The sequence below is a fragment of the Mixophyes fleayi genome, chromosome 6 (genome assembly GCF_038048845.1).
Source record: "Mixophyes fleayi isolate aMixFle1 chromosome 6, aMixFle1.hap1, whole genome shotgun sequence".
NCBI lineage: Eukaryota > Metazoa > Chordata > Amphibia > Anura > Limnodynastidae > Mixophyes > Mixophyes fleayi.
This window is the reverse complement of record NC_134407.1, coordinates 164,792,386-164,864,474: the sequence shown is the minus strand read 5'-3', so window position 1 is coordinate 164,864,474 and position 72,089 is coordinate 164,792,386. Positions and strand designations below refer to the sequence as shown.

The 72,089-nt window shown below is 41.7% G+C and overlaps 1 protein-coding gene across 2 annotated transcripts; it reads left to right on the top strand.

The window, feature by feature from the left end:
* Positions 1 to 24,100: 24,100 nt before the first annotated feature.
* On the top strand, positions 24,101 to 54,486 carry STAC2 (SH3 and cysteine rich domain 2). 2 transcript variants are annotated; one of them, XM_075177059.1, is made up of 13 exons: positions 24,101 to 24,987; positions 25,071 to 25,240; positions 41,177 to 41,480; positions 44,799 to 44,896; positions 45,125 to 45,206; positions 45,304 to 45,360; positions 46,689 to 46,804; positions 46,961 to 47,033; positions 47,149 to 47,198; positions 47,272 to 47,375; positions 49,364 to 49,415; positions 49,967 to 50,104; positions 51,939 to 54,486. In XM_075177059.1, the coding sequence occupies exons 2-13, from the start codon at positions 25,148 to 25,150 to the stop codon at positions 52,038 to 52,040; spliced, it is 1,269 nt and encodes a 422-aa protein (XP_075033160.1). In that variant the 5' UTR covers positions 24,101 to 24,987; positions 25,071 to 25,147; the 3' UTR covers positions 52,041 to 54,486. The 2 variants fall into 2 exon arrangements, with proteins under 2 accessions (XP_075033160.1, XP_075033161.1); XM_075177060.1 differs by having other exon boundaries at positions 24,101 to 25,240; positions 41,249 to 41,480.
* Positions 54,487 to 72,089: the final 17,603 nt, after the last annotated feature.

Below are 72,089 nucleotides of genomic sequence, written 5' to 3'. Positions count from 1 at the left end.
AATTGTTTTCTGACTACGTTGGTAATTTGTAGTTATGTAATATACACAAGTTCCCAGCAGAGGGAGCATATAAACTACATCTCTCTGTGTAAGTAACAAATTTAAGGTAAATCGTGGACTTCATTTACAAGCATACTTTGTTTTTTGGTTTTTTTTGCACCAGGGCGACAATATGGTTTCGAGGGCACTCCCAAGTGCAGGCCTACTTTACGTATTTTCGAGATGCCTCTGAAAATTAGATGTGTGTCAAGTTTTTGTATAGAAAAACTAGAAGTGTGTCAAGGTTTGCAGGGAAGTATAAAAATCTGAAGAGGAGCACTATACAAAAGTGTAAATGTCACATCAGAGTCAATTCTTCTATCACTTTAGAACCACCTTTTCATTAAATTAAACTTTTCAGTGTTTCCTCATAAAATACTGCTAGGTATATCTTCAATCAAGGTTTCAATTAAATATGAGAGAGGGGGATATTGTTTTTAATTCATATAACATATTTTGTGTTTGAAGCTTTCTTTTACGTTGGACAAAGTGCACCTTGAAATGTGTATCTCCGCTGCAGTGCGACTGGAATGCGGAAAATGTATGGGCCACTACAAATAGATACCGAGATCTGATCTTCACCAGTAAGGGACTTTGGCCAAGATCTCGGGATCACGCATCTCAGATCAGCTTACTCAGAGGGGGGGAATTCAATTCTGAGCAAAGTGCTGCCAGACATCGCTATTGGTTACTACTCAGAGAGGTGTGAGCAAAAATGAACGTATATTTCAGGTTGGACATTGTGAGGAGTCTCTTCATAGGACGTTCCAGCAGCCCTTTGCTCACCATGTCACCAGAAGATTCACTTATTTTCTTCATGGAATTTACTTTGGGTGTAAGGGAAGAAACTGCTGAAAAAGATCTGCTCTAGGGGATAAAACTATGTACTGCCTATGGTATAACTGTCAAAGTTGCCTCTACTTTACGGGATTTAGTATAAGTCTCATATGAAAGAGGGTTTTGCCACTGTCATGCTGCAGATAGAGTATTTTATTTTTTAATCAACAATAAAAAAAATGTGTGCTGACTTGCTGATCACGTAGTAACCTGAAACACATTGCTCTCCAATATATCCATTGCTACAGTTGCTTAGTACTATCTGGATACACACTACTTAGTCTCTCTGTTTCACAGTCAACAAAGTTATGAAAGCAGGAAAAAAAAATTAAAATTGTAAAAGCCTTTGTAAACGCCTTTTATTTCCCTATACTGCATATAGCGAACATTTACAGGTTGTAACACTACTCTTATTAATTTACCTGTTTATATAGTACCAACATATTCTACAGAACACAAGATGAACATAATTGAAAATAACATGATAACAATACAGCAAGATACAATGGAACAAAGAGAGAGTCCCTAAAGCTTAAAATCTAAAGTTCACAATCATATTTTCTGACCAATGTGAATTCCACTAAAGGGGCTTGATTCATTAAGGCATTTAAACTGCAATTTTGTAGGTATAATGCGTACAATTCCTCGCAAGCGCAAAGGACATTTACTACAGCCTACGATTTCAGGGAGGGAACAGGGCGGGGAAGGGGCGTTTGGCTGTAGTCAATGTACAGTAAAGATGTGGCAATCTTCAGTGCACACAGCGTCTGAATCAAGCTCTACAGCAATCAATCAGATTCTAGTTGTCATTTATTTAGTATATTCTACAAAATGATAGCTAGAATCTTATTGGCTGCTATAGGCAATATCTCCACCCTTGGCCCCCTCTACTGCTTTTCGTAAGCTTCTAGTGGAACATGACTTATATGATATCTGGCAGAGTGCAATCTCCAGATACACGGGAATATACCTATCACTCTATGGTTCACAACACATGTTCCAGGATAGACATGGTTTTGACAGACAAATGGACACTTCAGCACACTGACACTATCAATATTCTACCCATAACATGGTCTGATCATGCTCCGATAGAGTGGTCCTGGAACCTGCAACTTACTAGGGTTCCTCCAAGACCTTGGTGTATGCCAGCCTACCTACTTACCTCATTGGAACCCAGGGTCGCTCTATCGGAAACATTCTCACAATACATGCAGATTAATAACCCAGACGATACCTCCCTTTCAACTCATTGGTGTGCTTTGAAGTCTTTTGAGGAGCAGCTATCCAAATAGGTTCCTGCTTAAAAAAGCAATATCTCCTACGCAAACGAACACTTGAGTCTGAGCTGGCTACGTTGGAGCAAACACGCCCCTCCAAAACCCTTCAAAGAGAAATAAATGAGTGAGGAAACAGCTGAACACTATTTTTATATCCTGCATGAAATTATCCCTGGCCAAGCTGCGGCAGAAATTTTACACAATGGGCAATAGAGCAGTCGGCTCCAGCCCAAAAATTAAGGGGTAAGCAAGCTAGTAATCGCATAAAAGCCCTTCATGACTCCAGAGGCAATAAGATATATAACCCCGTGGCCATAGTTAACCATTTTGACAACTACTACGCTAAGCTTTACAACCTACAGGATGATAGTGACACTATTAAACCAACAGAAGCCTGTACAATAACGTCTCAAAGGGGGGAGAGCTTCCCATCGGAAATGATGGAAGCACAGATTTTAGCTATACCAAAACCTGGTAAGGATCACTCTGAGTGCAAAAACTACAGACCCATAACGTTGCTCAACACTGACTTGAAAATATATGTCAGATTGATTTCCGACCATCTGAATCCCCTTTTACCACAGTTGATCCGGACCAGGTAGGCTTTATATTAGGCCACCAGGCCTTCGATAATACGCGTTGCATACTAGATGTTGTTGAACTCCTGTCCGGGTTCCAAGAGGAAGTTGTCTTGCTTTCCCTAGATGCAGAGAAGGCCTTTGACAGACTCCACTGGATGTACATGAGGGAAGTACTGCTTAAGTTTGGATTACAGGGAAGTGTCTTACATTCTATAGCAACGGTTTTTTATCCTCCTCATTCCCCATCACTAACAGTACCAGACAGGGGTGCCCTCTCTCCCCTTTAATATATGTCCTTGCCATAGAACCCCTGGCCCATACAATTCGACAAGCTGTTGACTTTCCAGGTATCACTATCCATTCACATAGGCATAAAGTATGTCTATTTGCAGATGATGTATTTTTATTAATAACTAACCCGGAGACTTCATTATTAACATTGAAACATATTTTGGATCGTTATAGCGTGGCCTCATTCTATGAACTGAACATTACTAAATCTGAGGCCTTTTCTATTAATATACCGCAGTCCTCACTTCTGAATTTACAAAAGAAATTTCCCTTTTTTTGGGTTAAAGAGTCCCTGCCATATTTAGGCATCCATATTCCCCCCACTCTATCTACCGTGTTTGAAGCCAATTTCTCTCCGGTTTTTCTCCATGTTTCCTCTCTAGCCAAAAATTGGATTGATTTTGAGGTCTCCTGGTTGGGCCGTATAGCGGCATTCAAAATGATGTTGTTACCAAAACTTATGTTTTTTTCCACACTATACCATATATTGTACCAAAACGAATGATGGCTCGGTTCCATAGTTTGATGATGACATATGTATGGAGACAGAAACGCCCTCTTCTCAACCACAAGCGCACGTTCCTTCCGAAGTCGAGGATTGGTTTAATGCTTCCCAATTTAACATATTATCAGGAAGCTTGTATATTGAATCACCTACGAGATTGGTCGCTATCTCATGCCTCTAAGCCATGGGTTGACATTGAGAGGGCCCTCCCTATACGCAAACTATCTCTTAGCGGATCTTCTCTGGACTCCCAAATCTGTCCGCCCCTCGGCCGTTCATAAACTACTCTCCATCTCAGATGCCCTGCTGGTGTGGGACAAAGTCATTTAGTTACATGCAAACTTTGCACTCCCATCCCGTAATCTCTCCCTCCAAGCATTGTCAAAACTCATTCCGGATTTGAATGTCACCATATGGAGTTATTTAAATATCTGCAAATTAGACACTGGGTGGGGACGGTCTCTAGAACTCCATACTCCTTATCTCTGCCACCAGCTCCTGCCCTAGACAGATTAACAAAAGGTACAACTAAAAGAGGAATAACATTTTGGTACCAGTACCTTTAGTCCTTGGTTCCAGCCTTCAAAGTCTCAACCCAACTTTATTTCTGTACCCCATATACCTTTGAAAAATGCAATAAAAATTATTGAAGATAAAAAAACTCATTTTTCAAGCTTGCAAAACAACTGGTTAGCACAGAGATGGGAGAGAACCTCCTTCACATGGGACTGGTGGGAAATAAGGTCAGGAGAGAAAATCAGAATGTCATCCAGATACACTACCACCGTACTGTAGAGCAGGTCACAGAAGATTTCATTTATAGAAGGACTGTGACACCGCAGAAGGATTACATAGACCGAAGGGCATTACTAAGTACTTGAAGTGTCCATCGCGAGTACTAAAGGCAGTTTTCCACTCCTCCTGGATTCGGATAAGATTGTAAGCGCCCCGTAAATCCAATTTGAAAAATATTTCGGAGCCGCTAGTCCAATCAAATAGCTCAGAGATGAGAGGAACAGGGTATCTGTTTTTAATGGTTATAGCATTCAACTGTCGATAGTGAATACAAGGATATAGCATCCAATCCTTCTTTTTCACAAAAAATAAGCCAGCACCTGCAGGAGATTTTCTGATGAATCCTCGTTGGAGGTTTTCAACAATATATTGGGGCATTGCTTGATTCTCTGGTAAGGAAAGTGGATAAATCCTACCCCTAGGAATAGGTTTTTCTGGTAGCAGATCGATGGGACAGTCTCAAAGACAATGCGGAGGAAGAGTCTTGAAAGCCGCTTTATGGAAGACATGCTTAAAGGAAGTATAGGAACCTGGGATCCCCGGTAGGGAGGAGGTGATTCTGCAAGGAACAGCAGATCTTCCAGGTTTGATTGTAGAGAGGCATCTTCTGAAAACATTGAGTACCCCAAGAAGTGATATGAGCCAAGGCAACCCCAAAATGACAGAATTAATAGACTGGGGAAGGACCAAGAACTCAATCCATTCCGAATGTAGCACCCCTACCGTCAGCCGAATAGAAGAAGTGAGACAGAACCATTGGTAACTCAGTTCCCATCCACCGCAGGGAGGTATAACGGCTGAGGCAGATCTCGAGTAGGAATGTGGAGCTGTAAAACCAGGGTGGCAGATATGAAGTTCCCGGCAGAGCTGGAGTCCACAAAGGCAGAGGTCATGAAGGGGCCATCAGGAGTATCCTGAGTGATAGACATAGAGAGATCAGAACCCACAGCGGTATAAGGAGCAGTGAACTTGACTCCTAGATAAGCCTCCCTGTTACCGGCTAGGTGGAGGCATTTTCCCGGCCTCTTACAGCAGGAATAAATTAGGTGGCCTGGGTCCCCGCAGTAAAGACAGTCGTTCTGTTTGAAATGCCTCTCCCTTTCTTCAGAAGAGACGGGGCTGTTCAATCTGCATGGGCTCATCAGTAGGCACCGGATTCTGAAAGCGAGGGGCCAGAGGTGGTAGGAAACATTTGCCAGATGATCTCTCTTGTGCTCTTTCCCGGAAGCGTAGATCGATTCTATTGCATAAAGAGATTAAGGAATCAAGGTTCGCTGGAAGCTCACGGGAGACCAACTCATCCTTTATGTGGTCTGTCAGGCCCTGACAGAAGGTTGCCACCAGCATCTCGTTATTCTGTTTTAATTCACAGGCCAAAGTGCGGAACTGGACTGCATATTGACCCATGATCTGGGTACCCTGGCGTAAATTAAGGAGACTGGAGGCAGCTGAGAAAAACTCGACCAGGCTCATCAAAGATTTTGCGGAAGGCTTCGATAAAAGAGGAGGCATTCTGAAGCAAAATATCATTGCATTCCCATAGGGGAGAGGCCCATGCCAAAGCCTGACCGGAGAGCCTGGGAGATAATAAACGCAATTTTTTTGTGTTCAGAGTTAAAGGATGGATTCAAAATGTATCAAACATTGGTTCAAAAATCCCTGGCATATCTTCGGGTCTCCGTCAAATTTCTCTGGTGTAGGAAGGCGTAAGGCTGGAGCAGCGACTGCAGAGGGGGCTGGGTAGGTAAAGTAACCCCAGAGGAGGTGACATCAACTGCCTGAATGCCACAGATGCTTGAAGCAATTCCATTCTAGCAGCAACCCCCTGAATACACTGGAGGAGCTGGGCCTGCTCAGATTCTTGTTTAGCAACTTTGTGAGCCAAGTGCATAAGAAGATCATGAGCCAAGGGTTAACCGGGTCCTTCAGTAGACATGGCCAGAGTATACTGATACGAGTCACAGGAACTGAAGGCCACTTGCTGATATTTGCGCTGTTAAGCTAGGAGGCGCGGAGTTTAAACATGCCCCCGGTCTTCACAAGGGACCCCCGCAAGGGAGTTTGAAGGGATGTGCAGGTTTTCAGTCCTCTAAGTTAGCTATCAGCGGAGTGGATGGTAAACAGACATGGTCATGCAGGCAGAGGTCAAACCGTACTGGCAAATGTGGTGTCAAAGGGTAAGGCAAATTGGAGTCAGTAAGCCAAAGGTCAGATAAAGTGGAAGCAATCAGGCCGAAGGGAGATCCAGATGCAGAACCAGGGATAGCTGGGTCGGTACACAGAAGGTCAGTCAGAGAGCAGGGAAACAGGCTGGAACGCTAGAGCATAGGAAGACCTACATACTCTATCGCCTACCTAGTGTTATAGGCAGGTTAAAATAGTGGAGCCCTATGCCTGATTGGTGGCAGTGGAGACGGCGGCCCGAACAGCTGATCACCGACAGGAAGTGCAGAGAAGAATCCCGTAGCTAGGAAACGGAGACATGAACAGACACACATGTGCACGGCAATCCTGAGGAGAGAGGATGGCATCCAGCTGCCTAGCAACGGATAGTGCTGCCAGCAGAGGAAGGTGTCCGTCCCTGGCACCAATAGAGAGTGCGGAGACGGCGCCTGACAACTCACACTAACTACTCTCAGGCACCCTTTATCTCTATCATTTTGAAGTGCCAGGATTTATCTGTATTTTGTCTTTGTAAAGCAGTCGGGCTAGGTCCTGAAGAATTGCAAGCTGGAGGTGTCACGCACCGTCCCTGTGCGGAGGAAGAGACTCCGCACAGGGACGGAGGCGCACTCTTCCGACAATAGACGGCCGGTTGCTAAGCAACGGGACGCGATCCTCAGTATCCGGCGGTGGTGTTCAGCGTCACCACCGCCGTAGGTAGTCCTGCCCCCTGGGTCCCCCTATATAAAGCAGACTCTGGCACATGATGAGTGCCAGAGTATTAGGTCATATCCTTGCTCCAGCATTCCTGTTGCTTCATATCTGTGACTCCAATGTATTACCCGGCTTGTTTCTGACCATTCCTATTCTGTGCTCCCTGTGAATTGACCTCTGCTAGTGTGACCATTCTTCTGCGCTTCTGATACCTGACCCGGCTTGCTCCTGACTACGGACATTGGATTTCCCCTGTGGCATCTACTGATCTCTCGGTTCTGACCTGGCCTGCCTGACACCACTTCCATCCTTGCTTCGCTGGTTGCTCCCTCTGAGGACCGCGACCTGCGTGTTCCCGCAGCTAAGACCATACTTCCTTGCGGGGGTTCCTGATGAAGACCTGGAACACGTTAGACTCCGCGCCTCTTTGGTAAGTAGTGCCAAAACCAGTGAGAAATACTCCTGAATCGTGACAGGAGGTTTACCTAGAAGCACTTATATTCTTGTCTTGAAGAAGAGAGAACCATGCAGTGGTGGGTCAGAACTTTGAAGCTTTGGTCTAAAGGTCCTATGAGCTCTCTCCATATGTAGCTGTTCTGATGAGGTATTAGGGACAGCAGGAAGTTGCGAAGAGTCAATGGTTTCAGGGGTATTTTTAATTTGCCAGTTATTTATTTGTGCTCTGTTGTCCATATCTTCCGGTCTTTCTTTAAGATCTGCTGAAAATAGGCTATTTCATCAAACTTATATTCCAAGGTGCCTGGATAAAGATTTTCAACACATGGTTTCTCATGTGAGGAGGTCCCATATGCCTTAATAAAGATTTTCAAGATCGAAACGTGTTGGGCGCTAGTACAGTTGGAGAGTCTGTGCGGCAGTGGACTGTTCCTTCATCCTTGATATCTGCAAAAAGAAAAAGCCGGCCACCCCAATACCATTGTGAGGAGTACATTTCTATATATGTAAATCCAATATGATTGGGGTAAGAGTCCACCTTGTATCTTTGTGGATTAATCTCCATCTGGGGATCATTGTTATTTTTATAAATGTTTTTATCTTTTTAATAAGTGGGTAAATGATAATGAACTTTTAGTGACATTTCTTTTTTCCTATACATGGAGTGAGCTGATCTTAAAGGGATATTGCACGTATTTGTTGGTCTTTTTATCAACTATAAATTGGAGTACACAATCTTTAGGATGGTTGTACAGTACATTTTGGATATTGTAGATATGAAGTTTTGCTGTTTTTGTAGTTTCAATACTTTTCACAGAGAATTTGATTTTAGTTTACATTTATTACACTTTTTTTGTGTATATTCTTTTTGAGTTTAAGATTGTTGATCGGCAGCGCCATCTCTGTTTTCAAATTTTATGAATATTATTTCTCATGGTGTCAGCCCTATGACTTATTTCGGCTAATTCGGAGTGCAGACTCGTCACTACTTTTTAGAGTTCCGGCTGTAAGGTATGTTTTAGCGATCTCATGTCCTTAAGAATTCAGGTATTGTCACCCTTAGTAGAATGTTCTAATGGTTTAACGAGTCTTCCTCAAGCTCCGAGTCTGATCTTGTTGAAGAAAAGTCAACAGGGAGGTCTTCTGTGACGCCGGACTTTTTCCCTCCTCTAAGAAGCAACTTGGAAATGTCCTGAGAGACTTCCAACTTTTTAGATCTAGGCATTGTAAACTTTGTAAAGGTAACCTCACATAGTGTAAAAATGATGTAGCACACGAGACAAATAACTTATTGACGCAGAAATGATTGTTGCCCATTGGAGGGGGCGCAAAATACTTCTTAAGGTGTCATAGTAATGTTGCAAGGTGAAGCTCTCGATGAATGAGAACCTCCAGGATGGGTTCTTATAACAGATGTGGCTGATAGAAATCTGCTGAGGTAGTGGTAAAATACACAGTTAAACGTAATGTATAGTGTAGCCACCAGGTGGCAGCAGACCACTGCTAGATAACACCTATAATATGAAAAACTTAATTATAGCGGTGACCCTCTGCCTCTAGGGTTGGTGCAGGGAGCTGTGTGTCTGTCTTTGATTAAATGTGTTGTTTTAATCTATTATAATTAAGGAAATGTGCAGACCTTGAAGTATAGCAAGTTGCCCATCACTAATTTAAAGTAACTAAAGTTTTTGTATAGTGTCAACTTAACACCCTATATGGGTAAAGCTCTACGGGCCAAAACTCATCCTGAGAATATATGAAATTTTGGTTGGTCATTTTATCCAAATTGGCCAATGTCTGTATCATATTTCATTGAGTATAGTGGAAAAATGAAGAAATTAAGACCCTATAGCAACATTTATACAGATGTGCTTTACATTGTGAATTTGGCTGTCAGAATGAGATTTGTACAACTAGACCTGTGCAATTTGGCTATCTATGCATGTAGCTAAGTTGCTTGCTGATTTAATTGTGTGATGGTTGTGACAAACAGCCACATAAGTGTGTCAGTTCTGACATTATCTATGATACATACATTCTGGCTCCTCCACTTTCAATGATGTCTACTTCACATTAGGTACAAGTAGACAAAGCATTGGATATTATAGGAAAGGTTTTCTGAGCAACAGATATAGACGCAGAATGGTATGAAATGAATAGGGATTTGGGACAAGAGAACACAGTAATTGTGACAGCATGGTTTAAGCTGACCTGACCGGCTGTGTTATTGCTTTTTAAAAAGGTCGCTGATGATCACTTTGCTTGTGTACAGATGTTGTGACTGAGCAGTGAGGCGGATACACAGATTACACAGAATCCGCTTATAGATGCAGCACCAGGAAATAAAGGACTTATCCAGCGGGCTGACTTATCCATTGTAAAATTAGAAGGGGATGGGGAGAGGCGGCTGATGAGGGCAATCTAATGAATGGGAAGAAAGGAGATATTTATGGCAGGAGCATGGTGAAAAATAGACATAGGAAACCATTGTTAGTTGAAGTGTTTAATCCTCTGGGGGCTTCTCTCACATGACAAACTCTCCTTTACATTTGTACGCGCTAGAGGGGCATATAAAGCATAACTGAGGAATATAGCAGAGCACAGAGCCATAGAATAAAATTCATTGCTATAGATCACAACACTAACAGTTTAGAGCCGAAATGGTCTAGTTTTTCCATTGAAAACTTTTATTGGCGAAGCTACTTAGCAAGATATATCATATTACACTCATAAGGATTGCATTATGCACATGTACAGATCAGCCTTTTAAAAATTATACAAACCAGACAATAAAGAATAAGAAAACAAGAACTGATGCCCTGTGTAAACAAATTCCGGCAGGAGTTAATTAAGCAGACGCCACATTTGACATATAGGAAAATCTATGCAGCATCCTGTGTGACAATCTAGTTTCTGGCAAGTCTATATATATATTGTTAACTGTATATGTGTAATATATAGTAGATACAAATATAAAAAGATAGACCGAGGGTTGAATTGTTCTACAACAGTGATCAGTTTCACCTCCAAATGGTTTGCCACATGAATACTTAGTTGATGCTTGTTATGCAGAAAGGTCAATATGAAGTATGCATCCACATTGTTAGGAACCCCTCCAGCCGGCACAACACAACCCGGAATCTACTCTGCCAATCAGGTGTTCACTGGAGCCCCTGATGGTGGGGACAGACTGGGCGGCAGACTGACAGAGGGTCGTGAAGTGTGTACCGGCTGGGGAGAACCCAGGCAAGAAGAGTCAGGTCCACGCAGAGGTCAAGGGCCGGCAGCAGACAACAGTATCGGTAAACAAGCGGAGGTCAGGGGTCACAGGCGAATAGCAGAACCGGTAAACAGGCCAGAAATCAGGGTCACAGGAAACACGAGCGAAGTCCAATTCAAAGCCAAGGGTCATACACGGGGAGTCAGTAGTGGTATCAGAATACAGGAACAGGAACTAGCAGGTCAGCAGACTGGAGCACAGAAGCTATAACCGGCAATGAGGTAGCAGACCTCATTGCCTTAAATAGTGAGGACAGCCAATCAGAGCCTGGCTCTGATAATACCCAGCCCCCTGCACCTAAATTCATTAGCCCGCAGGCTAGTAATATTGATGGGCGCATGCGCCCGGCTTCTCATTGCCGGGACGCAGCGTTGAAGCGTCCCTCCGTTGCCCCGGCAACGGCCGGGTCATAGGCGGAAGTGATGTCCCGGTCGCCATAGCGACGGCCGGGACTCAGGTAGGAGAGTGGCGGCGGCTGGGCACCGCCGTGGCTCGTAACACACATACATAATGTTTCAGGTATATAGAGTTCAGCTAGTTCATAGATAAGTCCAAACTTCAGGCCTAAGAGACTTGCTGTAGAAAGAAATATTCAAAGTTCCAAATTGCATAGGCAATAGTTAAAATCCTCACCAAGAATCCAACACTCTGGTCGCAAGTGATGAATTGCAAAGGTTTCCCGCTTGATATGATAAATTATATATATTGTGATAACAATAATCTCCTACAGGAACCCAGCAGAAGTGTCAAATGAAGAGTCATGGTGAGCTTAGGAGAACGGAACCTGGATAATCACCTGAGCCGCAGAGTGACTTGGAGTAGGGGGCGGGGGCAACTCAATGAGTAGCTGCACCTGTATAGATACACTTACCTGGATTGTATACTTAAGCTAGGCACACTGAATGAAGAAAGTGTTTAATCAGTAGACAAGAGACATTCAGCTTTCGAGAGTGTGCACTCACTGACACCCATACTGCAAAAGAGAAGATAGACCCACCCCATACTGCCAATCTTTGGCTTGTGATCGATTTTGTACCATATTGGCTTGCAGAACTGACCACCTTTCTTCCATCTACTAATGTCTTGAGACAAATTTCCCATAGTTAGAGATCAGTCACACTGGCAAGGAGAAAACTTCCTTATAACTTTCTTAATTGACCCTCACTCAATAACTTTCTAAGGCCCCCTCTACTTAAACCCCTATCAGTAGGAAGCATGAAATACAGTAGTCAAATAAATAAGCCAAGGTCTGGAACACATATGACACATTACTTAGTAATCTTGCAACTGCACACCTACATTGCCAGATCTCTATGGCCGCAGGTACGCATTCGGCATCTGGAATGACATGAACTCCCAACAGGAAATCACTTCTGCATTCCGCTCTTCGAATCAGTGCAGCAGTGCATCATTACCTCCTATCTCACCTGTTCCTTCTCTGCCCCAGTCCAGATGCCAGTACATGGAATGCATATGAGTTGTGATGCTTTGCCAATTTCTTGTAGAATGCTTTTATTACTAAGTAAGTGGCTACAGGTACACTGGCACAAGCAGAGATCACTACTGCAGTGGTTTGTGACAGTACTTAAATTCTCAAAAAGCAACTTCCAGGCCTTTCGGGATGTTGATGTTGATAATGGAAGGTTTGAATCAATCTGGGTGCATAAATATTCTCTTCTGATTCTCATGAGCATTCATCCAATGTGTAGCCTTTACATTCATGAGGCACTGTAAGTTTCTATATCATATTCGTTAATCAAAAATTATTTGAACTATTCATTCTTAATGACCATGGACTTTGCTGGGAGGGCAGGAGCACGAGATGATTAAGATTGCAGATTTCATTTGGGATACTTGAAACACAGGATGTCCTCATTGCATCCAAGCTGGAAGAGAGAGTTTTACCACCCAAGTCATTGGTACAGAGATCAGTTTAAAAGAGCATATAAACCTACCTGTCAATTTGGCAGACGCTACCCAAATTACATTTTTTGTTGATAACAAGACTTGATCACCAATAGAATACTTCATAGCTGGTCTATAGTGTTTTTCTGCTTCCTGTTTATATTATTTTTGAGTTTCCTTCAAGGTACGCATCATATGCTATGGAATTTCTTGTGAAGAACTGGCACTGCTGGTACCATTGATTATGAGATCATAGACAGCACTGGGTGATGGCGATAGCCATAATTTGAGAACAATGAACTTTGATTAGTAGATTAAGGGATTACATTATTGCAAGTAAATTTAGCCATAAAAACCAGTTCTGTTCAATCACCCTGTTGAAAGCCAACATAAATTATCTAATACCCCATCATACTGCATCAAAAACCCGGGTTCTTGCCGGGGCAAGCCCAGACGACCCAGGTCGAGGTGCAGTATGAATGGTCCCAGGTCTAATTCCCGGGTCATCAGGTTTTTTTGTGGGGTAATTCCCGGGTCTGCCCCGGGAAGACTGCACTATGCATGGTGCGACCCGAGTTTTTCAACCCGGGTCTCACCAGACACAATATTAAAGTAAAAAAAAAAAACAACAAAAAACAAAACATCACAAGAGGAGCCAATCAGAGCTTGCCATGGAGACCCTAGGATGACCCGTGTTCAATATGAATGCGGTCTACCCGGGAATTTGATACCAGGGGAGCCTCTGCCCCCCGGCAATGTCCCGGGTTCATATACCCGCAGCGGCAGTTTGAAAGCGGTATAATACTATTCCAGACATTTATTGACTCTCTCTGTTTGTCCATTAGATAAATTGTGGTATGAGGAAGAGAAGTCTTACAGAATACTCACCAAAAGCGTGCCATGAACTGAGCTACTCTGTCTGATACAATAGATCTTGGGCATCCGTGTAGATGAAAAATATCTCTTAAGAATACTTTTGCAGTTTGTGATGCTGAAGACAATTTTTCCAAATTAATGAAATGTGTTATTTTTTTGTGAAGCAGTCAACTGCTACCCAGGTAGTTTTATATCCTTGTGACAAGGGAAGTTCTACATAAAATCCATACAGCTTTCTCTTCAGGGTCCTTGAGGTATCGGTTGGAATAGGCCCATTGGCGGATGATGTGAAGGTTGCTCTTTGGCACATGCCAGATAGGCTTCTACATAATTATATGTGGAGAGTTCTACCTTGGTGCCGCTACATTTGCCACTGAACATCACTAGGATGTTGCGCTGTGTCCAGAATTTACAGTGCATATCAGCCATTTATCCAACTCTACAGGGTAGATTTCAAACTTTCTAAAAAAGGAAACCTGTAGGTGTTGCAGACAGCAACCAAGCATATTCTAGCTATAGTTTATCTAGTACATTGCGGGGCAATGTGAAATAACTAGAGGGCTGCATGCACAGCCCTCCAGCTTTCAAAGAGGCCACACAGAGGAACTAGGGAGAGCATACTGCACTCCCTCCTCTTTTGGGTAATACTGTGTGACCTCTCTATAGGGCTTTGTCATACTTTAATATCTGTGTTGCAGCTCCTTCTGATCCCTCACTTCAGGAGCAAAACAGTTTCTAGATATGACCTTGTTTTCAAGCATCCAGTCTTCACATTAGTTGGCTAAAACAGATAAAAATAGCTAAATCAGAGTACAATATTTGCATATGCATACAGATTTGTGTCTGCATGTAAATATATGATCATAATAAAGGCAATTTTAACTAGAAACAGCGGGCAGGAAGGCATGAGGGCATTTGACCCCTTTACACCCATTGCGTGTACAGATTACAGCCAGCAATGACAGAATAGTGGGCCTTCCACTGAGTTCTGGTATTAGTACATAGTCAATTCATAAAGAATTTTGTGACAATTTACTTGACCAATAAGGCCAAAAAAATATTCCACATAACCCTTTATATTTACTGTGTCAGTAATTATCAAGCAGGAGGACAAATCTTTCAGCTATAAAAAGGTTGCAATCTTTGCATATGTTCCAATAATGTCATTTAATAGTAAACAAGTGGGTGCTGCTTTATCATGGTCCACTTACTACCATCAGGCCAAACATTGTCAAATATTGAACTGTGAATAAAAATACTTTCTCCTAATTTCAGTATAACTTTCACTTCTTTTCACCAGTTATATACTGGGATCAGGGCAGGTCAACATGTGTCAGATGCAATCTTTTTCTGCGAAACCACAGAAGGTGAGTACAAAACTTTATACCGGCCACAAGAAAGAGATCTGTTTTGTACACTAGCCACACTAGCCAATGAGCTTTTTATACTAGCTCCCATGTGTCCTGTTGTTTCCAAGACTCCCTTTTTTATACTGCCTGAAAATGTTAACTCTTTCATTCATATTTTCCCATGATGCAGAATGCAGATGCAACCAAATTAACATAAGTGTGGATGGGTTGATACTAGTGATTTAGTTTATGTGGGTAGTATTAGGGTGGGGTGGGGAGTGTGATGTCCTGAGCAAACCAGATCACATGAGTGTTCCTGGACATAATGTGTTTGTTATTGAGATAACACAAATGCTCTAGGCCTCGCATTTATTTGAGCCAACCCTAGATCATATTCAATAAATATTCTATTATATTTTAAATATTCCATTAAATATTGACAACCACACCGTGCCACTTTTCTTGTTCTGTATTCACACTTTCTATTTATAAGTTAATATTAGTTAAACTATGAACATCATCATTACCACACTATACATGTCTAACCTCATCCTCAATTAAGCCACATCTGCTGTTTTGCATAACCGCAAACCACTAATTTGCATAACCACATTAACAATTATAGATTACACCAGTGCTTCAGGAATGAATATATTCATACATTTTTATTTCTCATCCATCCTGCACTGTATTATTTTATATTACCCAGTGTTCAACTATAGCTTCCGGCAATGAGACATTTAGAATGGACCTGTCACTAATTCTTATTTCATAATCCAAAGAAACTACATATATATATTTCTACCTATGGTAATTGATCCAGAAATTATTATCATTACTTTATACAGCCAACATATTCTACAATGTTTTAGTTACTAAGTATTGGCCTACCCTTCATACTACCAGACCCCTAAAGATGGATGTATAATTCGTGCAAAAAAGTGAGAAGTGAGATATTCATGTCATTTCCAATTATGTTAGATGTATGAACTTTGTTTCAGATGGCACTATGTATGACACCACAATATTACTCTCTGCTGTTGGAATGAGTCTGCTCCTTTCACTATTTAACTCTCAGAGTGTGGCTTCCTGTTTGCCTCATTTCCTCTCCTCAAAACATGTCATATAAACGCTATGCTGTTGTGCATTAATCCAATGAACATTTAATATGTGGTCCACATGAGGTTGATATGCGCTGGATACGTTTACATGCATTTGCAAATGTACATGTAGAAATACCATTGAAATGAATGGGCTATTGAACTGAATGAAAAAACGCTGTACATAAAAAAAACTGGGCAGTGTAGCCCGTTCCCCATAAGTTGCTTAACTAGTCCAAGCACTAGACAGTTTGGGCTGGTTCCTACTTAAACTGGGGAACAAAGAGCACCCCCTGCTATAGTGAAAATCAGCCCTAGGATAGAGAGCCTGGGCTGGTTCCCAATAAAATATGGGGAGAACAGGAGCTGGGTCCCCTGTCATAGTGGAAACATCTTCCCCATAAATACTACACCCCTGTAATTTGCATTGACCAAGCTGGTCAACACAGCAAGCAATCTTGTGACCCCTGCACACTACAGAGGGATTGGTGGAATCTTTGAGAGGTAGTGCAGTAAAAGTGCACTTTCCGACTTTCCCTGCAAAATCGGGACTGTCCAAAATCGGGACTGTCCCATCAGAATTGAGGCAGAAGACAGTGATGCTGTCTCCTACTTCTTGCAGCTTTGACTACCTGCTGCCTGTGTATTAAGCTCTATTGTTTCTTGGTCATACCATGGAATGTTTGGAAAAAAGATACTTACTATTCACCCCCTGGAACAGCAGAGCAATGAGTGAAAACTCTAAGCCTATTTCTCCCGACATTAAATCAATTACACCCACATTTCATAAATAGACCTCCCTCCCCCATCTGGTTCTCACATTAAATCAATAACATCTATGTTTAATAGACTGAAGAGCTGAAGTATTCATGGGTAGGAAGCTCACAAAAATGCAGCATGTCCCAGCCCCATGTTGAAAAGCACTGGGACTCTTCCCCTTAGCGAACGGTAAATAAAAATATTAATTTTGCCACCTCAGTGTTTCAAGTATAATAGTAAGTCCCTAAGACCATTCTATTATACTACATTACCAAAAAATATGTAAGTAATCCACAGGCACATGATCAGCATAGAAAACAAACAACAATTGATAATAGCCCTAATGCAGTCGTGACATTGATAATAAACTGAAATTCATCGTATTATCAATTGGAGAGATATAAAGGTAATATAAAAAGTTTGTGACTGCTAAACACCTTGCGGTTACCGATGGCCTGGAGATCCCCAGTAACCCAGTCTAGACAATCATTCCTAATAGAATTTAGTATCTGTATCAGATGAAATGTATGACTTTTATCATTTATAATACTTCCAAAACATTTTGTAAGACATGGAAAACATGGGTGAATTATTTCCACACCAATCTGCCCTTCACCTAATAGCCATTTCAGATTTTCGCTGTGGGTAGGACACTTTTGAGTTTAGATATTCTTTAGCTGTAGATATTCTCTCTTGTATGATTGTATCTCTCTAAGCTCTCAGCCCATGTCACCTCATTCACCGTGACATTTTCCTTTCTCAGCTATCATCACTTAGATACAGACTGTGCGGCTAGGGACATTCTAAACTACAGACAGGGCTGTTATCACAAGCTCTAGAGGCTAAGAGTCAATCTGCACAGACAATCCAAGTACAGGGGCACTTCACATAGTGTGGGAGGTCATAGCTGGAGAATTAAATTGGTGACCAATTGGTTAATCCAATAGCAGCTTTCAAGTAATGCTTTAGAAAGTTCCTGCTTACATTATAGTCCCATGTGAAATGTCAAGAACACAATAATCAGTACATATATGGGACAAGAATATCAGACCGTCACAGTCAGAGTAATACTGGAATTATATTCATCTACATCATTCTGGAATCATAACCAGAGTCACACTGTGAGTCACACAAACAGGCTCAGAATCATAATGCAGATCATGCCAATCTGATCACAAAAGCTGCCCGTGCTATGGCAAGATCTAAATTAAAAACTTTGCACAGTATACATATCCAGTATCAGGAAACCACTCAGATTCAGCACACACTTATACTCTGGTCACACGCTCTGTAATATCACAGGTAAAATCAGTCACGCAATATTGCAAATCTACAAATCAAAAGTGTGGCAAAATTAAGCAATCACCATCACCATTTATATAACGGCACCAATTACAGAGAATATTCGTCATTCACATCACTCCTTGCCCCACTGGAACCTACAGTTTAAATTCCCTAACACACACATACGGGTTAATTTTGCCAAAAGTCGATTAACCTACCAGTATTCTTTTGGAGTGTGAAAGGAAACTGGAGCACCCGGAAGATTCCCACGCAAACACAAGGAAAAACATAAAAATTCCACACAGATAAGGCTCTGGGTGAGAATCAAAACTCATGACCCAAGCATTATAAGTGCTTAGCTCTGCGCCACAAGGTTCCTTGGTGCCCGGGCCTAATGGCAGGAATGGCTCATGTGTGGCTAGCATTAGACCCAAGAAAGCTGTAGAGCCATTGAGAACATAAATACTGAATGGTAATAACACAAGAATCAAAATTATCTTCCAAAAGTCTAAAATAAATCCAGACCCAGATAGAACAATTTGGAATACTCAAGGGGGATCTAGATTTAAGGAAAGTGATCCAGCATTAGAAGAACAGAAATCTAGCTAACAGCTGCTGCAGTCAGCCATCCTCCAGCTCTCTGCTTTCCGTTTTCTACATGTTCAGTAGTTTCTGAAAATAAATCCTCTATATTGGGCGCCAGAGGATGCAAGATTTTTCTGCATCTGTGTGAGTGTGTGTAGCTGTGTACTGTACATGGGCTTGTACATATAGCTGTATGTTGGTGTGGGTGTTTACATGTGTACATGCTCATGCATGCATATAAATATCGGTGCAGCTGTGTTTAATGGGCTAAACACAGGCTATTTATAAAACTGTCAGACCCACACATGGATTAATTGAGCCACGGAGGAAAAAATAGTCAGATCTTTTAAATTGCTTGATTAAGCACATACACGACTGTATATGTATAATGTAAATAGTATTACCTATAATCCAAAGTATATATTATTGGCTAAAAATATATTCTTGTAATGGATTTTTATGTATTGCATTTTGAATTCTGTGCTGATGTTACTATTTAACAATAATTCTATGCAAGGAATTAAAAATCTCTGTACATACTAAACGTAACACTGTACAATGAACATATTGTGAAGTAATTAAAGTTACATGATGACAATTTCATTAATTACATCTCTAAAGGTACTGCTTTATAATTAGATACATTGGTGCAGCATTTGATTAAAACATGTGGTAATAGAATGAGTCTCCTTAGAGTAATACATTTCACAATGGTGTAACTGTTGACATCATTAAAGGATCTGCTGGGATTGACTTGGGAGATGTTGGAAGCTCTGCCTCCAGTTATAAAAATGAAGATAGGATCAAACCTGTTTTACTCAGCTCCCGGATCTGTCAGGCAGGCTTGTCGATGCTGAAACCTTGTATTCATAATGTGGGGCTCCTATGTAAGAGGCTGTGATTGTGTCTTGCCTCTCCTTCTCCTTTTATCACAAGGATATAATATTAATGCAAGTATAATATATTGTAAATGGTCACCATTAGTAAAATGAAAACTGATTTTCCCAGTTTAATGTTGAAATTAAACAATTCCCCTTCCATTATTGTCCTGGCACTGATCCCCACCAGAGTTGTACAGAACAAAACCAGATACGGTGAATCAGGGGAAGATGGGGAATTTTAAGTGGCCTTAGAAAATATTCTGAAAGTGGCCTCATGCGGTAGGCATGTCGAAATTGTTAGTAGGTAGTTAGGAGGAAGGCAATGAATGCACCTGCACTCTGCCGATGTGAGTGCTGTTATACAACTGGAGTTGGATGATCCCAAAAATTCCCCCATGATAACAATATTGCCATCTATAAAATACAGAGAGTTTTTTAGTAACCCCATGCACAATACAGAAAGCCTTCTAGTGCTCCTATGCACAGTACAGAAAGCCTTCTAATGCCCACATGCACAATGCAGAGAGCCAACTAGTGACCCCTGCACTATTAATACAGAGAGCTTTCTAGTGACCCCTGCACTATTATAACAGAGAGCCTTCTAGTTACCTCTGCACTATTAATACAGAGAGCTTTCTAGTGACCCCTGCACTATTAATACAGAGAGCTTTCTAGTGACCCCTGCACTATTATAACATAGAGTCTTCTAGTGACCCCTGCACAATACAGAAAGCCTTCTAGTGATCCCTGTGCAATACAGAGTCTTCTAGTGATCCCTGCACAATACAGAGATCCTTCTAGTGAACCAGGCACTATTAATACACAGAGTCTTCTATTGCCCCTATGAACAGGGAGCCTTCTAGTGGCCTTGTGCACAATACAGAGAGCCTTCTAGTGGCCACATGCACAATACATTGAGCCATCTAGTGACCCCTGCACTATTAATACAGAGAGGTTTCTAGTGACTTTATCCACACTATAGAGAGCCTTCTAGTGACCCCTGCCAAATAATACAGAGAGCCTTCTAGTGACCCCCATGCACAATGCAGAGAGTCTTCTAGTGGCCCCATACACAATACAGAGAGCCTTCTAGTGGCCCCATGCACAATACAGAGAGCCTTCTAGTGACTCTATGCACAATACAGAGAGCCTTCTACTGACCCCTGCACTATTAATACAGAGAGTTTTCTAGTGATCCCTGCACTATTAATACAGAGAGCCTTGTAGTGACCTCTGTACAATACAGAGAGCCTTGTAGTGACCCCTGCACAATACAGAGAGCCTTCTAGTGCCCCATTGCACAATACAGTGAGCCATCTAGTGACCTCTGCACTATTAATATAGAGAGCCTTGTAGTGACCCCTGCACAATACAGAGAGCCTTGTAGTGACCCCTGCACAATACAGAGAGCCTTTTAGTGCCCCTATGAACAATACAGAGAGCCTTCTAGTGCCCCTATGCACAATACAGAGAGCCATCTAGTGACCTCTGCACTATTAATACAGAGAGTCTTCTAGTGACCCTATGAACAATACAGAGAGCAATCTAGAGACATCTGCACAATACAGAGGGATTGGTGGAATCTTTGACAAGCAGTGCAGTAAAAGTGCACCCCCCGACTTTCTGCTGTCCATCAGAATTGGGGCAATACACAGACAGTGATGCTGTCTCCTACGTCTCCTTGCAGCTTTGACTACCTGCTGCTAGTGTGTTAAGCTCATTTGCTCCTTGTTATACTATGGAATGTTGGGGTCCTGTTTGGAAAAAAAGATATTTACTATTCACCTCTTGGAACAGCAGAGCAATGAGTGAAAACTCTAAGCCTCCCTCTCCCGACATTAAATCAATAACACCCATATTTCATAAATAGGTCTCCCTCCCCCATCCAGTTTCCACATTAAATCAATAACATATATGTTTAATAAATAGGCCTCCCTACCCCCAGCTATACCTGAAATTAAATTAATAGCAATCACATTAAGCAAAAAGCCCTACTCCTCCCCCAACTCAGCCTTACATTAAATTAACCACCCCAAGCCTAAATTAATAGTCCTGACCTCCCCATTAAATAGCCTCCACCACCCCAATCCTCCACCAATAAATGAATAGCTCCCTACCCGTCATTAAAGATGGATGCTGTCATATGGCGATGAGAGAGAGGCAGTCAAGTGTGGAAGGGAGGGAGAGGTAGGCTTTCACACATGGAGGTTGTAAAATAGGGGGAGGCTGCTCACACAGAGGGCAGGTAGGGAGGGCGGCTACACCGTGCATAGAGACAGAAGTAGAGGCTATCGCACATGGTGAAGAAGGAGGGGCAGGCTCTGAGAGAGGGGTGAGGGGAGACAACGGATGAGGCTGTTGTGTGTTTGGGGCAGACCAAGTGGGAGGTTGTCACATGCTGGGAGGGTGGAGGCTGTTACATGCAGAGCAAAGAAAGGGGGACAGAGGCTGTCAGACACATGCAAAGGGGAGACAGAGGGGGGAAGATGTCACACATAGAGGGAGGGGGGTTATAGAATAAAGCAACAGATTGATGTGTATTGTCACAGCTGCCAGTCATTTCCCAGGGCTGGCTCAGATAAGCCCATGCCAGAGAGAACTGGATCTAACAACCCCAACACAATTTGCCATGTAAAAATCAACAAAAAACAAAACAAATATAAAGTTCCTCATGACATAGTGGCTACCAGCCTACTGGGAATGCTCCCATTGAAGTCTATGTCTAATTCACTCCAACTATGAATTGCACCAAGCCTACAGAATAGAATCAGTGGGGATCTTGAGCAACACACAGGGTTGATGCTACCATCATGCGAACATTGGTGGTAGCCTAGGGCTCCTAAATCACTGAACAAATGACATAACATCACTCAGCCAGTGCTTTTAATGTCCCCACAGTACCCTCACATGGAGTGTCAGCGACTGACATGGCAGAGAAGCAGGCTGGAGGTGATGGAGCAAGATGGGGTGCCCACAGCGTGTTGCTACTAAGTAAGCAGCTAGCCGTTCTGTTGTAAGAGCAGGTGGTGTGCTCTTACTAAGGAAGCCACATGATGCCTCCGGCTCCTTACAAAATTACTCACTCAGCCTGTCCCTCTCTCTAAGCAAGAGGTGTGTTTCATTGGCATTTCAACTAGATTTACACATCTGCTTGCAGTGATATAAGGAAACAGAAGGTCCACCCTCAGGCTCCATGAACATGCAGAGCAGGTCCAGCTTCCTCCTTGGAATTGGATTGTCAGCATCTGTGGCAGTCTGACTATAATTATGCGCTGTAAAGCGGAGGATATGCAGGTAAATATCTGTTTTTTTCTCTTCTGTCATTGGGTTAAAATATGGAAACTCCAGGGATGCAGTAGTCTCTGGTGAAATTGGTTGGGTGATGAAAAGAGGGGTTCAATGTGACTGATGTACACCATGGCTGTAAGGGTAATGAGTTTATCTGAGAGACTGGCTAGCCCAATGGATGCCAAACTTTTTCAGTTCAAGACACCTTTAGGTGCCTTGAACTGAAAAAGTTCAAGGCAAATTTTTTCAAGGCACCCCTAAGCCAAAATAACTACCAAGTAGCCTACCACCTTGCTTACCACCAGCCCTGGCCATGGCACCCCTGAGAGATCTCTGTGGCACCCCAGAGAGCCCAGGTGCACAGTTTGGAAACCACCTGTAGCCTGAGATCCCAGAGGAAGGCCTCAGTGGATGAAGTGCTGAAAGAGTGCAGTCAAGTGACATAAGCCCGGGTAGTGGTGGACTGTGCCACCTACTTCAACGGATAGGGAACAGGTTATAGAGAGGTACAGTGCAATGCTCAAGAGGCAGGGTTACAACCCCCAAGATGAGTAAATTATGTAAACCTGTGAACCACTGTCAACATAAGATATGTGCAACTCAAAATACTGTATAATTCTGTGGCTGAATCAAATGGCAGCATGTGCTAGTTGCCACTGGCGTCAATCGACGTGCTTCCATTTGTGTTTCTACCTTTGCAGGGGGACCCTCTGCTGTTTATTACCATTTACTTCTATAGCACAACCATATTAAGTAGCGCTGTACAGGGAATATTTAATCATTCACATCACGCTCTGATTTCCACGCACACTTCAGAATAATACACTGGTAGTTTAAGGGCTAGTGTGAAATTGACCCTAGTGTGGTAGAGAATTTAGACTGTAAATTCTACTGGGGCAGGACCTGATGTGCATAATTAAACATTATCTGTAAAACACTGTGCAATATAAACAAAGGAAAGTTGCCTCATGTAACTATTCGCACTGGAAGGCACATTTCACTGACACAAAACTCTGTTCTCAATTTGGACCCAATCAAAAAGAAGGGTGTGGTGAAATATTAGCATATGAAAGGCAGAGGAGGAATTTCATGGGTGGGGCTAAGAGAGGACAATCACTAAGGGGAGGGGGGGGACAGGACAGACAATGAGGCTGTGACAGATAGAAATATAGGAGCAGACAGGAATAGAGAGATAGCACAGAAACTGCAAGGGAGAAGAGAGGAGATTAGGGGCATGGAAACAGAAAGAGTAACGGAATGAGTGAGTGACAGATTGGGAGACACACAGAGTGGCAGTCAGAGAGGGAAACTGCAATAGTGTACTAGAAAGAGAAATGAACAATAGACAAGGCTGACCTGGTAGAAGGAGAAAGAGAGGGATAAAAAGATAAAATAAATAGGGAATCTGCTGCAGTGACAGAGAATGGGATAGACAGACTGCAGCAGGGAGAACAGAGGAGAGATACAGAGTCTGCAGCAGAGAGGGGGGAGAGCAGGGGAGGGAGGGAGATAGATAGATTGCAGTGGAGGAAGAAGAAAAGAGTAAAAGAGACAGTGGTAGGGGAAGAGAGACTGCAGCTACTGCAGACCACTCTGCAATTGTGACAACCAGAAGCTACAAAGAAAGAATTTTACAAACAGAAGAGATAGTGCTGTGACTGCGCAGAGTCTAATCCTAGAGACTGCTATCCATCAGGTCAAGTGCTGCAGTTTAGTGATTGTGACCACTGGAAGGAACACCAGGGTTCAGCAGACTGAAAAGAGACCGTCGCCATACAAGGAGAGTTGTCAGGATTTAATCTTAGTAACCCTCAGGTGCACATGGTATGCAGGAGTCTTTGTCAAAGAGAGATAGCCCATGAGGAGTATTATATACAAGGAATTGAGTGCATGTCCTGAACTGTGAGACTGCGTAGCAGGACAACCTCAAGAAGCTTTTGTGCTGTCTGAAGAACAGAAGAGGAAGAGAAACACATGAGCAGAAGGGGGAGAACGGCAACACACTAGATATCAGAGCAGGTGACATCACATACCACACTTGTATGTAGTAATATATTACATTACGTAGTATCACTAACCGGGTGTATCTTGTACAATATTAGCTACAACTGTAAATAATTACAACACAAAGTACCACATTGTAACATCACTCAGCTGATTGGTGATCTCCTTGGACAACATGACAGAAATAACAGAAATCGATCCACAAAATTCGGAGCAGCGACCACCAGTGACCAGCAGCAGCGGAGGGTGTGGACTTCCAGAGAGCAAGGTATCCTTGAAAAAAAAAAATGCACCATCACCCACCACCCAAAATATCATTCACATCCCATCTATAACCTAGAACTTTACTGGTACTCACATATTTCACATCTTAATTTAAGCCTTTATAATAAACACTGTATCGACGCTCAGGTACACTGTCTTCTGTTGTGTTACAGATAGAACAAGGAATTAAAACAGTATAGAAGTAAATCAGTATAAGGATGTCATTCCAAAATGGGCTTGAGAAGCCCTCACCAAGAAGATCAGCGAGGATTACCAAGCAGTTTCCATAAATCCCACTTATGCGTTATTAACAAGTATTCATGTAATCTCTTATCTCCAATTTATCAACCCTCTGGCTGGCTTGTCCATCAGAATTATCTAATCTATGCTCGCACATATCAATATAACTAGATCACATAGCCCCTATTTCTTATCGCACATCAGCCAAATATCTACTTCTGCTCATTATACTATCTCCAGGAGAGTCCACTTAGCCAGCTGTCTCACCTACTTTACACATAAGCTAACTACATTCATTTAATCGCTAATATAGTGAGTTTTATCCGAAGCAATAACAGAAACTCACATAGTTTTTCCACTGTAATTCATTTATGTATGTATTCATTATGTATGAACTCACTTTACCAGACATTTTTATAGTCTACATCTATATTATCAGTGTCTGTACTACATTGCCTAACACCCCAAAACATCTGTCCAAATGTAGATTATTTTTTTATACTCCCTCTTTCCCCTTTCCTTCACTGGCACAATTGTTATTTAATTTAGTAAGCTTAAAAAGCACACAATATCAATTAGAAATTGTTTTAAGAACATTTGTCCATGTTACAGAATGAACCCTCCTGTATGTATGTATCTAACAACTTACACACATGCTATTCACACCATAGCCACAGCGTAGGCAATCACAGAGGGGATTACGGGAGCCCTGAACCTCCCTTTAGGCCAGATTAACTGATTCTAATCTGTTGTACTGTGCTATAAAATTTGGTACATAAATACATAGCATATGAATGTATATTTTGGTTAAAGTCCTACACTTGCACATGCATATATGTCTGTCTATCTTTATTTCATTGACATGACATGACACAGTTTCCAAATGAATCTCCCCCCAAACATGTTTCCAACACTACCAACTCAGCTTCATTCCCCCTTCATTATCAACAAACCTTTATCCATTTTGGACGTTAATTAGCTGTTCATCCATATGCTGTTTAATTTTGTATTTCATTCTCTACACCTCTTTTTGTACCAAACTTTATATAACCACAGTTCTAACACATGCCAACTTCATTTACCTTCTCTTCATTATTATTGACCTTCCATTTTTCATCCACTCACTCTATGCCATTCTTCATTATAAAAAAAACAACAGTTTTACCCAACATGTACAGCCCAACTTCACCTAACAGTTACTGGTCACATCTTTGTTTACTACTTGTACCTCCACTTCATCCAGCCACATAAACTTTTCATCAATTAAAACAACCCAATTTTACTCAACGTGTACATTGTCCCCATCTTCTTTCAATATCAGCATTCCAACTTCACTTACATCTATACATTCCTTTATTATAAACAACTCAATTTTACCCAAAAAGGAACACTGTCGTCACTTCCTTCACTATCAGCACGCACTTCATCCACATACAGCCATACCCTTCTTCATTATAAGAAACACAACTTTACCAAACACATATATAGTTACCCACATCCACGCTTTTTATCAATACAAACAATTCAGTTTCATCCATCATGTACATTGTTCCCATCTTCTTTCACTACCGTCCCCTCAACTTCATCTACCAACATTTACAGCTTTCTTCATTACAATTCAACTTTGCTCAACATGTACACTGTCCCCATTGTCAATCACTAACAGCACTCTAACTCCATTCACAATTGTGATAGCAATTGTGATAGCATTCCAAATTTACCCACAAAAATACACACATTTCTTCAGTGTTAACAAAAAAACTTCATCCACCTATACTCATCATTTTCAGCGCTTCTAAATCACCCATCCACATCTGCTTTCTACATCACTTAGACCATTCATACCATTCCTTTGTCATTAGTGTCCTAACTTTGACTATCCACCAGAGGTGCAACTAGCAATTCTATTGCCAAAACTGTGTGTCTTCCCCTAGTCTTACACAAATAAAAATGAACATAGATAGAAGTAAATGCAATCAACTGTTTCACTGTTGGTGTATCAAATTATCAACAAATGTTTCAAGCAGTTTTTATATGGTTCTGATTATTGATTAGAACTAAACATGTTTAGTCTGTAAACTAATAAACTCTACATAATTAGTAGCTACTACTACTTCACCCACTCACTGTCATTTACTCATTAATATCACACTTGGGGCTAGATTTCCTAAACTGCCGGTTTGGAAAAGTGGAGATGTTGCCTATAGCAACCAATTAGATTCTAGCTTTCATTTACTTAGTACCTTCAACAAAATGACAGCGAGAATCTGATTGGTTGCTATAGGCAACATCTCCACTTTTTCAAACCCACAGTTTAGTAAATATACCCCTTGAACTTTATCATGTTAATCTTAACAACCTTTATTAACTACACTGAAAATTTACTAAATATATTTTCCATACTCAGCTGTCTTAACCCAATTTCTAAAACTTCATCATCCTTCATTTCTAACAATGCTATTGGATTCCTACACATTCCATCTTTCTCTTTGCATAGATGGCAACTGGCATCTGCAAGGTTGTCAGGAAACAAGAAAAGACAAAACTATAGATGTGAACACCTATAGGCAGGGTTGTAACAACAGGGAAAGTGGTGGATACAGGGCTTGGAGGAGTGGACTGCACATGCTCAGAAAAGGCCCTATTGAGAGCAGAGCAGAGGGCCCAGGAGGCGAGAGTGGCATCACTGGGGCCCAAACCAAATTGTGCCATGGGACCAGGCAATGAACTACAGGAGTAAGCACTTTTGATAGCATGATGCTATAGATTCTACATTTCAAATCATGTTTACAAATGTGCAAAACCACAGTTCAGATGCACCAATGTTTGTGCGAATGCACCCGTGTTTTAGATGTAAGTGATGGCTTTGCAGGTAAGAGGGAGGCATCTGTGGGTGTGCAAAATACTGTACTCTCTGATGGGGGAGCTGTGATTATCGGGTGCATAAGTATGTCTACGTTTGCATATACATGCAAATATTAGAGTTTGTTTGGCAAAATTAGATTGTTTAAGTTTAAGGGCCATAGAAGACTCATTTAGAGGGTGCATAAGATTGGGATTCACCCTATGATTTTGATGTGCACTTTTGCAAGAAATCACTTCTAAATACACTGTCGCCAACATGATAAAACATTAAAACACACAAAAGTAATACATGTAAGTAATAAAGTCCCAATGGTCCCTCACTCACATGAATGAGTTAAGATATTATTATTTCTTCAGATTTTCTCCTACAATACTGTTGGTTAAATATTTATGAAAGGGTGGTTATAAAGTAGTAGAAGGTTGGAATTTAATGTAATTTTTGCACTTTATCCACCATGCACATTTGCAGCTGGATCTGCAAACCTGCCACAGTAGGCAGTCCAAAGGACATGGGATGGGCATGCACCTTGAATTTGCTGGTTGGATAAATAGGTTCACATTAGGTTCACATTTTTGTGGCTCATTCTCTATTCTTCCACTAAACTTGATGATACTGTACACATCAGCTGCCCAGTGGCACAGTGGTTAGCATTGTAGTCACACAGTGTTATTCCAGATTAGGGCATTGTTATCTTTTATTTATAAGGGGCCACGGCACCCTATATGACATTTTCAGTGCTATACAAAACAGATAGTAACCATCCATAACACATACATAATACATGAAAAATAAATTAATACAAAGACCAGATATCTTCTGTTTTAACAAATAACATACAGATAACTTGCTAATGCAGATTGTTATTAACAGTGATGGTAACGTCCAGTGTGTAGTAGGTCTGGGCCCAAAACAACATAGCTAGGGCAGCATGCCAAGAGGTACAGAGGGTGATGGAATAGTAGAAGGAGAAGACAAAAAAGAAGGCCCTGCTTGTCAGAGCTTACATATATAATCTAGTTTAAGTGGAACCATTACCAGCAGACAGAGGAGGAACCCAACGTATGAGCTGGACCAATATTCAGCCTATTAATACACTAGCAGCATGACAAAGCCATGGCACACTTTGTGCCCCATGCCCCAGTGATGAAGCTCTATCCTAGTGAAAGAACAACATAGAATGGCATTGCACACCCCTAGCATCTCCCACCATTTACATGTGCACAGCCTATTGTTCTGAATTACGTGTTAGCCAGCCCAGCAGTCTCTCTGTGACCTCTGTGGCCTTTCCGATTGTGCAGGATAGGTGCATGAATACTTAGGGCTAGATTTACTAAGCTGCGGGTTTGAAAAAGTGGAGATGTTGCCTATAGCAACCAATCAGATTCTAGCTTTCATTTATTTAGTACTTTCTACAAAATGAGAGCTATAATCTGATTGGTTGCTATAGGCAACATCCCCACTTTTTCAAACCCACAGATTAGTAAATCTAGCCCTTAGTGCAGTCCACACAATGACTGTCTCTTTTGTATGAAAGTGATGGATATACTTTTATCTCTATAGAACCTGTTTTTTGTATGACCTAATCTCCCCACTGTCCGCCAACTGCGAGTACCTTACAAATCAACGATAATAATAATAATCCTAACAATAATACTACACACCATTATTATATCATTGTTACCCATAACAATATCCTAACTACACCATTACAAACATACCATTATCATTAATACCCAACTTAGTATCGTTTCTGCACTATTACACACATAAAAATCCTATCATTATTGTTACCCAAGTCAATGTAATTTACATAGGTCATTGGCATTGATTGTGTGTCATATTGTTTGTTGTAATGTTATTGGGCAAAGTGGGCCTAGAAGCTGCAAAAGGCTTTGAATTGGATGTATAGACCAAGCCCTGGTTTCTGCCACCTCTGATGGCATGTAAAAATCACGGGTCTGTGTATGAAGGCAAATATAGTGGAGCAGCTGTCTGGTGTCTTGGCTGGAGAGGGTTCATGGCAGAACTAGGGCATATGCATAGCACTGAGATTAATCATCACCATGCAAAATGTGTGCTACACTCTCCCCTCCTCTTCCTCAAAATCTTCCAATCTTCCGACATCTTTGAGCACAGTTGGCAAGGAACACCCCGATCTGCCCAAATCTTTCCATCAAAAGATGAAAATGTTTACGTAAAAACTGCAAACGCCATCATCTCGCCCCATATGCTTTCCTAATGAAACAGGTGTATCTGTGTAGAAATTGGTGCTTTACATCACAAAATGGCATTTGTGCTAGAGAAATAACCTTTAGTGTCCCAACTGCACTATTTTGCATATTAAAATCCAAAATGATTGTTACCCATTAGTGTCCCAGTTACACCACTTATATTTCAATGTCCCGACATCAACATCAATGTGCAAATCAATATGCTACCTGCAAGCAGGGCCATCTTAACAACATTATGGGCCCCTGGGCAAAGCAGTGCATCGGGGCCCCTAGATATAGATAGATATATAGATGTATACAGATACAGATATAGAGATAGATAGATGTACTTGCTCAGTGACCCTTGTAGGTTTTTTTTGCAGGTTTATTTCTTTTGCAGGATTATTTATTCTCATTAAGAGCCGTGCCTATGGGGCCCCCTTGCCCGTGGGGCCCCCGGGCAGCTGCCCATCGTGCCCAATGGAAAAGATGGCCCTGCCTGCAAGGTTACTCATAGCAACATCCCAACATCATTGTTTCTAAACTCAGCCTTCCAAAATACCATTACACATATCTACATCACCATGATTACCCAAATCAATATCCTGTATGCTAAATTACTCATATTAACATCACAACATCATTGCACATGCAACACTATTTTTATCAAACTCAGTCTCCCAAAAATATAATTGCACATATCAGCCCCCAACATTATTGTTAACGGCCTCAATTTTCCATTACTCCATCACACTCATCAACATGCCATCAGCATTATCGATTTTAGCACCACAGAAAAGGATTACATAGAACAAAGCTGAACAGACTGCTAGTGCATATTCAAAGGACAACATTAGATTTGCTGTCAAGGGTGAGCAGACCAAGACCATTTAACACTCACAAGACTTGTGAATCATTACATTACACTAAAAGACAGGTGATGTGCTATGTTTTTTATCTTTGCTTTTTTCTGTATTGGATATTAATTTGGAATGGATCAGATTTTGGTGTGTCTGATAAGTATGGTATAAAGCTGGAGAATGGCTTGGAGAAGTAGTTTCCAGTCATTCCTAGCTTTTGTTTTAACAGAACGTTTAAGAGAAGGCAGCTGTTAAAAATATTGTAAATATTTGTGATATTATTAAGTTTTCACTCATCTGTAATTAGATCATTCATCATTGTTAGATATTTTTTTATGACATTCTCTCTTTTAGCATTTTGGGTAGTGATTTTTAAATGATAAAGGTCACCGTACCTATTGAGGAATGTACTGTAAGATATCTGGATTTGATGTAGTAACAGGTCTGACATCAGAAACCGTGTCCCCTACAACCTACTAAATAGTGCCCCTTCTACCTACCCCTCATTCCAGTAACTACAATGTAAAGTACTTTCTAGTGGCTAGTATACAAAGCAGAGCTTATTCCAGATGCATCTATTCTTCTGGCAATTGTATGTAGAGCCCATTCTGGTGACTAGTATACAAAGCAGGTTTGAATCTGGCATCTATTCAGATCCTCAGTCTGATGTCTGGCCTGTAAAATATGAGCCAAATCTGTTGCCTAATGTGCAGAAGCCAATCTGACGACTAGTATGTAAAGCAGACCCCCAATCTGGTGGCTGCTGTATAGCGGACATCCAATGTCTGGTGTCTTGTGTATAGCAGACCTTTATAATTTACAGCAGCCTTTTGACATCTGATGGTTATTTTATAGCAGACCTCTGATCGATAGTGGCCAGTTTATAACAGGCCTATCACTGATGGTCGATATCCAGTCCTACCCTCCCATGAAAAATTCACCATCCGCTGCTCTGCACTGCGACTTATTCATTGCAAAGGTTAACAACCGCCAGGAGCAGATGGTTATGCCTAGCTTACAGCTGCCAGCAGTCATTTTTTATGATGTAAGATGGGAAATTGTTTGCATTTTTTGCATTGTTAGCCACAGCACGTTGAGCTGTCAATTAGTTATGACTGATAGCTATCAGCAGCTCCTCCCCCTAGCAATGAGCCAGTGGCAGGTCAGGAGACTGGCAGTGGGTACAGCCATCCCAAGTTTAAGTCACTGGGACCCCCTCCCATAGCCTATCTCCAGGGCACCATACCCAGCTTCTGGCTGTAACCCTGATGTATAGAATATGTTATAGTAATAAATAATCCAAATATTGCCTATGTAGTGGGTATTTTTATCATATAGAACCTTAAATACTTGTGAATTGTCTGAATAAATTACTCAAAATCCTAACTACATCACCAAACTTGCTAGCCATTATTGGACTGTGACATTCTTCAATTTTCCCAAATGTCACTATATTTTTGTACAGGTTTACAGGTAATGCCAATTACACCCTCTAACCCAGTGATCATATGGCAGATACATAAAGTAAAATTAATGTGGTATATTGTACCACTAAGATATGCTGTACTCACAACCTTATTGAAAATTAATCATATGATATAAATAACACATAATAAATAGATTATAGATATCTCTAATATGAATATAGATTGTTTTTCCTTTTTGGCCCCATATCAATTTCTCATGATTTTGCTTCCCAATTTCCTTTCACTTTTAGCCCATACTTGCCAACCTTTGGCAAGCTAATTCCGGGAGATCCCAGGCACGGGTGTGTGGTTGGAGGGCGGGAGGGGCGGGGTGAGGTAATTTTGGCACCCCTGAATTTTAAGTACATTATATACAATATCTTCTGAAAAAAGCAATGTAGTGAAACAGCTTAGCTCTATATGCACTCATGTTTGGCACAGACCAGCTAATTATAAAACAATAACGATTTTAAGAATCAATAGTAGGAAAAACTATGAAAATTAAAAGATTGCCATGACACCCTTGGCACCCTTTTGAGCATTTCAAATAAATTAGAAAAAAAAACCCTAGATTAGACCCAAGTGTGATAAAGTAGAAATTAGAGTCACCTGTGATAAATTGTCAGTACTCACATGACTTGAATTAACCAATAAATTATAGCTTTAATGTTTAAAAAGGCCAATTTTTATTCCATATTTCAAAATGGTGAAGAGAGGAGAGCTCTCTGAGAGCATCAAAAGTGCTATTTATCACCAAACACAAGACCTCTAAAGGGTACAAGGCCACCTGCAAAGACCTTGACATCCCTGTTTCAACAGTGCACAATGTTATTAGAAAGTTTGCTACTCATGGAACTGTGAAGAACCTCCCTGGATGTGGGGGAAAGAGGAAAATTGATGAAAGAATTCTTCAAATGTTGTACAGGTTGTGGAAAAAGCTTCAGATAAAACAAAGTGCCGAAGGCTGACCGGAAAAAATCTGGATTGATGATTTCAACCAGTACCATATGCCGTACACTAAACCAAGAAGGGCTTTATGGGTGAAGACGAAGAAGACTGATGAAAAAAAGGCATAAAAAGGAACAACTGATCTTTGCCTAAACGTTCCTAGACAAATCTCAATCTTTATGGGTAAATGTTCTGTGGACAGACAAAACCAAAATAGAGCTCTTTGGCAATGCAGACCGGGGATTTGTCTATAGGCGATAAAATGCTTTTACGGAGAAGAACATTTACGGTTAAACATAGTGGAGGATCCATAATGTTGCGGGGCTGCTCTTCTACCACTGGTACTGGAGGCTCTGACCGTATTAAAGGTATCATGAAATCAGAGGACTACCAACGTTGTTTGGAGCAAAATGTGCTACCCAATATAATAAAACTAGGTTTGGTTCAAACAACATTGGTCCTCCAGCACGATAAAGACCCAAAACACACAGCCAAAGCACAATACAATGGTTGAAAAGGAAAAAAATTGACTGTTTTAAACTGGCCAGCAATGAATCCTGATCTCCATCCAATTGAAAATCTTTGGAGAGAGCTGAAATCTACCATTGGGAAAAGGAATTCTGCAAACATTCATGAGCAAGTACAATGGAAGAGTGGTAGAAACTACCAGCAGACAGGTATAAGAGCTTTATTATTACCTGCCAGGGTTCCAAATGGGATACTCAAGGAATTTCAGACAGCTTTTATTAGATTTATATTTAATAAAGCCTAAAGAATCTCCATTTCTATACTTAATAAGGAGCAGAGGAGGAAGAGGCTTCCTGGATGTGAGTTTATATTACTTAGCTGCACACATGTAAGTCAAATTGCTGTTACATTTGCTCCACCTAACACCTGGCCTGATGTTGACACCAGGTCAACCACCCTCATCATCTTTCTCTGCAGCTAGACCTCCTATCTCAAGACCCCATTTTTTCATCAAGATCTGACAGAGTTGGCTTTTTAGTTGCAAGTCTCTTGAACCTATAATTCTAACTGAAAGTGTCTCGCTGGCTAAATTAGTCATTGAGATTATGCAGCAGGCATAGAAGCCTTCGTCCTTCCCCATCTATTACAGGGTCAGGAGATTGTACTTTGAGTAATGCATTATTCTTTCCAGCGGGTGCTTGGCAAAAAGCCTGCTCCTGAGCTTTCTGCTATCCCAATTTTTTCTTGGATTTTTTGTATTTTGTTTTGTTTCACCAAGGGGGCACTAAACTTGTTCTGTAGGTGCTATAGGCTGGTCCTTTAGCTCAAGTTCCATGTGCTATTTACTTGGACAGTAACCTTTCTCTTCACTTTGGGACATATTTTTTCTGGGTCCCTTAGTACAGAATCAGAAAGAGAATTTTTTTGTACTTTGTTTCCTATGCTGTAGACTAGAGGGACACAGACCAAACTACCCAGACATGCAGGGACCCTGGAGCAGTGGGGGAGGAGGGTTATAGGAGAGAGAAAGAGTTATTATTCCCAGTGCCCAGCATTCTATTGGAATATAATACATTGTGGGCCTGATTCATTAAGGCACACAAAACAAACGTATTATGCATTTTTTTTAAAAACGCACATAAATCGGGCATACGCACGTCCATATTCAACATGGAGCTGATGTAAAGATACGTCTGTTGCTGAATATGGGTATAAGGGTCTAATTCATTTAGGAAAGTTAAACAAAAGTAAGCAAGTAATGCGGAACCGTGTTGTATTGGAGAGGGAGGTAAATTTAAAGTGTAATTGCAGAATATATTGATGGTAGGGCATGTCCTAGATCAACTATTCAGTGTATAAATAAGCTATCAAGTATTTGTCTGCTACATGAAATAACAGCCAGTATTTTCCTTATGTGCAAAATAATAAAGTCATTTGCACCCCTTGCATTGCAATATGGTTTTGTCCAGAAAACTAAAGTAAGAAAACTTACTCAATTTTTTGCTTAACTTCCCTTAGGAAATCAGGCCTGAAGTGTGCTCTACTCAAACAAACAACACACTGTAGGATATGTCCAATACATACATGGAACATAAAGTTTGAAAAGAAAGCACATAAAAAAAAAATATTTACTTAATGTCACCTGTTAAAAATATAGTCATTAATGACAGAATATTAAAAACAAATATGCAAAATATGGCACATATCGGCATTTACCTCCTTAACGAATCAGGCCCAGTATGTGTCCCCTTTAAGCATCAGAGATAGAGAATTACCAGCAAATATAAGAAGAATTTCCTTCCTTTATTTTGCACCTTACTTACTTACACTCCTTTTTATTTTTTTAATCACACACCAGCCCTCTGGTACAAGTGTGAATGTTTCTTTTGTCACTGGCATGAAAGATAACAGCAACATATACTACATACAGGGAGGGCTGGCAAATGTTAGCCTGGGAGGAGGGGGGGGGGGGCAAGACTCAGCTCAGCAGCCTTTTAGGAACATTTTAAAGAGGAAAAAAATGCAGGTGGCCCAGTGACCCAGCCCAAGGTAGCCCACTATAGGACTGGCCCTCCGGAATCCCAAGTAATCCCAATCAGCAATTCTCCTGGATAGTGGAAGAAGTGGCCAAGGACAAAGTCACAATGGTGCTTTTTAAGGGTTTATTACATATGATCACATATTCATTTTGAGGAGTGGGATGAGCTGAAGGAAAACATTTTAAAAAATAGGTACACCAGATAAAAAACAATGAACTTTCTATTTTCCCTTACAGTGTCATCATGACCCACCTACCGATACATGATAATGCAAAATACATCATAGAGCTGTACCTGTACCTGTACCGATTAATATAACATCACCATGCCTGCCCGCCTATGCACGATTTAGTGTTTGCGTATTGGTTAGCGGTATTACGCAACTCACATCACCCTACTTTCCAACCTGGACTTTGTAGACCTCCACTCTGTATCCCCCTATAGTTGGCAAGTATGATTCATGATGCATGTATGGCTCTGGTCATGGTAGATAAAGTTTGGCTGAAAAGTAAATTGCCAATTGATCAGACAGTTTTGAAACATGTTTAGTTTCCTGCACATCATTTAAGCCTTTTATTGCATTTTTCAGTTAATATGTCTCATGATGAGACAGCTTACAATTACATTTCACTGTGTATTATTTTTTAAAATCAAATAACACTTTTATAAATCTACCCATGTGAGTTAAATCTGGCAATACAGATTGCTCTATGGAAGTATGCGTTATGTGGGAATAGCAAACCTACTTCTGTTAAATCTTCTGAATGTGCAGTTTTTTACCCTTGCTAGTGGGAAAGAAAATAACCCCACAATTGTGTTATTTAAAGATTGGTGGAGGGGCAGAACTGTTTATTGCCAATTAACCTCAGTTCCAAAAGAGGTAATTTTAAGCATTATGACAAACAAAGGGTTCAATGCATTGTAGAAAATGCTGCTTGTTTATAGTGTCACATCACCTAAATTAGATTATTGCTGTGTGTATCAGCCGCAAGGGGGTAGTGGGTTCTCCAGAAAATGCAATCAGAGGAATTTTATCTGTTAGGAAGTACTTGGCTGTGCTGGCTAGTCAGACAGCCAGACATGACAGGAATGTTGTATATAAAGCATAGGAACAGCTTCTCACTCTACAACTATTCTGGAACTACATCTCCTAACATGTCCTGTTAGCCCCTGGCTGAGAGAACATCTTGGGGATGGTAGTTCCACAATAGCTAGATAGCCATGTTCTACCCAAGCCTGATCGAAAATATGTGGGTAAATGTGGCTATTTTTAACTGCTTTCATGGAAATCCACACTATATGGCATATGTCCAATAGAACATTGTAGAACCGCTGGAAAAAAGATGTTATACATCACGGTAGAAAATTAAAAATAACCTTTGATTGTGAGATATGACTTACCTCAGCACCTGTGAGCTTGAGTCAAGGCTGAGCAATACTTTGCAGGGTTGTGTCAAAGTAATTGCACGTTGTACATGAGGACCATTAGAAAAATGCTAATTAGCACACACTGTGATATGTAATTACACAGACAGAGCCCACGCTCTGTCATACACAGAAGCCCCCTATAGAGATGGAAGGTAAAAAGGCACTCAAGTGGAGAAACATACGCTGTTTACACTCTGCTTCTTACCCACCCTGTGCCATGTCTGCATTGCCAGAGTGTCTGTACTGACCATTTGTCAGGTGGGCACACTTTATTAGTGACCTTCTTTCCTTATACTTATGCCAAAAGTGCCATTGTATTGATTCATTGTGGCAACCTGTGACTCTTCTGCTGTTTTGCAATTACAAGACTGAGCATGCTCTGCAAGCCTCTAGGACTTCTGGTACTTGTAGTTCTCAGGGAACCACAGGCTGTGCTATATTCTACTGAAGCAGCTCATATGTGGGATTTTATTTTCTATGAATGTCTCTGTAAAATGCTTCTCTTAAACCATTTTCCAAAAACTCTGAAATGACATACAACCATGTCATTTAAATCACCTTGTTCTAAAGTCACCTGTCCTCCCTGTGTCATCATAATAGCGTGATCAGCATTTCATATATAAATGACCAGTCAGTCTGAGGTCACACTTGGCATGGACCCAGCATCTAGAGTCAGAACCATTGAAGGTGGTGGTGGGGGCGGAGGGGGGAAGGGAGGTTGGCCTGATAAGGGGGTGTTCTTTTCAACAATGACAAACAGTAGAGCCGTTTTAATGAGTGTACGCCTCTAATTCTACTTCCACTTTTCGGATGAGTACATTGAGCTTATTTCGGAATGTACTGTCAGAGGGCCTCATTGTCAAGTGCAAATTCGTGCAAGGTGCAAAATCCTCTTTGGTGGTGTATTGTGCCTCAGTTTCCATAAATGTGCCTAGATTTTACTAAGCCCATAATTATAGTTTACAGAGCAAAATGCAAGGGCAGAATACAGTATTGCTGGACCCAATAGGAAAATATGGGGCAGGGATCACAGATGCCTGCCCACCATCCCAAGACCACTGTTCTGTTTTTCTGAGGATGCACAAACCCCTTTTCGGGCTGTAGTTCGAATGCACCAGCTTATGCTTATGCACAGAAGAGCTGATGGGACTATCGCTAGGATGTTTCAGCATGGCCATGCTTCCACCAGCTCCAAGCACTGTAGTAGCTGCACTCCATGCAGGGATAGTTCCATCACTGGCTAGATTGTAGCGTTTGTAGAGTTGAACAAGTTTGCAGTTGTAATGGGAGGAGTTGGGTGAGGTAAGTTAGTTCCTTGCTAAGCACAATGTTTCTAGGAAGTGCAAAGACGATTTCATTTTGAGTAGTGAGATTAGTCTAATGAGATAACGGAATGGAGGAGGTGCATTTATAGGGGAATTTCTTGCTGTGCAAAAGGGACCACAGCTCTTTCCACTATGCAGAAGTCCTTAAGCTGCCGGAGATCAAGGTTATCTTATGGTTTAATAGGATATATTTTGCACCTTGCAGGGGCATGTTGCATATATATATGCACTTTTATTTATCGTTATAGTTTATTTGTATAGTGACACCATATTCAACAGCACCTTCCAGAGAAAATGGAAAAAAAATATATTCGTTCACCAAAGTGCCACATGTAATAAGAAGACTCACATTGTTCCTTCACTCTCATGGTTTATTTAAGCCATAAATTAGGCTAATCTAAGCTGTATTGTAGGAGAAAAACAGTTTATTCGCATAGGAGGCTGGACTTTTGATGTGATGTTACCAGTTTTGCAGTCAGTCTCTTCAGATTTTTTCACCTCTCCACTAGACATATTTCTTACTTGCGGAGGTGTCTTCTGAAAGTGTAGAGTAGGTTGTGGGCATTGATATGTGCAACAATGCAAAAGGTTTTTAGCATCCAGTGCACTTCATAACTTTGGTCCATTGACTAACCTGCAGATAAAAACTGTTTTCTGATTGGTTACTATGCTTTTAGTGCAAATTTGCCCATTTAACTAATATTAGTAATAAGAACAGAGGGCTGTATCTAAGCTCGAGGGATATCAAAAGCTAAGGCTGTATTGGACTGTATTGGTACTCTGGGGGTTAATTTGTGTTGTCTGCTCATGACGTCCAGATGAGTCATGGGGAGGAGTTATGGAGGTTATATCAGGAATGGGCGGAGAAGAATCAGTCTCTTATGCTGCTGGACGTTGCCCACCCTCCCTCCCTATGGAACGACAAAGATGGTCATTTGCAGTATGATCCAGTACCGGTACAGTTTGGTGGTGGTGGTTATCTTGCAGTAGCAGTGGCCGGAAATCGCAGTACAGTCGACAGCCAGTGGTAAGGGCACATGATGGTATGGGGCACGCTTAACCCACCTGTTTTCAAATGGTGGGTTAAACGGAAGCAACCACAAGTCTCGGTCCAAGTACTTCCCGACCGGGTTGACTTGTGGTTGCTTCCGTTAGACTAGAAAAGGGGAGGGTTCTGTAGTGCCCGGGGCGGTGGCCTCGTTGAGGTAGATATGTGCGTCTTGGGGTGTGTGGTTGTCCCCCATTCGCGGATGTCCCATGGAAGGCTTGGGGCATCCTGGTTGGCCTGGCGGATGTCGACTCGGACTGCTCTCTTTTTCCACCTCCATACCTGACAATAATCCCGTGTTACTTTCCCCACATTTAAGTTGTCCGTGTTTTTATTATGGTTATGGTTAAAACGGTGAGAGTATAATGTACGGAAAGGTTATCAGCCATTAAGCATTTTAACAACCAGATTTTGCACCATTTATTACACACAAGCGATTGGAATTTTGCACTAGAATTGTACTAATAATACTAATATGAAATACATCTCTATGTTTCTGTATTTTTCCTCTTGCATGTGTCATTGGTTTCATCATATATTAGTGCACTTTCCTTCCTGTATCCCTCAGTTGTTCACCTCCCTTTGTCCACTGTTTATACATTTCACTCCCCACTGTCATCTACTACTTTTTCTCTTTATTCTGTCCTATTTTCAGCTTCCTTTCCTTGTTCACCATCTCTATTTTTTTAATTCATTTCCAATATGGGTGCTTTTCTACCACCATTTTGCCCCGGGTATTGGCCATGATCCCCTTACCCACTCTGTAGCATGTCACCAGTCTGCGGGGCCTGTCACTTCTCATCTGAATATTTTCTTGTCCTGAATGCTCTGTGACCCACACGGAGAGGCTGAAATCCAATGTTACATTGTCTCACAATACCAAACTGAATTGGGGGAATTGTCTAATGAGTTTCTCTTTTTCTTTCTGTCTCTTTTCATCAAAATAGCATTCTGCTCTTCTTTGCTTTTCCTGTCACTCCACATATTATTCCTTTTACTTGGTGTTCTCTAATCTCACAAAAATCCTCCCTTTCTTCTTCAGCTGCAGCGCTTTCGACGTTCTATCTCTTTAAAGACCATTCTTCGGAGTAAAAGTGTTGAGAATTTCTTCCAGAAGCCTAACAATGAAGCGAAGATTCCCTCTGATGTCCTCCTCAGCCCACCAGTGCCACCTCCACCTCCTTCTCCCCCACCTCTCCCAACCGAGCCTGCCTCACAAGCTGACCAGTCCCCTCATCACAATCACAAGCCCCTGTCTCTACTGCAGCCGGTCCGTACTCACAGTTTCCATGACCATGTCTTCAAGAAGCAGTGCCCCTGCCACCTATGCCACCACATCATTGTTGGTGAGTGCCAAACCTCTGCCAAAGTTGTAAATGATACATTAAAGGTCTAGTGTCTATTGATCTCTGTCATGCTGTACACACTGCCCACACTTACAGCGATAAAACTCACACCGAAGTGGCGTCTGTGAGAACATTATACAGACATCATTTCTTGCAGTCACTTCCATGTTGCGTATTTCATCGCTGTCCATGTGGGCAGCATACACGACAATGCATAAGAATCAATACAACGCAACATAGGAGACTTCCGAGACAAGAATGGCTGCACTACAAACATCTTTAATGTCATTAAAAAAAGATGTATTACATATGTGCAAGTTGTTTTTTTGTGAGAGATAGCCCAGTTTCCCAGGATGTACATGTATTCCAGAGCTAGATTTTAATGTAGCAGAAATTCTCATTATTAATATGAGTGATATATCCAGAATGCTCCCATGTGCTGCCACTCTGCTTGATGCAGATTTATTATTAAAGTGATCCTCTTACGGGAATGGAGGCAACCTTTTATGGGATAAACCAATATTCAGCCAATTATTTCACTAGGACCAACTGGCATCACTAAGACATGAGATACAGTCCATAAAAAGGAAACCTCTATTGAATGCAGATGGCAAATACACTTTGTTTATTAACTGTTATTTATATAGCACCTACATATTTTGCAGTGCTTTGCAGAGAATATTTTAATCACTCACATCAGTCCCTTCCCCAGTGGAGCTTACAATCCTCTACATTGTAAGCTCTCACGGGCAAGGTCCTCTCATGTCTCCTGTCTGTCATCCTCATATGACATCGTCATGTATTAAGCTGAAGGCTCCGTTACTTCATGCTATAAATGCTAGCTTGAGACCATCCATGGAGACGTTGTTAAGCATAATTGTAGTCATGTCACTTTTATGATCTGTAGTTGTCATAAAACTTACTGTACTCATGTTTGTCATAGTGATGTGAGTGAGTTCTCTGTACAGCGCTGTGGAATTAGTGGCGCTATATAAATAGCTGCTGCTATCTACAAGATGACTGTACAACGCTACAGAATCTGAAGCGTCTTTAGATACACTATGGTGATGATGATGATGATGATAAATCCATATTCCTTACACACACACACTAGGGTTAATTTTGTAAATTAGTCTACCAACATGTCTTTGGGGTACAGGAGGAAACTGAGAGTGCCCTGGCTGAGCCAAATCCATGGACCCAGCACATTGAGGCAGCAATGCTGACCACTGTGCTACCATGACGCCGGCTCGCTTTAACAACAAGAACATGTTTTAAAAGATTTCAGCTACAACATCTTGCCGGGAACTCTGTCGTTCACTTGTTTATTCATATGGTAATCCATCACATACAAAACAAAGGGTAAATCTAAAAAAAAGTGTTGTTCCTAATTTAATTGTTGTGTCATTCCTTCCTCATAACTCCCCTAAGCCTTAGGTGTGCAACATGTGGGTGGGTGCCCCAATAATTTTTGGGGATCCTTGATGGTCACATATGCAATACATTGTATTTTGAACCACCACTTATGAGGTCCAAAAACAATTATACATTGACACTTGGTTATAAAAGATTGCAGACAGCGATCATAATGCAAAAAATTTACAAATATGATGGGCCTTAAATAAAGAGCGCAAAATGACATAGTGCAGTGTTAAATACTCTTTGTCTGGCTTAAATTGCGTAGGTGCACTTAGATTTTTGCCATAGCATGGAGGAAGATGAACAGGAGTTTGCACTAGCCTGTAGGGGAGTTGGACAGAATGAAGGTGTTCCCTGCTAACTACAGGTGCATCTAGTGCTGTTGAACAATGCAAAAACAAAATGTCATTATTGAAATGAGATAAAAGAATATAGAGGTCACATTTTTAGAAGTGTTCCTTGCTGTGCAGAAAGACACACAGACATTTCCACTCTGTAAAGAAACTTTATTTTTGCATTATCTCTAAGCTTCTAGTGATTGGGTCTTATCCTATAGTAATAATGGGCTGTATTACACACTGTCCAATAGCAACTTGGTGGAGGAGAGTATTTTTGCATTCACATTCTGCCCAATGTAAACAAAAAAAAAAAAGGTTCACTTCAAACACACCAAATTGACACATGTAATCAATTTCGTGCTGATGTCACTCTCATAATTCATTTAAGTTTACGTGAGGCTAAAGTGAGCACTATTGTAGCAGAGGAACTCCAGTTTTATTTAATAAAAGGGGGGGCTTCTAAAGTGGTAGGAGATCGTACTTCTGTACAGTTTTCCAACTCCCTACAAACCTCGGTGCACAGTGCACCGAGGTTTGGACTTCATTAAAGAGGTCCTATGTGGTAAAAACTAATGGCCATTTCTTATACTTGTCTCTCAGTCGTCTGTGACAGTTATGTATCTGAGCTTAGCTAGGCTATCACACTTTATAAACCAACACAGGTGTAATATTTTGTCTAGGGTTTCAAATGGCACATCTGTCACCTCAGTGACAAGCTATCAGAGGGGAGAGGCCATAAATGTTGTTAGGCAATACAGCCCGGCAGAAGAAAATGTCAGGGGCAGACAGAGTTGTGAAGAAATGGGAATTAAATGTATAAAAACCAGAAATAATAGTCCCAGTTCAGGCTGTTTTCTCAGGTGTCTATGGCAGCCAACAATAATTGGATCAGTGATTGAATTGCAGGGGCTCACCTTAGTGGCTGGGCAGCAGGGTCACATGTCCAGAGAATACACACTGATGCCATCACTGCTAAAATCCCACACTGCTTCTTTAATTATATTTTTAGGATTCACAGGATTCTGTCACAACAAATCCAAGTGTAGCAACTTGCTTCATATTGAACAATAATTTCTATTCAGTGATTTCAAGCTTCAGCAACTGAGGCGCGTCAAAGACAATCTACTAAAGTGTATCTACTCAGAGCCTTTACGTGACTCCAGAGCTTCAAAACGGCAGTTCTCAGATATTGGAGCTTTGCTGGTTTCAGAGTTACTTTTTTTTCCCAAATCTAAGCAAAGCATCATCTACTGATTTGCCAAATAAATCCTCTACAATACCCAGGAGGGAAGTGTATTGTAGGGGGAGATGAGATAGAACAGGTGTGTTGAATGAAGAGTTGAATTCTCATGAGAGGTGATACACTTATATACAATAATATGTCGTAGTGTAATAATATTAGGGACAGACACAAATGTCCTACGGTCTTTTATTAAGTAAATGTTTAAAATCATTTAATAACCAGTGCTAATATTGGTCTGTCTTATCAATTTAACTACCTAATTTCTCTATTATCCAGATCACTACTTATGTCCGTAATCCTCATTTCCCCCATGTCTAGGTAACTCCAAGCAGGGTTTGCGCTGTAAGATGTGTAAGATTGGGGTCCATCTGTGGTGCTCAGAGGAAGTATCGCACCAACAGTGTCTGGGGAAGATGGTAAGACATTGTCATGTTCAAAGAATGATCTTCTCTGACACTCTGCATATATTGTATGATGCTCTGTCTGTCTAGTTATCTTTCTCCCTACCTATAACTTTTTATGCCTCAGTTGACCGTTTAAATAGTTCCCACCACACACTGCTCTAACCAAACCTCTTACTGTGATTCATTCGCCCTCTTCTATCTGCCACTGCTGATCAATTGCCTTTATTTTTGTATTTATAGTCCACATCTTTTCGACGTAATTTCAGTTCTCCACTTCTAGTCCATGAGCCTCATTCCAGCCCCAAGGAGTCCCCAGTACCTGGTAAGAGATAAAAGATCATCGTTGGGTATTGTGAAAACCTTGTCTCTGTCTTAGGCTCCTGTGTATATATTTGAAAGATATTTTTTTTTTTTTGCAGGAAGCTCCACCAACAATTCACCTGCAATAGGTCCACCGTCATTTTCTAAAATAACAGGTGAAATTGTTTTTGTTCGAGCAGAAAATTGCTGTATGACCATGAAAGGTTACTTTCGTAGAAAAACTGAGATAAAATATAGAAAGTGCTGCAGGATTTTGCTTTATCCAGTGATGGATCTTGAGAGCGTGAAGGAGGTCACAAGACGATGGCTGTTTGTTTTTCTATCAGTTGTTATTTTTAGGTGTCAACTCTTCCATTCCATTGCAACTGTGTGTCTGGTCAAACAAAGATGGGACTTTTGCATAGCAGGTTTACTTGTCTAAGCTTGTTAGAAAACCACTAAGTAGCTAGTCCAGAACAGGTTTCTCAGATCCAGTCTTCAAGAACCCCCAAGTTACATTTTGAAGAACTTCCCACATCCCAACAAATGGGGTAATTATTATTGAAAGACTGAGATAGGCTAATTCACCTGTCCATGATCTTAAGGACCAAAGTTGAGAAACTCGGCTTTAGAGTTAACCTGCAATACATTTATTTTCACAAAGGCCTGTATCCTTCATTAATAAATTTCAGTGATTGCTCACAGCATTAATTCAGTTTTTGTGTAAGTCGATTTTGTAATTAAACATGTTTATTATTTAATATGGGTATTTTTCATGTGAGAAAGGGAAAGCCTTCCTTGGCTAGTAGAAATGTTTTGGTTCTAATCTGAGGCTGGGTACATACTAGAGAAAATTTCTCCCAATGAGATATCGTAAATGATTTTACCAATGATTAACAAAAAAAAGAGAGTCCTGATCAGCATGCTGATTCATGTGTACACACTAAACACGTTTTATACGATTTACCTTCAGATCTGAGCTATTAATCTGCCATAGCCATCAGTTGAAAAGCTTCTGACTCTGCACACTCCATAGAGCTCTATGGACACTGCTGGGCGTGAGTGTATACACACTGCAGAATTGGAACGACATCGTTCCATCGTTGAATGAGATTTTTAGCTTTGTTTAGAAATCAAAAGAAATGATACGATGTGCATTGTAGCGATAATCGTTCATCGCTGCAGCATACACGCTAATGCGATATTATTTGCGTTTATCATGTGATTGGCCCGATAATTGCCTGAAAACCCTGTAGTGTGTACCCAACTTTAAACCATGTTGTCTGCAATTCCAGGACAAATTGTCTGGACACCTTTTCAGACTTTAAAATCCATCTACTTGCAAGGAATGAGTGTGATATTATCTGAATGGTGTTTCTTGCATTGTCTGTTATATCTCTGTATTTGTTATTTTCTCTGCGTACAGATTTCTCACTTTTGTTAAAGTCTATTTTTCTCTGTTGCTCATCAGTTTCCTCTCTCACCTGCCTCCCTTTCTTAATAGCTGTTCCTAGAGGTAAGGTCGATCCTGTGTATGAGACATTGCGCTATGGAACCTCTCTGGCTCATTTAAATCGTTCCACATGTAGCAGCGTGTCAGAGTCCCCTACCCGCAGCCTGGTAAGTGAGAGGTAAAGCAATTGCATATGTCCCTAGCAGAGATGATTGGGACTTGTGAAAGGCACATACTTAATAATCATAGTTGTACCTGCAGCCTGATGCTGATCAGGGCTTTTGTCAGTATCAGTGCACCATACATGTTTGTGTTGCTTGCAGAGTGAGAAGGAGGAGAGAACAGATGACCCAGAGGGCAGCATCCAAAGCAGTGAGGACAGTCCAAGCCACCCAGGTGAGAGCTCCACCGCCTCCTCTATCCATCCCACTGTTCTTATCCTGCCCCTTCATCTCTCTCCTCTATTGTTCTTCACTCTGGTCTTATCTATCAATTTCCCTCTCACTCTCAGTGTTCCCTGCAGAAGAGGCTGCCATAAGTGAAGACTCGCATAGTGTTTCGGTGAGTGATTGACAGGTGGGGGTTTGAATATTTTGCATTCCTGAAACTAACATGTATGTCCCTGTGTACACAGAGCTCATTGTCAGGCAGCAGGACTAGGAAAGAAATCTCTCCTATGTACTGTTATGTGGCTCTATATAAGTTCCTGCCTCAAGAGATCAATGATCTTCCACTGCAGTGAGTACCAGCCAATGTGTCCCTTTAATGGGCAATTTAACTGCTGCATGCTCATCATGTCTACCATGTTCTATTCACGACCATGCATCAAGATGTCTTTCTAATAGTCATATGTTTACCATTGGGCAGCACGGTGGCTTGGTGGTTAGCACTTCTGCCTTACAGTACTGGGGTTACACGTTTCCCACCATGGCCTTATCTGTGTGGAATTTGTATGTTCTCCCTGTGTTTGTGTGGGTTTCCACCGAGCACGCTGGTTTCTTCCCACAATCCAAAACATACTAATAGGTTAATTGACCCGTATGTGTGTGTATTAGGGAATTTAGACTGTAAGCTTTATTTGGGCAGGGAATGATGTGAGTGAGACAGCACTGCGGAATTAGTGGTGCTATATAAGTAAATAAATGATGTAAGCTCGTATGAGCAGGGCCCCCTCCCCTCCTGTCTCCATACCTGTTCTTCCGCTCCGTCTTTACTGCAGATGACTGGCCGGAGTTTCTGAAGTATTGGTACTTTTTGTTCATTGTTCTGTATGGTTTCACCCTGTATAGTCTACTGTTAGTACTGTGTGCGGCGCTGCGGATACCTTGTGGCGCCTAACAAATAAATGATAATAATAATAATAATAATAATAATGATAATGCCCAGTGCCACAACTTACACCTCTTGCTACTTAGTTATGCGTACAGACAGTATATAACCTGTGCAATCCAAATGCCCAACTACCAACCCACGCATAACAACCTCTTTCTCATATGTTTTAAGTTAGTAGTCTCCATACCTAATAAAAATAGCTAAGTCTGAAACAGTTATTGGATGTTCACCTTAAAGTACCTGGGGCCATCATGTAAGCAAGACATTAGCTGATGTCTTACCTAACCTATCAGCCCTAATTCTGCAAGACAAAAACAGCCAGAATTGTACCAAGCAGCTTTGTATTCGCCAGAGATGAATAAACCATTTTGATCCATCTTGGATATATAAGTTTTACACTGTAAAAACAGTTTTACAGAGCGGAAAACAAATTGATATCAGATTCACAATGAGTTACTACAATGAGTTAGACTAATAATTTTCACTTTCAAATAATGTTAGCACATTCAACATGAATGCTGTAATTATTCATTTTGTGTTGTTTAAACGTGAGCATTTATGTATTGTATAAAGTGGCATTATACAGTATTTTAATTTTTGTTATATATGTAGATTATGTAGAGTGTTTACTAAGAAATGTGCAGTAACATATAGCAACTAGCTAGCAATTTTCTTTGAGCACTTTAGTGTGAGTTAGACATGAAACATTTCTGACTAGTTGGTGTAGGCAAATCTGTGCCTTTCTCTTTCTAATCTATGTTCTTTTGATTTGATAGATCTTTACATACTGAGATTGCCCCCTGACCCCATATTTAATATGAACAATGAGTACATGCATTTTTGTCTGTCATAATGACATATCATCACTCCACCACCCTCCTTTCTAAATGTATCTATCTGTTTCTATTAATATTTTAATATATTACTTAGGGTATCAAATCCATCTAGTTTACTTATTTCTATCTGACCTTTGTGACTCACCACCTGTGCACCATTCTGCCTTCAAAGTATCGCTCTGTTTTCATTTTCATTCTCTTTATGTTCTGATTATTATTAATGGTCATTATTTTTTGATCACCAACATATTGTGCAGTACTATACAAAAAAGGGGTGTGGAACAAAGACACATGGATTGCACTAGCTCCTTATAATCTATATGTTTGCCCCCATTTATGTTTATTTGGTCATTATCTCAATTCCATGCTCTCATTTTCTTCATATATTCCTTCTATTTATGACTTACTTTTGCTCTTCCACATTCCTTTGTATGTCTTTGTTTGCCTACTACTCTCCTCTCTGTCTTTCTGTTGTTCTCCTATCTCCACTAAATCCTCTTTCTCTCCATCCCTCCCTCCTTCAATTTGTCTGCCGTTCGCCTCCTCCTTCCCCCACAGGCCCGGTGACAGAGTTATGGTGATGGATGACTCAAACGAGGATTGGTGGAAGGTGAGAAATCCAGATTTCATGGTCTCAGCAGGTATAGTGAGGAGAGAGAGGTGCGGTAAACAAGTGAAAATAGAGTGAAGAATGGCAAATCTTAGATTCTAGATCTTTGTATAGTGCCAGGAATACTAATCAGACATAACTGATAGAGAGGTGCGAAACAATAAGTTTGGGCAGAGATTATAGAGAAATAACAATATGTGTTTCATTTCTACACATGTGTAAGCATGTAATTATTCATGAATGACCCCTCCACCCACAATATCCTCCTGGCTGTCAGCCTCACTCTACTTAAGCCATTGTCACAGCTTCCATGCCCTCCTTTGTGTGTGGGCAGATGGGTGAGGTCACACTGTGATAAACACAGAGGGAGGTCATTGAGAGATGAAAGAAGTGTTGGTAAAGAGAGAAATATAAAAAGAAAGATGAAAAGTGCTAAAGAGAGAAAGCATCAGACTGTACAAATCCTGCAAGTCTATCGCAGTCATATTAGTGGTAGCGTATGCAGGACATGCCATACGGACTGGAAGTCATATGATTTCATTTCCTTGCAGGGAAAATGTGGTGACCGGACTGGCTTCTTCCCTGCAAACTTTGTGCAGAGGGTGCGGCTGGGAGAGACGGTGTGGAGGAGCACAAATGCTTTCCAGGGAGTGAAAGAGCAGGGACAGCTAAGCTTGAAAGAAGGACAAGTAAGTATATGTCATGAGCCCCCTGCTCTTCAGTGGTGGAAGTAAGGGGAAACAAGCAGGAACATACTTCTAAAAGGTGTTCAGCTGGAACAAAGATCCACTATAACCAGTCAATTTTCAGGAACAGGTCCAGTTTTGGGTTATTCTTAATTTCTAAGTATAACACTGATATTCTCAGGGACCTATAAATGACTTCAAATTATGAAAATCAGTTTGCTATATTTGGGAGCTGACTCAGGTTATACACACACTGTACCAGTTGAGTGAAGGAAAGTCCTTCACTACATCATTATACAGTTCCAGAAATGTTTTTTTTGCCAAACAGCATATTTCACTGTCTTGGACACAGTTCAACACTCTTATCAGCTTTCTACTTCTACAACATGTGATGATGGAATGACCACATTTCAATAGCAGTGGGGCATAGCGCATGGATCATATCCAGAGGAACACTTTGGGCAACAGGGTATTAGGCTGGGTACACACTACAGTGTTTTTAGATGATTATCGGGCCAATCAAATGAAAAGCGAATGTTTAGTCAGATATCACATTAATGTGTACACTGCAACAATGAACAATTATTGTTCCTAAGCACATCATATCATGTATGCACTCACGACCAGTGGTGTCCATAGATCTCTATAAAGTGTGCAGAGTCACATTCTTTTCAGCTGATGGTTATGACAGATGAAGAGCATAGATCTGAAGGTAAATTGTGTAAAATGTGTTTAGTGTGTACACATGAATCAGTATACTGATTGGGACTTTTTCTTTAATCATTGGTAAAATCGTTAAGGATATTGCATCAGGTGAAATTTTGTATACTGTGTACCCAGCCTTACTGACAGACCAGGATGGCTTCAAAGGGGAACTTATGGAGTGCATAACAAAGAATATTTGACTTTGGCAGGAAGTTAAGGCAAAATTCTATCCAAAACCTGTCAGATTGGGAGCATCCCCATGAAGGCAAGAGCCATAGATAGCCTTTGCCATTGCACACTAGGCCATGGATAGCCATGGGCAATGTCGACTATAAAAGGGGATAGCCATGGGCAATGCAGACTATAAAGGGTATTACCTTGATAATGTCCTTTCCTCACAGGTCAAGGGAAAGCAGCAATTATCTTTCACTTTGACAATAGGTCAGATAGTATTTCTGCTATACTCAATGGGATACCAATAAAGTACTTAAATCTTGACTCCACTACCTAATTTCACTTTGAAACTGCCTATTCTTAACACTGCAGGTTTCCCAAGGTATGGATTTGGATTTAGAAAAGAACTAGAGACAGCTTAGTGGGTGGGTCAGTATTATTGGAACCACTCCCACAAAGCAGGGCCTAGTGACTAGTGATCTCATATTTATTTTTCAAGTGTCACACTAACATAAATGTAACACTAATGCAATTTTCTTAAGATTATGATTATGGGACTGCAAGTCCTGGCCACTGCCTAAAATCATTTCCCCAATACTCCTGTTATTGGAATGTGCCTACACAGCTTGGTAAATGTGGCAATGGACCCCTAACTGTCCTACAGTATCTATCTGAAAAGCTGGAACAATATAATTTTGCACCGATCTCTAAAGTTTACTAAGTCTTGCTATAAAATATAAAAGAAGAACTCTGCAGAAGAATGGTGATCATCCGAATGGTAAAAACCCATAAGAAAATCTACCGATATCACTGCTGATAGCCATGTCCCTTGTTTCTCTAGATCTTCTCACTTTCCACCCTCAATTCCTTCTCCTGCATCCTCCTCTTGCTATCTGGTATATGTAAGCTGTATAATTCTCTCCCACCAGTATATTTTTGTTCTCTTCTTTTTCCATAGATCTGTGTGGGAGTTGGAAAAGTGGAGTCTGAAGGTTTAATTAAAGTGTCCAGTGGAAAAAAGAGGGGCCTGGTGCCACAGGACTTTCTGGTTGAGATCTGAGGGGCTGTACTTGCCCTGGCACAGAGGCACACTGCTCCCTGAGAGTGACTGAGTGACTGAGCTCAGAGACTCCAGAGCTACATGTGATAAGCAATAAGACATTCAGGAGGCTCCGATTACCAGAGTGGTAATACAGAGATAACCCAACCTAAGAATCCTGACAGTAACATCTTATTGCAGAACCTATAAATGCTGCATCAAGTCTCTTCCACTCTGTATATAAAATTACAAATATGTAAATGCATATTTTGCAATATGTCCACCGGGTGTCTGTGACATCATCACTCAGGGCCACCTCTTCAGGTAAAGCCACTTAGTGACCTCATGCCAGGGCTAGGATGTCATCAGCATCCAATTAACCCAACCCTGTAAGCCTGCTGCAGGACAATATTTCGCTCCCAGCGATAAAGCACTTCAGGATTTGGGTCATTGTCACAGTCACCATCGGTCCCTTCATCTCTAGCAGGAGTAAATACATCAGCATTTCTATACCTCTTTAACAGAAGTGTCATGACTATGAGGAGGAAAGGGAGCCCAAGGTGCCGACTCAACAGAAGGATTGTTGCAAGGATCTCTTTAATGACATGCTGTGTGCATTTTTAATGTAACAGATATGAAATATTCATTTTTACATGTCTTTCACTGAACCTGTGATCTAATACCTATAGAAAAAAACAAGTAGAGTTAATAAATAGTAGGAGAAGAAAGCACAGGGTGCTATTTACAAGAAGGGTTGAAGGTTTTTTTAATTTCAAAAATGGAGATTGATAGCATACCAAAGCTTGTAAACAGAAAAAGCAGAACAGTTTGGGAAGTAGTTGTTTATTAAAAGGGGAGAGAAGCCTGTGTAGCTGCCATGAAGAAACAAGAAAGCTTTCTTGCACATGAGAGCATAGTGCAGCAAGTGTAGGCTGCAGCAATGTACACCGACAGCTAATTAAGGCTTTTCAAGAGAGGAAGCTGCAGCTATTTACGGAGAGAGCATGGTATTACTTTTCAAAGACAGAGCAGGGCATAGCTGTTAGAGTGAACATTTTAGAGAGTAGGGGGCATATTTAACAAGCACCGTGTTTTAAGCACGATCATTTTAATTTCTTATCGCAATGATAAAAAATGAAAGATCGTGACTATTTATGAAAATTCTTCTTTCGGAACATCAGTCACAAAAAACTACTGTTCCTGCGAACACTTAATTGCTATGTCCACTAAGGTCACTATAGCAAAGTGGCCACCTTTGTGATAGTGACCGGAGGGGAGAGCAGGTAAGATGCGTTGAAGGACCCAAAGATCCGGTACCACAATGTTCTCCCCATAGTATTCAATGGCTAATGCCATCTTTAGATTGTTTTAGCTATCGGGCATAAGTTCCGAAAATCTTTTATTTTTGGAACTTGTTAAATTGCACAAAATAGCAGTTCCCATAGAAACCTATTTGATATCTGCTGCAATACCTTACTAATAAATTGACATGATTCTTATAAATGATAGGATTTTAATGAAAAAAAAAGTTTAATAAATAGGCCCCTAGGACAGGGTAAGGGGTGCAGTTACGCACAGAGGGAACAAGGCACAACTTACTTAAAGAGAGAATAGGGTGCAGACACTTACTGATAGCAAAGATACAATTTTAGAACGCAAAGAGGGCATATGTTTTTGGAGGGTAACGATTATGGCATAGTCTTTTAGAAAGCAAGCGGCGCATAGCGTTCATCCTGAGAGAGAAAATAGACGAGTGCATGGATAGCTCAGTAGTAGAGATAGAAATGTGCCCACTAGCACCCATTCTCTCTTCTCACTGCTCATCCTCTCATTGTATGTACATATATATTTAGAAATCTGAGTGTACGTCCTCCCACACATACAGCCTTCAGGCTATTCTATGTCCTGAGCTCTGCCTCTACCATATCTGTCCTACCCTACAGCAGCTTTATCATTACCCTTTCACCGCTAAACAAGGGATCAAATAAGGGTGTAAATATACTCCAGTGTTTATATATCTGTGAAAGTTGTCATTAAGATAATGTGAGTCAAGTGTATGAAATACTGTAACTGACATACCAAACCTATAGAGAACCAGGCTTTTCCTGATTCTCTTTATTCGTTATTATTACTCAGTCAGCAATTCAGATGATGAATAATTCATTTTTCTTCCCCTTGAAATACTTTTCCAATTCTCCTGCACTCGTTCACCTAATTATCAATTTTTCTCTTTGCTGTGTCCTTCAACTATCCTTTGTCCTCCTTTTCTTCTCCTATACTATACCCGAATCTTTTATTTCCCTTATTGTTTTAAATTTTGTATTTGATTTAGCTGATATTCAGTCTTATTCTACTCTATTACTTTTTTCTCATTACGTTTATTCACCCCTGACCCCTTTTACTTTTGTCCTCTATTGCTTGCTCCATCAGTCACTGTCTTCCCAACCTTCTCTCCTCTCTATCTTAATTCACCAATCAGATTTCACCTATTCTTTCTCTCATTCATACCTCATTCCCTACCCTCATCTGTAACTCCTCCCTCACTCATTCATTCTCTATTCACCCCTTTCCTCCAACTGTCCCACACCATTCACGTATATCATATTCCCTCCATATTCTTTCTCTTTCTCATTCCCTTACTTCATTTGTTGCCCTGTCATCCATTGCCTAAAATGCTACTCTCTGCTTATTCACACATTCACTTCTATCAAACCCTTTCCATTATCACTCATAATCACCTCATACTTCTGTCTTATTTACTCACCTCTCCTCCCCTACCTCTCTACCAATGACATCACTGATTAAACTCCATGGCTGTTCTCCCCCTCCCACCCATATTTTGTCTCCACCGTTCCCCTATCTCACTCTAATTCCCATCTCAATTCATCTTCTCCCTATTTTTGTTTCCTATCTCGCGGCTGACTTCACACCTCTTTCCCCTTCCCACTCTTTTTTTTTATTCTATCATTCATGTACCTGAATCACACTATTACCTGCTTTAACATTTTAGGGCCTATTTACCACGCTCCTAAGAGCTGATTTCCCCCCCGAAAATGGCAGTATTAAGTGACATTTTTATTTATAAAATAGTATTTCAGCAGATATATCTGCTGTGGTCCTACTGTCATTGTACGCAAATGCAGTCCCCAAAAGTTTTGATGGGGACTGCGATGATGCCTCATGTACCAAGTTCTAAAAATCAAAGCTTTTTAGAACTTGTATGTAATTGCTAACATCATTGCTAACCTATGAGTGAATACATATCTGTCATTGTTGCGATGACATATGATAGCTAACGGGGCAAAACACTGTTAGTTAATAAATGGGCCCCTTTAACTTTAGCTTTTCTCATTCCCCGCTCTCTCTTCCGTTGATGTCCTCATTTTCAGTCTTTTTTTCCTGTCTATCTCCGATTCCTCTCCTTTCTCAGTCCGCTCTGTTGCCTCCATTCATTCCGCTCCATTTCTTAGTCTTGTCCTTAGGGCCTGTTATGCTTTTTAATGCCATATTCTATCCTGCCATTGCTGCATTGTATAGCAGTGCTGGCACTTTTATTCTTCCATTGCTTTCCTTTGCCACTGCACTACTTCTACTTAACCATGCAGAGAAGTGTACCACTGTTGCAGGTTGCATGGCCTTAAGGGTTTATCTATATATATATATATATATATATATATATATATATATATATATATATATATATATATACACTATTATTATTCTCCCATAGGCAGCAATAAATGACATAATTAGGGCAATAACCTATTAAAACTATCATTAAAAGTGTTATTTACCCTCTTTTTCCTCGCTCATCTCAAGTTATTTTGTATCTGAGACACACGTTCTTGCTCTCTGTACATTAAAATGATTGCCATAACAGCGATTGGAGTGATTCTATATGAGGGTCATGCCTGGTAAAAGAAAATGTCTTTTTGAGAGTCAATGTATGTGGTGTTTACTGTATGATTGCTGTATTAATATGGCTACTTTAAAATAGGTTCATGCAAGGAGTAGGCTTATATGAAGGTGACATCACAAGATTCCAAATTTTAATTTTTCACTAAAATGTTCATATTTAGTGAATACTGTACAAACAGTATATATAAAGTCTACAGTCTATCACTCCATCCTGCAAAAAGGATGCGGTGCTAGAAATGTCAGTGTTACATATTAATCAAAGTGTTACGCAGCAATTCATATGCCTGCGCATGTCTACGATGTGGTGGTCATAATTGCAAGAAAAAAGTGACTGCGGTGGTTAAGCAAGGGAATTGGGAGCACAAGAGGCCATGACATTTAAGGAATTCACCACACTGACAAAGGTTACAGAAAGATATGACTATGTAAGAGGTCATGGACAAGTTATATGAACATAATTATTCCACTACCTGGTAGATAATAACACGGAAGTGATTTGGAGACGTTAAAAATATATATTTTACTAGTGGAAAAGCAAATGCGACTTCCTAGAAACTAGGACATGGTTTTAGATGTGGCTCCTATTCAAATAGTAAATGAAAATATCCTAACACAGTTTATTTATGAGTGATTATTGATGAGCTGGCTTAACGATGAGTCAGACTAATGGAAAATGTTCACCCAGTAGAGTTATTGCTGACAGAAGACACGTATATGAGCACGGTACAGAAAGAACTATATGCTGTCAGGCAGCCTGGTTGCATGCCATTGAATACTCACATTTTCCAGTGGCTGATGTAGAAAATGTTTATATATAGCTACCACATAAATCCCCAATCACTTTCATGAGGGTGCTTACCAAGTTTCAATCAGCTAAAAAGGTGCTTTTAGCTGGATGAGCTAGGCTGGGCTGCCTGTAAAGGGCTGATCAAACCAGATAACAGGTCAAACTCAGACTCCTTTACCAGTCCATACACTGACAAGATATGAAAATAAATGACTTTCTCTCTTTATGTACACCCAGTTAGCTCTATGCATTACGCTCCATTAACTCCTTCCCTGCTGAAGGGAAGTAGGCTAGATTGTGTAATTGTTAGGAAGTCTCTGGTTCAAAAATGACTCATTTGGATTCATAGCAAGGAATTATGATCTAAAGGTTTTATTTAAAACATGATAAGCTCTACTGGAGGTACAGGCAAATCTACCTATGTCTCAAATGAAGGAAGTAGAAATCTGGACATCCCTATAGCAATAGCACAGAATTGTTGGGGAATTCCAAACTAAGTTGCAATGCTTAATTCAACACTGTACTCTAGGAAAAGTAGACTACTGTCCTTAGTGCCATGGAGGTTGCCTTTATCCACACAAATGTAAAATTATATACTTATCATTCCATAATTATAATTAATTGTCTAAAACGTGATATTATTGAACTTTGTAATTTCTGAAACAGCAATTGTGACCTAAGCAGCCTATAAAAAGGAATATAAGAAATATAAATCAAAGCAAATTTGTTTTACCTAAAACCATTATTCATTACAAAGTTAATAAAATGCTTCGTTTATTACAGCAACTTTTAAAATAGATATAAATGTGCATAACAGATTAAAAAAAGTTATTCTTTCTCATAAGGCACAAAGTCTAAGAAACTTCAGAGTCTATCTGGACTTCCGTGGTGGGATCACTCCTGGGATTTGTAGTGTGCCAGGCCATGCCCTGAGGCACTTCGTCAGAGGCTATGTGCACAGTGTTTACATAGTGAAAGCAACCCAGTTGAAACCAGAATGTACTCAGAACACAATACAATGTTACGAGCTATAGTAAGAAAAAGAGAAACTACCTGTTTATTATAGCTACGTTGATGTTAAGTATGTAAAATGACTTATAAACAGTAGAGGCCAAATTGGTGGCAACAGGAGAAGTATATTGCAAGGTGTGGTAGATGCAAATCAGGCAGTGCAAGAGTGGTGTTGTACAAGTGGCTGCGTGAATAGGAGTTAACCACACTCCTATATAATTTATGGTAAATTGGGTGGTCAGGAGGAGTATAATGGTGACTTGGCTAGGCAATCACCTACTGCTTCTCACAGTTAATTGACTACAATAAATCTGCACTCTTACCCTAATCCAGTGTTTCTCAACTCCAGTCCTCAGGACCCCCTAGCAGAACACGTTTTCCATATCTCCTTGCTGGAGCACAGGTGTATTCATTACTGACTGACACAATGTAGCAGGTGGTATAATTATTTCATTGGTCACCTGGCAATCCTGCACTGTTAGTGGGTCCTGAGGACTGGAGTTGAGAAACACTGCCCTAAGGGGTAGATTTGACACACCTTCTAACAAGTGTGGAGGTGTTGCCCAAAACGATTGACCATATTCTAGTTAATATTTTCTAGAATTTGATTTTAACCATTATGAAAATGACCCCCCCCCCCCCATAAAAAAAATAAAAAATAAAAATGGTGTAAGTTTCCCTGGCCTCACCCTGGAGACCTATGACTGAATACAGCCATCACTGCAAATGTTTTGGTGATGCTCACTAGATGATAATAGTTGTGCAATCATTTTGGATACATTTTCAGTGTTGGAAGGAGTAGGAACATTTTTGTAATAAGACAGATGATTCTGTTAACATTATATACAATAGAGCATCAGATGCCATAGTTTTGTATCTTTTAGAGACTGCTGACAAATGTTTTATTACATTAATGAAGAGTATATATCTAGACAGCAGCTCTCCCATCCCCCTACAAACAGATGGCACTATATGACTGCTGCTTCTATAAACAGTGGTGAAATATACAGTTACAAGCTTGGACACCCTGTAGCTACAGAATTTAGCTGTCAGAAGATGTTTTCTTTAGAGTGGTATCGCTCTTCCCCATAAAAAACAAACCCCCCCCCATAAAACCCCTGCAAAACAGAAAAATCAAATCCACCTAAAGCTGGGAACTGTAGCCTATGAAATCATGCTCAGTTTCCCTGTGGCGATGATGCAGGAAAAATGAGCATACTGCAAAGGCATTCACAGCTCCCAGTAGTGCTCTGGTTCTGTAGTGCAGAGAGCTGCTTGGCTGTAAAGGAAGCTGGCCGGGGAGGGAGCATAGCGCACTGGATAAAGTGCTCTCTCCTGAGTGAACAGCGTTCTGGAGGAGTGCTTTTTTTTATTATTACTTACTGCATAGTGCACAAGGCACTGTGTAGTAAGGCTAAAACAATAATGCTGGTGGGATTAATATTCACCCACAAACTAAAAGGGAACGGAAATGCGGGAAGCACAAACATTTCAGTGGAAAAGGCACGAGAGACCAAAGGGAAAGATTGCTACATCACTTAGCACACCTGGATCTTATCTGTTTCTCTGTCATGCTGGATGGATCTCACTGTTTCATCCATGCAAGCAAAACACATACAGACTTAGGCTGGGTACACACTTCAGTGTTTTCAGCCAATTATCAGGCCAATCTCCCGATAAACGACCGTTCAGCCCAATATCACATTAGTGTGTACACTTAGACAATTAACAGTAGTTCCAAAGTACATCCATCGTTTGATTTTATTGTTCAGCAGAACTATAAATCTCGTTCAGCTATGGAACGATGTCATTTCAATCCTGCAATGTGTATACACTTGCGACCAGGATCTCCATAGAATTTACAGAGTCATGATCTTTTCATCTGACGGTTATGACAGATGAAGAGCACAGATCTGAGAGTAAATCTAGTAAAACATGTATAGTGTGTACACTTGAATCAGCATGCTAATCGGGACTTTTTTTTGTTTTCAGCCCTGCAGAGGAGGAAACAGAAAGAGATCTCCCTGGACCAGGAGCAGCAGTTCCCGCACAAATGGCCGTGCCGAAGTATCCCTTAACAAATTAAGTTCAGCAACCACCATTGGACCTGATTGCTGAACTGTATTAACTAAATTTGAAGCAACCGTGCAGAAAGTCACCCGAGAACCCGCCAGAGAGGACGCATGACCCCAACTGCGTGCATTCAGACTAAAGAAGCGTAGCTGCTGAAGGAAACTTGTGGTTAATCCACTGGTTCTGGACAGGTAGGGACAGCAAAATAGGGCCATAGGCAGAAAGAGTTGGATAGCAAGAAGGAAAACCGAAGGGGGGGTAGTCCAAGAGTAACCCGCAAGAAAGGGGCCACGAGAGGGGCGGTAGAAGGTGCACGAAGAGTAGCAAAAGACAAAGACAAAGGGAGCTGGGGGGTGTTGGAGATGTGGAAGGGAGGGGGAGGGAGGGGAAAAGGTGGCGGATTGGGTACATGGACATGCTGCCATAAAAATGGAACCGCAGGAGGGTTACACTGGGCATTGGTTACCAAAGGAAATAAGCGCAGAAACAGGGGGACTTTTATTCATATTCGCCGAGACCGAAGGGAAAGTGGCAGGAGCATGGACCAGGATGGGCATACCAAGCTCCCTGACAGATTGGGAAATTTAGTGAAGATGGGGGAGGGGGTGGGGGGCGATGGGGATTAAACGTGTTGGAAAGGAAACAGAAGAAGAAAGCTGCGTTGAGGAATAGGGGGGGGGGATTTAGAATGGGAAGACTGGTCACCGAGGGAAAGGGGGGGGGGAATTGAAGACTAAATGAGACTCAGAAATGGAAGGCGGGGGAGGGTTGGCTGGGGTGGTGCCCAGAACAAATTCCCCAACTGCTGAGGACCCTGCTGGGAGAGGGGGGAAATAATAGTAGTGATAGTCTTGGTGCTAACATGGGGGACTGAAATGGTAGGGTTGGATGGAGGGATGGCCAACATACTCTCCCACACACACTGTAATATATGCTGGGGGGGTACTAATAGACACATGCCCACTGACAAAATGCCCCACAGTCCCTACCCCTGCTGCTACTACAGGGACAGTCTGACAGGAATGTGGGGCTGCTGGGACCGGGGTGACTCTACCCCCCAGCAGGGGTGCCTGTCTGCCGCTCAGGAGGGAGAGAGGCCACCTCTGCACACTCATTGGTGGCAGTGTGCGAGATCTCGGGCTCTCCGGGAGTGCCTGCATCTACAATTGCCACCGGGTCTGACAGCATAGGCGCATGCGCGCCAGCCCGAACCTGGCCATGCGCAGACACCGTGCGAGTCTCGGAGCTCTTGGTGGAAACCCGGCAAGCGAGGGGGGCATTAGATGCAGCAAGCGGCGAGTCCTTGACCTGGACTCGCCGCTTAGAAAGAGCAGGAGGGCCCTGTGAAGCCTCTAGGAAGTGGAGAAATCCTCTTGGAGCGAAGCAAAATAGATAGGAGGGGGGGGGGCTGCAGAAAGGGGTTAGAAAGAAAGGGGAGGAAAATAAAAAAGGGATGAGGAGTTAAGAAGCGGGATAAATGGCGCAAAAGGGGGGATATGAAATTGAGGGGGAGATGAAAGGAGTGGGGGAGGGATGTTGAGAGAAATGGGGAGAGGGGGTTGAAAGGAATGGAGATGAAAATAGGGAAAAGAAACAGCAAACTAAGAGCAAGGAAAAACAAAGTAGAGGATAAAGAAAAGAGCACAATTAAGGTACAGTTTAAAAACACTATATATACTCACCAGCCAGACCGAGCAGGTTGTACTCACCAGGAACTTTCCAGATGAGCACGAGGAAGTTAACTATATTTCCAGAACTAATAACTCTTTCCCAGGGATAGCCCCTCCCTACTGCTCACCGCTGATTGGCTAAACCTCGACCCAATCTAACATGCTAATTTAACTCTTGCTATGCTCAATATTTTTCTCTCTCCGTGCATCCTCAGCATTTATGTTACTTCGGGCCAATTCCTGCCCTCTGTTATCCTTCTTTCACCACTTTATTAAACAACACATTCTTCCTTCCAGACATAGTCCAATGGGGATCTTCATCCATGAAGTAATCAATAGAATAAAACTCCATATATAGCGACATGAACTGCTGATTACAGAGTCAGACGCAAAGTTACATTTTCCCACACTAGCTACTTGTGATTGGCTCAGCTATTAACCATCCTGGGCACTGGCAGTCATGGGAACGCTGGTAATTGAAGTTCCAGCATGCACAGTCAATGGCTACCAGGGCTTCCTGGTATATGTAGTGCCACAGTACCTGGGACTATGACTTTCTGCCACTCCTGTAGTTTTGATTTTCAGTTTCTATAACCCTGGTATCCACCGCCCCAGGGTGCCAGGAAAAGCCGCAGTCTTATTCAACATCGGGCTGGTTGTCTGTAGGAACGTGAGGTTGCGGGGGTTCCAATACCATGCCAAGTAGGGTGGCACTGGTTCACATTATGAGAGGGGGTCTCTCTGCTCATTGCCCCCCCCTGCTCTAGTGGGAGCCTGCTTCTAGCAGTAGCGCTGGTGCTGGCTATTGACTTGGGGGGCGGCATTTCTTTAAAAAAAAATAAAAAATGTATATATGCTAGATGTAAGCCCCTATATCTGGGAGGTGAGTGCATCTGATTTTAACTGCATTTTAATGTTGCTTAAACCATATAGGTCAGTGTAGGACCTGCACATAATGAGGTGCCCTTGATGCTGGGATGCAGGCTTAAATGTTTTGATCAATATATGAACCAATACCTCATGATTTGAATTTGCTAGATACACACAGATAACCAGTGTAAAGGATAAGCGCTGACAACTGTCTTTTTGTTTTGTATACATATATGGGCATTTATATTGCCATGCAGCTAGTACCATATACAACATGGGATATACCGAACACAGGCTTGTGTTTTCTCTGGTTTTCTTCCAAAATATTGCCTTTTTGTCATAGCAGCTGTCCATCAAGCCTATTAAAGGCACATTTGGGTGTGGCTCACAAGCCAGCCCTTGCTAGCTGTAAACCCCTATACCTGCGAGGTGAGTGCATTTGATTTTAACTGCATTTTAATGTTGTTTAAAGCATATAGGTCAGTGTAGGACATGCATATAATGAGGTGCCCCTGACGCTGGGATGCAGGCTTAAATGTTTTGAGCAAAATATGAACCTATACCTCATGATTTCAATTTGCTAGATACACACAGATAACAAGTGTAAAGGATAAGCGCTAGGGGTGTGCACCGGCCACTTTTGGTGTTTTGGGTTTTGGGTTCTGATTAGCTTGAGGTTTTGGGTTCTGATTTGTTTTGCTAAAACACCCCACGAAAGGTTTTGGTTCTGATTTTGGGTTTTGGGTTCTGTTTTTTTTTTTAAAAAAAAGCATAAAAAGTGCTAAAATCCATATTTATTTATTTTTTCACTCCTACACTATTATTAACCTCAATAACATTCATTTCCACTAATTTCCAGTCTATTCTGAACACCACACACCTCACTATATTGTTTTTAGTCCAAAAGGTTGCACAGAGGTAGCTGGGTGTCTAAGCTAAGCGACACAAGTGGGCGGCACAAACACGTGGCCCATCTAGGAGTGGCACTGCAGTGGCAGACAGGGTGGCAGTTTGCAAGAGTTTGCTAGAGGTGCAAGATGGAATTGTCCTTGGGCCCTCCAACCCACCCTGATGTTGTTGAAATAGGACATTCGCACTTTAACAAACCAATCAGGAACAGTGAACGTAGTTTAATCTCTGGTACTAATATTTCTGGACTGCAGGAACAGTGAACGTAGTTTAATCTCTGGTACTAATATTTCTGGACTGCAGGAACAGTGAACGTAGTTTAATCTCTGGTACTAATATTTCTGGACTGCAGGAACAGTGAACGTAGTTTAATCTCTGGTACTAATATTTCTGGACTGCAGGAACAGTGAACGTAGTATAATCTCTGGTACTAATATTTCTGGACTGCCTAGTGAAGTGGAATCTCGACGGGATTTGGTACCGGGGACACAATACCTCCATCAACCGTCTAAATCCCACTCCACTGATGGCGGACACCGGACGCACGTCTAACACCAACATAGCTGTTATGGCCGCAGTTATCCGCTTTGCCATAGGATGACTACTGTCGTACTTCGTGGCAAACGACTGTTGGACGGTCAACTGTTTGGTGAAAGACGTAGCATTCTTACGACTTCCCCTCTGGGAAGATGACCGACTACCAGCAGCAACAGCAGCAGCGGCAGTAGTAGGCGTACCGCTTCAGGATCCTCCGGAAGAATCCCGGATTGAAGAGGACTCAGTCATGCCGGTGACATGGCCTGCAGGACTATCTCTGATGGAGATCGTGGAGGAAGTTGACGAGGAGGGTGTTGCTGGTGTGTATACAACAGGACCAAGGGATTTAGGTGTCCCTGGACTGCTGATGGTCCTAGCCACAGGTCCTGAACTAAACACTGAATTATGAAGGTTCTTCAGGTGACGTATAAGGGAGGATGTCCCTAGGTGGCCAAGATCCTTACCCCTGCTTATTTGAGCTTTACATAAGGTACATATGGCCATACATTTGTTGTCCGGATTGGGATAGAAGTAACTCCAGACCGAAGAGGTTGATTTTTTGGTCTTCTGCCCAGGCATGACGATGGGCTTTTTCATCCCATGGACAACAACTGTTTCCCCCCCTGGTGCCTCATTTAAGATAACCACATCAGCATCCTCCTCGTCAAGTTCCTCCTCAGCGCCAGCTACATCAATATCCTCCTCCTGGTGTACAACATTGACACCTTCATTAGCTAAATCTGTAACTGGACTGTGGGTGATCCTTTCAGCATATGCAGAGGGCGTGCTGCAAATGGTGGAAGGAGCCACCTCTTCCCGTACAGTGATGGGAAGGTCAGGCTTCGCAACCACCAACACCCTTGGACTCGCCTTGGGGATTTGTGATGACATCTGTTTAGAAGGCAGAGTTGTTTGCTGTGTTGTTGCTGACAGCATAACTCTTTTAATTTTTTTTGAGGGGGGGGGAGGAGGAGGGCTTAGATCCTTGGGTGAAGCTGAACCACTAGTCATGAACACGGGCCAGGGCCTAAGCCGTTCCTTGCCACTCCGTGTCGTAAATGGTATATAGGCAAGTTTACGTTTCTCCTCAGATGATTTTAATTTTCTTTTTTTGCTAATTTTAGTGAACTATGGCTTTTTGGATTCTACATGCCCTCTACTAGGAGATTGGGCATCGGCCTTGGGAGACAACGTTGATGGCATTTCATCGTCTATGTCATGACTAGTGGCAGCAGCTTCAGCATTAGGAGGAAGTGGGTCTTGATCTTTCCCTACTTTATCCTCCAAATTTTTGTACTCCATTATAGTTAAATCTCTGGTACTAATATTTCTGGACTGCAAGAACAGTGAACGTAGGTAAATATTGCAGTACTAATATTTCTGGACTGGAAGAACAGTGAACGTAGGTAAATATTGCAGTACTCATATTTCTGGACTGCAAGAATATATTGCACTAGAATTTTTTTTTATACTTTTTAAATAATTTTTTTGTAATTATTTTTGTATAATTTTTTTTAAAAAAAATGTAAATTGTTTTCTAGAATTTTTTTTTTATTTTTTTTAATTTTTTGTATGCTTTTTTAATAATTTTAAAATAACTATGGACTTAGCAGAACAAAGCACAGGACAAAAGCACCACTGGACTCAGCAGGACAGAGCACAGGACAAAAGCACCACTGGACTCAGCAGGACAGAGCACAGGACAAAAGCACCACTGGACTCAGCAGGACAGAGCACTGGCCAAAAGCACCACTGGACTCAGCAGCACAGAGCACAGGACAAAAGCACCACTGGACTCAGCAGCACAGAGCACAGGACAAAAGCACCACTGGACTCAGCAGGACAGAGCACAGGACAAAAGCACCACTGGACTGATCAACAGGACAGAGCACAGGAGAAACTAACTAACCACTGGATTAAGCAGGACACAGGACACAGAAGCCCCACTACACTACAACCTCCCTCTTCCCTGATCTCAGCCAGAATGAAGATGGCGGCCGCAAGCGGGGAATTTTTGACATCCGAGTCTCGCAAGATCCGACGCGAGACTTGGATGTCATAGCCTCATTTTGGATTCATTTCGCCGCCGGAAATACCCAAACAGTGCTCGGATCCCGTCTTAATAAAAAAAAAATATTTTGATTTGGTCTAGAAATATGTCTTGAAGAGTTCATTTAACAGCAACTTATATAGAAAATAAAACAAGACCCCACTTTCATATTATGCAGCTTCCCACCAGGATTACAACCATATAAATATCACTCAGGCCAGACATCCAGTATCTCAGATATATCAGATACTGGAACGTGGACCTATTGTGCGACAACTAATCCAATAGATCCAGACTATGAAAAACGTTTTGCCATTGATTACACTAAAACTTTAAACGACAAGTCCCTGTCTGTGCTGTGACGCCCCGTCCTCTTTTACGCTTTATGAGTTTTGCTGCTTTTCATCAACTTGTTGTCACTGACTAATCCTAGTTTCCCCATTGGCCAAACTAAACTAAACGTATCCCCTGTTTTAGGTGGGTAATCACTGTCACCACCAAGCTCCATCACCAGCCTACCAGGAGCCGCTTACACTTCTCTGTGGGGTGTAGCTGTTGCAGCACCTCTTTGCTGGATACTACAACCTTCTTACCTTAGGTACTACTGAGTTTCTGTTCCTGAGAGCCCTGCTGAACCTCTTGTGATGGCTTCTGGCTCTGCCTTGGGATCAGACAGTGACCGTCTTATAGCACTGGGCCCCTCAGATCACTACTGGACCACTGGGTGAGTGGAATCCATAACTTTTATACAGAAAGGTGGATGTGGGGGTGTATATGGTGGTATGTCATATTGCCACTTCTACTGTTTATACATAAATACATTACGCATTTACATGTCTGTATACTTTACAGTGGGCACACATGTAATAAACACAATAAAATATTTCCGGCAGCAAAGCACCTGCTCCTCCATCCCGCCCGGCTATCAGTTACTACATACATGAGTCCATGTTATTTACTGGTCACACATGAAGCTGTGTCATGTTCTCTCTGCACCTATGAACCGAGTGCCGTGTAAAATGTACCCTCAGCTCTGAAGCATACTTGCCAACATTTCTTTTTCCGGGAGATGCCGGCTGGGACATGGGCGTGCAGGGGGCGGGGCGGCGAAATTGCGTCATTTTGGCCCCGCCCCCGTGACGGAATGACGCAAATTGCGTCATTTTACAGCGGGGGCGGGGCTAAACGCCACGATTCCGGGTGAATCGCGGCGTTTAAACTGAATTTTTCCCACTTCCTATCAGGGAGATTGCCACACTCGTCCGGGAGACTCTCGCAAAATGCGGGAGTCTCCCGGACATTCCGGGAGAGTTGGCAAGTATGCTCTGAAGTGACAGCACCACGGGTACTGTAAGCAAAGCCACCACCTGAGCGCCACCTCTTTATAGTAACTGTTATACTGTACCTCCTGCTCTGTGGCCAGCAACCGCAGCCTGGTGACCCGATTCTTGAGGAGATCATTAACCTGCATGTAGCTGCTGAGCTGCAATAGAGAGAATTAAATTCAGATCTGAGTATATGAATACGTAGCGCACACCATATTGTATATTTGTGTAACACATTGTGTAGTGCCCCCTCCTCCCACAAAGGGGCTTATTTGCAGGGTACGGCTATGTTACTGTACCGCTGTGTCCAAGATTCTAGGAATTTTGAACTCGTAGATCTCATCTTCCCATAGATCAGACTATAAATGAACGGGATAAGTGGAGATCGTTCCCTGTCACTGTATTACATTATTTGAAAAATAGAAGACTACGTATTTAATGGACCAAGTAAACGTCAGGCCACCTTGATGTCCGCTTTTTTATAGACAAATGACAGAATTGACCAGGTTACTACAGATTTATGCACATAGTATTGTTATTACCCAGAACCCTTTTTGGGATATATTTGTGTGTGGTTGGAGGACTATGCAATCTGCTCTAAGAATTATGATCAGAAAAGATGTTGTCAATAATTAATATGAGAAGTTAGGTCCCTATTCTGAAGAGCTCACAATCTATAATCAGGAGGGAAACCATGAGAGTGCTGTACAATTTCTGGTATACTCTGAAGACATATTGGGGAAATGACAACACCTGACTAAGCCGTCCAATCAGCTGCATTCTACAAAACTGTGCCAGAATGACAGAGATTCAAGATACCTCTGCTGGCAACAGCAGGAGAACTGACCTGAGGATAGGTCCCAAATGATGGAGACCCTGGATATGGCACCCCACAAATCTCCTAGATACCTAGCCCTATATGATTTACTGTACACCTATTATTATAACTGAAGTTCTGTAGCATATCCTGATGTGATACTATATAAATATCTACTTATATATCACAGCAGCCATTTATTCCAGAAATAATTACCCTTTTCTTTGCTATCACCCTACAAGGCCCAGTGTGGGCAATTAGAGGGAGGAGACAGATTCAGCGCACTGTCTTATAGGATAACGAGAATGATGGGCCCTGATACAATAACAGTTAGGACATTGGGACAGTAATCCAGAGGACAGACCTTCTGCATTCAAACTGCTGTGGAAGACCTTGAGAAGAGATAAATAGGGCTCTGGGCTGAGAGTGTTTATATTCTATGAAATTTGGAGATATTCCTACTTGATGTGTTTATATTAATACTAGAGATGAGCGGGCTCGGATTAGCGCAATCCAAGCCCACCCGAACAGTGCGGATCCGAGGGGATCCGAGCACTGTTCGGGTATTTCCGGCGGTGAAAAAAATGAAACCGAGGCTATGACGCCAAATCCCCGCGTCGGATCTCGCGAGACTCGGTTTGTATAAATTCCCCGCTTGCGGCCGCCATCTTCAGTCGGGCTCAGATCAGGGAAGAGGCAGGTTGTATCTTAGTGGTGCTGCTGTGTCCTGTCACTCTGTCCTGCTTAATCCAGTGGTAACTTTGTCCTGTGCTCTGTCCTGCTGATCAGTCCAGTGGTGCTTTTGTCCTGTGCTCTGTCCTGCTGAGTCCAGTGGTGCTTTGTCCAGTGCTCTGTCCTGCTAAATCCAGTGGTGCTGTGTCCTGTGCTTTGTTCTGCTAAGTCCATTGTTATTTTAAAATTATTAAAAAAATCATAAAAAAAAATAAAAAAAAAAATTCTACAAAAATAATTTTTTAAAAAAAGTAAAAAAATTATTAAAAAAGTCTAAAAAAAAATTCTACTGCAATATATAAATACGTTCACTGTTCCTGCAGTCCAGAAATATTAGTACTACTATATATAAATACGTTCACTGTTCCTGCAGTCCAGAAATATTAGTACTGCAATATTTTACTACGTTCACTGTTCCTGCAGTCCAGAAATATTTGTACTGCAATATATAAATACATTCACTGTTCCTGCAGTCCAGAAATATTAGTACTGCAATATATAAATACGTTCACTGTTCCTGCAGTCCAGAAATATTAGTACTGCAATATATAAATACGTTCACTGTTCCTGCAGTCCAGAAATATTAGTACTGCAATATTTTACTACGTTCACTGTTCCTGCAGTCCAGAAATATTAGTACTGCAATATTAAACTACGGTCACTGTTCCTGCAGTCCAGAAATATCATTACTGCAATATTTAACTACGTTCACTGTTCCTGCAGTCCAGAAATATTATTACTGCAATATATAAATACGTTCACTGTTCCTGCAGTCCAGAAATATTAGTACCAGAGATTAAACTACATTCACTGTTCCTGCAGTCCAGAAATATTAGTACCAGAGATTAAACTACGTTCACTGTTCCTGCAGTCCAGAAATATTAGTACCAGAGATTAAACTACGTTCACTGTTCCTGCAGTCCAGAAATATTAGTACCAGAGATTAAACTACGTTCACTGTTCCTGCAGTCCAGAAATATTAGTACCAGAGACAGGGCCGGACTGGGACTAAAAATCAGCCCTGGCATTTCAAGCATACAGGCCCACCTCTGTTGATCAGCAGGACAAAACTGTGTGCCGCTGCGCAGCAGCGGCGCCGCCAGGGGCGTGCCCACATTATGTTGGGGGAGTGGTCAACATGGGGCATTGATACATACATTATAAGAAAATATTACATTTATCAGGCCCTCCCTATCATATCACACCCCACCCCAGAAACACATTACAACACCCCCAGCCCACTGCACTTATCTATGCTTCTGATGCTGCTGACATCCAGCAGGGTGGGAACTTCCTGTAGAGTGAGCAGGGATGCACTTAGTCTCACAAGATTAATAAATCTCATGAGACTTAGAGCTCCTCGGCTTGCTCTGCAGGCTGTGTCCTATCCAGGAACTGGGAGTAGCTATCCGCTCCCTCCTGCTAATCAGAGCTGGATTAAGGCTCTGGGGGCCCTAGGCACTTAAGACAGGGGGACTCCTATGATGTACTATGGTTATTAAACACATTTTCAACAAATACACAGGCAATACTGTGAGCACTACTATTAGGTGCACACAGTTCTGTCTTCACAAGCAGTACAATGTGAAGCAGTACATACCTCCCAACTGTCCTTGTACTCACACCAAATCCTGACTAAGCGGGACAGTCACCCACCAAATTCAGGACAGTTGGCAGAATGTCCTGGTCTCTCTTACCTGTCTTGTCATTGTCTCCACTTGTGGCCGCTGGTGTCTTTAGATCAGTTGCTGCTTGTCTGGATCCTGGAATGTTGGGGGCCCTATTTGAAAAAAAAAATGGTTACATGAAATTTAGAAAACTCCAACCAGCAGCGGTGTTAAATCAATATAACACCCACGTTTTAAAATTAGGCCTCACTCCAGCCCCAACATTAAAATGATAGTATTCACATTTGAGAAATACATCTATTTCCCTCCAACTAGCCCTGACATTAAATAGTATATACAGTTAATAAATAGACCTATTTTCCTACAACAAGCCCCAACATTAAATTAATAGTATTCCCATTTAATAAATTAACCGCTTTCCCTCCCTCCAAACAACCCCAGCAAGAAATTAAATAGCATTTATATTTAATAAAAATAAACATTTCCCACAACCATCTCAGGCATTAAATAATTCATAATTTCATTTAATAAATATACCTAATTTTCCCCAAACAGCCCCACATTCACTTAATAGCATACATTGGTCATATACTGTCCCCCATACACATTATAGTCATATACTGTCCCCCCACACACATTATAGTCATATACTGTCCCCCCACACACATTAGTCATATACTGTCCCCCACACACATTATAGTCATATACTGTCCCCCACACACATTACAGTTATATACTGTCCCCCCACACACATTATAGTCATATATTGTCCCCCACACAGATTAGCCATTTTTTATTTTCCACCTCCTACAGCCATTGCCCCCATACAGACATTTTCACTCCTAATTCCACCTGCAGCCATTGTCACACACCCCCCCCTTCCCCCTGCAGCCATTGTCACACACCCCCTCTTCCCCCTGCAGCCATTGTTATCCCCCCCCCCTGCAGACATTGTCACACACCCTCCCTTCCCCCCTGCAGCCATTGTCACACACCCCCCCTTCCCCCTGCAGACATTGTCACACCCTTCCCGTTCCCCCTGCAGCCATTGTCACACACACCCCCTTCCCCCTGCAGCCATTGTCACACCCCCCCTTCCCCCTGCGGCCATTGTCACACAAACCCCCCCCTTCCCCCTGCAGCCATTGTCACACACCCCCCCTTCCCTCTGCAGCCATTGTCACACTCCCTCTTCCCCCTGCAGCCGTTGTCACACACACCCCCCCTTCCCCCTGCAGCCATTGTCACACACACCCCCCCCTTCCCCCTGCAGCCATTGTCACACCCCCCCTTCCCCTTGCAGCCATTGTCACACACCCCCCCTTCCCCCTGCAGCCATTGTCACACTCCCCCTTCCCCCTGCAGCCATTGTCACACACCCCCCTTCCCCCTGCAGCCATTGTCACACTCCCCCTTCCCCCTGCAGCCATTGTCACACACCCCCCCTTCCCCCTGCAGCCATTGTCACACTCCCCCTTCCCCCTGCAGCCATTGTCACACACCCCCCCTTCCCCCTGCAGCCATTGTCACACCCCCCTTCCCCCTGCAGACATTGTCACACCCCCCTTCCCCCTGCAGCCATTGTCACACACCCCCCCTTCCCCCTGCAGCCATTGTCACACCCCCCCTTCCCCCTGCAGCCATTGTCAATCACTTCCTCCGTGTATTTTTACTCATTCCCCTCCCTTGCAGTACCTGTCATTATCCCCGGACACACCAACTCACCTCAACAACCCCGCGAGC

What these genes read in the sequence shown, in the direction of transcription:
- STAC2 (XM_075177059.1), top strand. Translation starts at nt 25,148, where the DNA reads ATGACAGAAATAACAGAAATCGATCCACAAAATTCGGAGCAGCGACCA. An exon ending in AACAGTGTCTGGGGAAGATG is followed by an intron (nt 44,897 to 45,124) that starts GTAAGACATTGT and finishes TTGTATTTATAG; the next exon opens with TCCACATCTTTTCGACGTAA. An exon ending in GGACAGTCCAAGCCACCCAG is followed by an intron (nt 47,034 to 47,148) that starts GTGAGAGCTCCA and finishes TCTCACTCTCAG; the next exon opens with TGTTCCCTGCAGAAGAGGCT.